The sequence below is a fragment of the Apaloderma vittatum genome, unplaced genomic scaffold, assembly GCF_000703405.1.
Source record: "Apaloderma vittatum isolate BGI_N311 unplaced genomic scaffold, ASM70340v1 scaffold15026, whole genome shotgun sequence".
Taxonomy (NCBI): domain Eukaryota; kingdom Metazoa; phylum Chordata; class Aves; order Trogoniformes; family Trogonidae; genus Apaloderma; species Apaloderma vittatum.
Window position 1 is genome coordinate 1 of NW_009720130.1, and position 56782 is coordinate 56782.

The 56782-nt window shown below is 39.4% G+C and overlaps 1 protein-coding gene across 1 annotated transcript; it reads left to right on the forward strand.

Annotated features, from left to right (window-relative positions):
* Positions 1–737: 737 nt before the first annotated feature.
* On the forward strand, positions 738–49142 carry TRPM6 (transient receptor potential cation channel, subfamily M, member 6; the record flags this gene model as incomplete). The annotated part of the gene is made up of 27 exons (XM_009870909.1): positions 738–850; positions 7929–8109; positions 8465–8678; positions 9529–9653; positions 10424–10595; positions 11851–12025; positions 13302–13425; positions 14816–14888; positions 15009–15109; positions 20303–20437; positions 20969–21022; positions 23383–23523; positions 25830–25940; positions 26967–27247; positions 28229–28457; positions 29055–29210; positions 31898–32032; positions 33075–33203; positions 35299–35550; positions 36495–36669; positions 39196–39310; positions 40564–40763; positions 43338–43470; positions 45189–46324; positions 47061–47173; positions 48009–48135; positions 49045–49142. Coding segments are annotated over 27 exons (4998 nt in total), but the record flags the coding sequence as incomplete, so codon positions are not given.
* Between the last annotated feature and the right edge of the window lie 7640 nt (positions 49143–56782).

Consider the following 56782-nt stretch of genomic DNA (forward strand, 5'->3'; position numbering starts at 1 on the left):
CTTTGTTTTTCTTGGAGGAGAACCCTAAAGAGTCTACAGAAGACTGGAGGATCCTATTTTTAATATGTTGCCAAAGCACGGAAGAAGAAGGATCTATGAGATGGTCTTCAAGTCTGGTTTGAAGGTTTACCTGGAAGCTGTCTCTCACTGTAGCTGTTTGAAGATTGTTAACTTGGAGCCTCCTCCTTGGAATGCCGCCCCTCTTAGGTCTGGGCTTAAAGTGGAGGTTAAGTTTGCATCGCACAAGGCAGTGGTCTGTTTGACATTTTGCACTGGGCATCGCTTGGGTATGACAGACATCGCGAATATTTCCCTGGCACTAATATGTTGTCAATGAGGTGCCCGTGCTTGGATCGAGAATGCATCCAGGTTGTCTTCAAGCTGTCTTTCTGCTGAAAGATAGTGTTGGTGATGGTGAACTGCTGCTCTGCACAGAACTCTAGCAAGAGGCGACCATTGTCATTGCAGTTTCCAACACCATGGTTACCTAGTACTCCTTTCCAGGTTTAGGAGTTCTTTCCTACTCTGGTGTTGAAGTCACCAAGGATTATGATTTTATCATCTGCAGGAATCTTTTGCAGGAACCACTCCTGTAGCCATTCATTGATTTTTCAGATCCAACTGGCCTTTTCTTGCCCCATACCTTTGACCAGAGGGATCAATGAAAAGACTACCTGTGCTCCAGAGTCCTTCACTGCTGCTGCCAGTGCTTTGTAATATTTCTTAATACTCTTTAGATTACTCTTGGCCGAATCACTGGTGCCAATGTTAAACAGCAGCAACGGGTAGTAGTCAATGTGATGTACAAGGCGTGGTGGTCTCTCAGTTACATCCTTGATATGAGCCTTCAGTAAGCAGCAGACCTCTTTAGAGATTGGATCAGATTAACAAATGGGTGCCTCCATACCTCTTAGAATAGAGTGACCCACAACTATCACCTTTCGCTTTTTCTTGGTTGCACAAGCAACCGTGGAAGCACCTGAGAATGATGATGTAGGAGTTAGGACTTCTTCTCCCAAAACAGTGGCAGTATCAACCAAGCTGAAGTGTGTCTACACCAATGCATACAGCATGGGCAGCAAACAGGAGCTGGAAGCCACTGTGCAGCAGGAAAACTATGACATAGTTGCCATTATGGAAATGTGGCAGGTTAACTTACACAACTGGAGTGCCACACTGGATCTCTGTAAACCCTTCAGAACGGATAGACAGGGAAGGAGAGGCAATGGGGTAGCCATATAAGTTAGGGAGTATTTTGATCATCTAGAGTTTAATGATGGTGACAATGAGATTGAGTTTATGAGTATGAATCAGAGGGAAGGCCAACAAAGCAAATACCATGGTGGGAGTATGTTACAGACCACCCAGCCGGGGTGAAGAGGCAACCAAAGTATTTTATAAGCAGATGGGAAAAGTCTCAAAATCACCAGCCTTTTTTTGTGTGGAGGACTTGATGTCTACTGGGAATAAAATGCTGCAGAGAGGTAACAGTCCAGAAGGTTCTCGTAGGGTGTGGAAGATATTTCTGATACAGCTTGTGAGCGAGACAACTAGGAAAGGGGCCCTGCTGGACCTGCTGATTGTGAACAGAGGACTTGTGGGTGATGTGATGGTTGGAGGCTGTCCTGGACATATCAGTCATTAAGTTGTAGATTCCCGGAGAAGCAAGGAGGAGGGTTAGCAGAACTGCTATCTTGGACTTTTGAAGGACAGACTTTGGCCTATTTAGGGACCTGGTTGACGAATTCCCTTGGGAGGCAGTCCTGAAGGGCAAAGGAGTCCAGGAAGGCTAGACAGTCTTCAAGAAGAAAATCTTAAAGGTGCAGGAACACGCCATCCCCATGTGCTGAAAGAAACTGGTGGGGAGGAAGACCAGCCTGGCTGAACAGAGAGCTTTGGCTGGAGCTCAACATACAAAAAAAAAGTTTATGAACTTTGGAAGAAAGGACATGCAACTCACAAGGACTACAAGGATGCTGTAAGATTATGCAGGGAGAAAATCAGAAGGGCCAAAGCCTAGATAAAACTTAATCTGCCTACTGCTATAAAAGATGATAAAAAACGATTCTAAAATACATTAGTGACAGAAAGATGGCTAAGGAGAATCTCCCTTTTATTTGATATGGGGAGAAACACATTGACCAATGATGAGAAGGCTGATTTACTTAATGCCTTCTTTACCTCAGTCTTTAGTAGTCACACCAGTTGTTCTGTGGGTACCCAGCCCTCTGAACTGAAAGACAGAGGCAGGGAGCAGAATGAAGCCCCCATAATCCAAGGGGAATTGTTTAGCAACCTGCTGCTCCACTTGGACACACACAAGTCAATGGGGCCAGACGGGATCCACCCAAGGGTACTGAGGGAGCTGGCAGAAGCCTAGATGTCTTTTTGCAGGTGTCTAGAGTTAGAAATTCATGGAATGTTTTAATGCTTCCTGTTAACTTATGGATAGCCAGGTAGGTATCTAAGCTGAAGTTGTGCTTCAAAAAAATAGTGGTTTAATCCTGTATAAACCTAGACTACAGCAGTTCCACAGTCCTTCCGCCCCACAGAGAGACCATATTGTTATAAATCTGGGGAAGGTGGTGATAGTGGAAGCCCAGATCAAGATTAGCTTTCCACCAGATCAGCCTCCTAATCAGTTTAGCTGCACAAGTGTGAATGCTACGGTGGGAGAGGGAGGAAGAGAAACTGGAAATGAGCACCGCACAGAGTGAGTTTTATTTTTCTTTCACCTTTCTCTGTAAAGACATCTGTAACTTTAGTTTTGGGCTTTTTTTTTTTCCATCTTATAGTTTCACTTTTTGTCGAGCATTTTCATGCTGTTTAAATTCATGTGAATCCTATTTGTTGGTCTGTCTATATATGCAGAGTAAACAGGGCAGTCTGATGTTCATCTCTGTAATTACCTTACAGCACATTTTCCCAGATGCTAACTACTCTAGTCTTCTTGCACACCTTAAGGTGTACACAGAGCTTTATTCTAGAAGCGTTTTTCTGTTCTAAGCCACAGGAAATAATTTTCACATGAGTGTTATAGCTGGTTATATTGTTTTTATTAGATCAGCAGTTGAACAGATTTTGGGCCTCCTGAGATTTGTAATTTTCCACGAAAGTCCAAAAGTCATATGAATGTACTTCATGCCTACTATTGTTTGACCTAATATTGTAGGTAAGTGAAATTTGTTAATGATTTCTTACTTGCAGAGAACTTCCAAGGTTTGCAAATGGTTTTTAAGTGGATTATGCAACTATTTGCTGATACTGAGTAGAATAACTCCATTTAGTAGTTGCTGATCAAATTTGAATAACTTACTGGCACCTTTGTCCACGTTTTCCTGGTGTGTTGAAGTGGCCTCTATCTACTCTTCGGTGCAGTGCTCACAAACACATCCCAGGCAGCACTGAGACCAATCTTACTGCATGAATATTCATTAACGTGGTACTGAACTTTTGCATCGTTACGCATCTGAGATGTTCTCACAAATTGTCTCGTATCTGACCTTTTTGGACACAGTTTCTAAAGTGCTGCCTGCTAGGGCAACAAATTTAGTAATCTGACTACTGCAATTACTTTTATCTCAGTGTCAACCACACAGATTTCCCCTTATTTCTCAAAGCGTAACATTTCCAGGAGTCTGCTTTTGTGTTACTGGTATTGCTCCCTACTTCACTAGTAGCTTAGTGAGCCTTTGATGCAAAGAAGGGAAAGTCACTGCAAAGATGTTTTGATGAATGCCTATGATATATTCATGGGATCATAGAATAATTCAGACTGGCAAGGATCTGGGGAGGTCTCCAGCCACTGCCTAGTGCTGGCTCAGATGTGAGGGGGCCGGTTAGCTCGGTCAGTTGAGCGTGGCACTAACAACGCCAAGATCGTGGGTTCGATTCCCATTTGGTACCCATGTGTTGCCTGATCTAGTTGACAAGTGGCATCCCTGGCGACAGGGAGGCTGGTTTAGAAATGGTCTCTAAGGTCCCTTCCAGCTTAGGCCATTCTATAATTCCGTGACTCAGACTGCACTGCTCACGACTTCACCAAATCGGGGCATGAAACACCCAAGGTGGCACACCCTCCCCAGGCCCCAGCTCCACTGCTGGGCTGTCCTCCTGGAGAAAAAGCTTCTCCTTACCTCCAACTTGAGCCTCCCATGTTTCAGCTGCACTACTGCCTCTCGCCCTTCCATCATGCACCACTGTAAAGACCCTAGTCACATTTCCTCCATGATACTGGCCTCCAGGCAGCATCTAACCCAACAACTACCAACCACCACCACCAAACCAGGTCCTCATCCAACACTGTCCTCCTCATCCAAACCAGGTCCTCCTTTCAAGACCATAATGCCACAGGCCAAGTACAAGATTATTGGGAGAGACAGTTCAAAAGCCTGGCTAGCAGAGAGACAGGTGACATCTGCTGCTCTCCTATTGTTCCTGTGACTTTTTCATCTTTGTCGGATGAGTCAGGCATGATTTACCTTTGGTTAATCTTTGCAGACTGCTTCCCATTGCTGTCTTCTCTCTACTGTGCCCAGATATGGGCTTCAGGAGGTCTCACTCTCTGATTTTACCTGGGACTGACAGGAGGCCAGCTTGCCTGTGGTTCCTTAGATTGGCTTTTGCCCTTTTTTGAAGGCAGGTGTGACACTTGCCTTTCTCACATTGTTGGGGACCTCCTTGATCTCCATGGCCTTTGAGAGTTGATGGAGAACAGCTGCACAAGGTCTTCAGCCACCTCCCTCAGCACTTTGGTTTGCACCCTGACAGGTCCCAAGGACATGTGTGGGAAGAGTGCTCCCAAGCAATCCTGACTCACTCGTCATCCCTGGCTGGTAGATCTTCTCCTCCTTAAGCCCTGTCATTATGTACACAGCATAAAACTTTACAGATGAAAAAATCCAACCCACAAACGTTGTATGTAATGTTCTGCTTTGGTTTCCTCAGCCTTCCTGAGAGCCCCTGAGAGTCTTGGCTTTTGATCTCCTGAGTAGCTCAGGAGGTCGTAGCATCTTGTCCCTTCTTGTTAGATGGCTAAAGAGAGAGAGCATGCCAGTTTGGAGCAGAACATGAACTATTTGGGAAATAGTCCTTTTAAGTTTATATCTCTTGGTACGACAATCTTGAAGGTAAAAGCAGCTGCTTGTATCCTACACACCAGTGTCTTAGGTCTATGTGCAGTTCTTCCACTGCCTGCTTAGCATAATAAAACTGTACTAAGTGCAGCTTACCTCTGGGTGCATTTGCATGTAAATGTTAGGTATGTAGTGTAAATGATGTTAATTACTGAAGTAGTTCAGTGTTCATTGGACCTCTCAGTTTCAAGGTTGCTGCCCTGATAGGTCTTGTCAGATGGTAAGTTCCTTTCCACAGGATCTCTCCTTTGAAAAGGCATGTTGCTCTCGCTCTTGCTCCTCTAGGAGGAGCTGAGACCCTGAATGGAACAGTAATCTATGAGACAAATAGCAACGCTATGCTCATAATTTGATGATACACTGAAATTAATTCGTATTTTAGAAAACGTAATCCATTGATGATGAGCCTGACTGCTTTTCAGTCCTGTCCTTCCAAGTGCTAGTATTTGCTGAGTTAGTGGTATCTAAGTAAGTAATGTAAGGTAATGTAGTATTTAATTTGGACTGCTATTATTTATCTGGTTTGGGGAATGAAAGGTCTTGTTAATGTGAGACCACTCTAGGAGCCACAAGGTATTTTCAGGACTAAAGGGCAATGGGGTATCTATGTTTTTTCTCAACTTTCATCTAAACATCATTTTTTTCCTGACATTTGCTGTCACTTACTCTGGAGTCCCCTCAAAAAATAAACACAAAAAATGGAGCAAGAAGGCTAATAGCTCAGCTGTAGAGAAGTTTTTCTTCTGAATCATAGAAAACCAATAATTATATCAAAACCATCTCTTTCTTCTGGTCCTTACTTTAAGATATGTGTGGAGAGTCATAAACGAGTGTAGTCATTGGCCTTATTCTCTTTATGGGTGACTTTTATCTAAATCTGTGTCCGTTGTGCTATCTTTCATTGCTCTGAAACACTTTTTGCTTAGATATGTCTCTACAGCAGCCGTGAGAGTGGATTCTGGGTCCATGTGTTATCTGACACCACAAAGTCAGCAATGAATTTTCATCTGTGTCAATCCTTCACAGTCTTTGGAAATAGTAATATAATTGAATATCTCCAGGTGACTTAGTGTGACTGGCCTATTCTCCAGGTTCCAGCTTGGATACTTCTTGTTTAGTTCATGAGCTTTGACCTGCTTATTGTCATTTACCTATGAGGAGGCAAAACTGCAAAGTGTTTTGCTTTTGGGGTCCCTAGATCAGTAGTTTGTTTCAGGAGCTGCCTCCTCTGCTAGTCCCTGGGATTTTTTTTTTACGTAACACCACAGTGAAAATTGTTAGGGAGTCATGCAGTGAGCCAGATCAGGCAATACTTCCGCTTAAAATAACTTGTGAGTTTCCCCCATGCCCAGCTACATCATTTGCTCTTGATTTTTCTAGGATTCTTTCTGGCAAGTCCCTGAATTTCTTTAATATCCCACTATTTGTCTCAGCTAGGGAATAGGTATAGACACTCTAAGTTAGCCTAATCCATGTTGAGTTGTCTTGACAACAATTTGGGCATTTTTGGTAGCCGTGTTGCCTTCTGACTTCTAGCTAACTGTCATCGTACATGTGACGAGAGAGCTCAAGTCTATTCTGCAGTGCTGGGCCCCTACAAGTCTTTAATCTCTACTGAATAAGATTGTCTAATTGGCTTATTAATTGCCCAAGAGCGCGAGAGGCCTCCTTCTCCAGTCTGCTTTTGCACAACATTGAATCAATCAAATCTAATTTGCCTGTGTTGAAAAACTGGAGTGCAAACACAGTTTCATGATTTCTGGGTATCAAAAAGTGCCTTTCTAAAGCAGTTCATGTCCTTAATTTGCTTAGGGTTGCTTTGGGGTATATTTTTGTTTGTTTGTTATTTTAAATGTATTTGTCTTTCACTAGTTAGTTCTCACTCACCTCAACAGAAATATTTTTCTCTTTCTGAGTGTACCTCTTCAGGGTTTTTTAGATATTTATGTCTAATCTGCCCCTAGATCCACAAGTAATACATCGGAGTCCAAAGGCCGTTACTGAGTGTGGGTGGTTGAAGGTTGTGTGGCATCTTAAAAGAGTAAAAGAAGAATTTATCTGCACTTCCCAGGGTGTATTAACTTGTGTAATATCTAAAGGGAAACTGGACTGTCAGATGTCACTATAAATTACATTGCAATTAATCTTGCAGAAGACAAGCCTGACGATGCCTGTATGACAGTAATACTGATTGAATTTGGAATCTGCATTATTCATCCAGTTGAAAACTTCTAATGCTAAATGAACTTGACCAAATTTCCCTTAACACTGCACTTCAACCTGTCACTTTGCTGACCTCCCAGTGTTAGTGTTTCTCTGCTCCTGATTAATGTAGGCAGCTCCTAGATCTTTCTTCAGTACCTAGAATAACCTGTGGTAATAATCATAGGAACCCTTTTGTGTCCTCAGATATTCTGAAATGTCACGTGCAAGACCAGAAATTTGAGCTGCATTGCTCAGGTTGGAATTGCTATATGGAACTCTCAAACTGTTACAGAATGACATCATGGTTTGGGTTGGAAGGGACTTTTCCAAATTATCCAGTCTAGTCTCCCAACTGTTGTTAGTGTTCCTCAGCTAGGGAACAAATACTGTATCCAACAAAACTTATTTACAATTTAATTCAATGTCATTTTGCCACTATTAATATTTTTTCAGCTGAGTTAATTTTTATTATATTGTGTATCAGAAGCCTACAATATCCCTCTTTGTAGAGAAACTATTTGGGATGAGGATCCTAGAGTTGCATGCAAGTGTGTTTGATATAAAATAATTTCTTTATTTCATTTTGAGATGTTGTTGTGGACGGCCAATTGGAGATCACCTAGGAGTAGACTGTAGCTGGCCTATTTATCAGGCTGCCTCACAGAGAGATGGTGGAGAATGGTCTGTTCAAAAACACACAAAGACGAGTCCAACAGATGCATTTGGTACAATCAGTTTTCAAGATGGAGATCACACTTACCATGCCAAGGTATTAGATGCTGGGCTTATATGTCCAACTTCTTTTTATAATTTCAACATAAGAAAGGCAAAAAGTGGTTTCAGGTGAATATCAGATTATTTATCTTAAGAGAGGTTGAGAATCTAAAAGTAAGTCAAGGTAGAGTCTATGTATGGTATTTTTATGTTGAACTTAATTCAGCATAGTCTGTCATGCTGTCTGTATTGTTTACTGATGTATTTTTGTGCTGTTACATTAGCAGTACTGTGAAAGTTCCCTAATCCTGTACAAAATCTTTAAGAGAATGCTGAGAACTTTGTAAGATGTTGAAGTTTCTTCTCTTAGAGTATTTAAAGGATGTTTTACCCACTATTATTTCTTCCAGTATATTAGAATCTCTTATGATAGCAGTTTGGATCAGCTGTTGCACCTGATGGTTAAAGAGTGGCAGATGGAGTTGCCAAAGCTAGTGATCTCTGTTCATGGAGGCATTCAGAATTTCAAGCTTCCCTCAAAGGTCAAGCAGATTTTCAGCAAGGGATTGGTGAAGGCTGCTGAGACTACAGGAGCATGGATAATTACAGAAGGCATCAACAGCGGTAGTGATTTTTCTTTGTTTCAGTCTTCCTTTGGTGTTCTTTCTCTGCATACAAACATATGCATTTAGGGCAAATACAATGAACTTCATTTATAATTTGTGATATTTTAGCATGAAGTGAAGTGCTTTTTTTTGAGGAACAATGCATTCTTCAAAACTGCATCATGTTCCTCTACTGTTGACAAGCATTCTGAATATTTATGTATATTTTTTTTTAACTGAAGAGTGGAATATTCTGCGTGTAAGAAGAAACACTGATAGTAGATAACTAGAACTTGTTTGCAGTCAATTTCGCTGCTTCATTAAAATAATTAGTTTCTGAGGATTGTGACTGGTGTTTTTGAAACATTTTTCAAATCTAAATTTAACTGTTGTTTTATAATTAAGAAAGTTTTTAATTAGGATAATTGATTAATTAGCCTATTAGTATCTAAAACTCCCTGTAGACTACTCTCAAAAATTGGGGCGGTCAGTAAACCATGTAACTGAATCAGTTTTACTTCTTTAGCTTTTATTCAATACATTGCCCTTATAGGAGACCTGTCCTGTGTATTTATGTAAATAATAAAGTTTTATGGAGGTAGAAAGCACCACTAACACCATATATGAGCATTATTCATTAGAAATATGTGTTGTGTTTGAAGCATTGATGCATTATATCTGACCATTACAATTCCTGCAGTGCACATCACATATAGAAGCTGAGTGGGATGGTTTGCTTATTTACTGTTAGGTGAGGTGGTTTTATTCTAACGGTAGAGTAAATTAAATTATGGGAAACCTTTTCGTTGGTGTCCTGTAGCAGGTCTCTGAATGTAAAAGAAAAAAGGATGATGTAATTATCTATTTAGGAGTGTCCAAGCATGTGGGGGATGCACTGAAAGGTTGTACCTCACCACATCTGCGGAAGATCTGTGCTGTTGGGATTCCTCCGTGGGGTATCATTGAGAACCGGAGGGATCTCATTGGAAAAGATGTGAGTTGGACACATTTTAATAATAAAAGCCTTCATGTTCAAGGAGTGCTATAGCTTTCTTGCATACTTTATTTTCTGCTTGCTTTTTTTCGCTGGTTTGATAGTTTTTCTCATTAATAGAGGCTTAGATTTTGCTCACCAGTTTGCATTTTGTGTGTAAATGGATAGTTTAAAAATATTTCTCTTCTTAGAGGAAACTGCCATTCCTTTTTGAAATTTTGTAATTAATTAGGAAATTTTCTTGTGGTTGCAAATGATATGTTTCTGTATTCATGTGATTCAGGATGAGCAATCAGTTTAATGTTATACACAAATACGCTATTAATGTGAGTGATTTTTATTCATAAACTAGAACTTTATGTGAGTACCAGTGTGAGGGCACAATCCCTGTAACTGTCTAAAAACACTTGACAAGTAATGTAAAATAATTCCTGAAAAATGATAGTTCACATGTTTTTAGTGGGAACACACACAGGAAAAATACGCCATTGTATTTCAACTGTTGCAAAGAAAGTCAGGTAATGACTCTGACTAAGGACTACAAGCCTTTTCAGAAATACCTCCGGTGTTATTAATTGTGGTTTTGTTGGTGTTAAGAATCAAATGATTCTTACATTCAAACGTGAAAGAACATGTTTCAGTAGAGCAGCAAATAGCATGATGGAGGCTTTAAGATCACAGTATGATGAAGAAATACATACAAGTGAGACAACATAAATGGTGATATTCTTTTGGTTCCTTTGAAGACCTTTTTATTTTGTTTTTCTTAGGTAATTTGCCTGTACCAGACTCTCAGTAACCCACTCAGCAAGCTAAGTACCCTCAACAGCATGCATTCTCATTTCCTAATGGCAGATGATGGGACAGTAGGCAAGTATGGGAATGAAATGATACTTAGGAGGAATTTGGAGAAGTACATATCACTTCAAAAAATACACACAAGTGAGTATTCCTGTGGTGAGCTTTATGACAGAAAAATCTGTCCTAAAAACTGTGGAAGTACTTGATATTTCCTCTTATGTGTTATACATCTTCATTTGCCATAGATTTCACTGAGGTTGAAAATTACTGATTGCACATGCCCTGAACTTTGAATATCAGGAAAATGAAAAGAACAACATCTTTATAAAGCATTATGCATTTAACTTGTATTTTTGTTTCTCAGTTGTAGAGACATCTAAATGACTCAGACTATTTAGCAAGTATTGAGCATTTACTCACTTTTTAGTTTTGCATGGTATCTATTTCGACACTAGATAGTTTCCCAGGATTTTGCTAGGTGGAAAAATTGTCCCATTCAGTGGAATTTGAATCCTTCTTCCCCTGATCATTACTTCTATCCTCATAAGTCTTCTATATGTTAGGTCTATGACCTCCTCAGATACCAAAACAAAGACTGTTTGCACAAATACCTTCAGCCAATATTTGTCAGATTGCTTAACTTCCTTTGTTTGCCTATACAGTAATGGAGTTATAGTATAGAAATCATGACTGAAGTATTTTTACGTAGACCACTATTTCATTTTATGCACCAGATTTTATAAATTATTTGTGGAAGTTCACTCTTACCTAGTGTTTCAAATCTTGAGGTGTGTTAAAAAGAATTTAACAGAGCTGTGATGTTGAATCCTTGTTTCCTTTATCTGTTCACATTACGATATTTACGAACTTAGAAACTTATCCAGTTATTAATGTGTTCATATTTAGAGCTTCTTCCTCAGCCTCTTACAGCCTTTCTTACTATGAGTTTTTGCAGGTCAGACTTTCTGTTGTTTTTCCATGTCTATTGTATCTTGTTTGAAATTTACTTCTGATTATTAAAAAAACGCACCCTGCTGCTGTAAAATTTGAGAAAGTCTGTAAAGGAGGAGTGATTATTTTTCTGTTTGGGTAGGTAAACAAGTTGACATTGACCACATTTCATGTGCCACCAGTGTCCTTGTGTATGAGAGCTATTGTAAAGGTCAGAGGGACATTCTGTTTCTTCTTTCCAGTGCTACGGCCACTTGCAATTTTATCAGGGTGTTTTTGTGGTCTTTTTTGTTTGGTTGCAGAAATTCTGTGGTGGTCTTAAAAAGTGTAAGTCAAATTAGAGATGGTAAAGGCATGATTTCCTCTCTGTGGAACCATGTATGAGCGTTTATTTGCCAGATGTTCTGATTTTTTTGTGTGACTGGTTAGGTGTGTTTTGAAACAGGAATGGGCCAAGGTGTACCTGTAGTTGGACTGGTGGTGGAAGGAGGCCTCAATGTGATTCTGACGGTGTGGGAGTACGTAAGGGCCAGACCAGCTGTTCCCGTGGTCGTCTATGAGGGCACTGGCAGAGCTGCAGATATCCTGGCTTTTACACACAAACACACAGATGATACGGGGTGAGTAGTGGCGTAATGCTCCTTTTCCTTGGTTTGTCATACTGTGGGGGACCTGAAAATGCTTGCCTCAAAACAGCTCGTTTCTAGTGCCTCTGATAATGACCCCATCATTGTCTTTTTCTGGCTTTTACTTCTGCAAAGTCAGACAAGAGTTTCTTCCTTTCTTGCCTGCAACTAGTGCTGAAAGATTTATTCTGCCTAATTTACTTTGGCTTTTTTTGAAGAGGAAAAAGAAAGTGAGTCTAGCTATTTTGAGATATTATAATTTTTCATACCTTGGGTGAGGGACACTGCGGGGTGACCCCGGAATGCCTGCTTGGGTTTTGACTCAATTGCTTCTCCTGCCTTCAGTATTCTCTAAGTGGGCTTGGATTTGGGTTGCTCAAAGCTTTCAAGACTAGGGCTGGGGTTAGCTGCTGTAGGACCCTCAGGCTAGTGTAGGAGGATGACTAAGATGCCTTGGTTTTTACCCAGTGGTAACCTAGGTTTGTCAACCTTGGCTAGCTGTAATTCTTTGTTTTGTGTCATGTCCAGTGCAGCCTCAGCTGCAGACTCTATTAAGCCTAGCTTGTTGAAAATTTTATGTCAAAACTGGAAATAAACAAATATATACGTTTGTGAAGAAAATTATTTTTTGGCAAGTCTTTTAAATGAACAATTTAATGGACTTATATCCTAATTATATATTGTATTGTCTAAATATTCGTGGGGGGGGGGTGTTTGCTGTTTTTCCCTAATATGCTGTATTGAGAACTTCTTTCTTCATTTTTTTTTTCTGTATTTTTGATCTTCAAAAAACAGTAAATCCCACCATTGCAAAAGAAAAGGAAAACGTGAACAAAAAGGTTAACAGAAAGATAGATGAGGGGAAAAGAGATGGGAGAGATATGAAGCCTAATGAACAAATAATGAGGAATTAAATTTTATCCCTATATGATTATTGAAAGAAAGAAAAAGTTTGCCAAACATCTAGTGATTTTTGTCTCTATATTCACAGACAATCCTTTGAAAATTGTTAGTTTTTTCATTTGTTATATTTCCAGTATTGTGTATGCATGGTAGAACTAATGCCATTGTGAGTAATAATTTATATTATGGGATATCTTTGCTTTGTGTTTTTGAAAGAAGGCAGGAATAAGTTAACAGAGAAGTAGAAATAAGAGATTTCTCATATGTCTCTGCTTAGCACAAGTTTTGTCTTTTGCTAAGGTGTCATTTGAGCTAGTAAGTAGTAGCTAAAAATATACTTACTCAGGATTGTATATCTGTTTTTCAGGGAGCTGCTCCCTCAGGTGAAGGAGGAAGTCTTAGTGATGATTCAAAACACATTTAGCTTGGGACAGAAGCAGTCCACTCATCTATTTCACATTTTGATGGAATGCATGGAACACAGAGAGTCCGTGAGTGGGATTCAGGCTCTGAGTTTAGGATGTCTTCATTTGCTGTTACCCTTTTTACTCTTTTTGTAGTGGGTTGGCATGGGCACAGTAGTTGTAGAAGTAATGGTATTATCTCTAATATATAGATAACACAAAGGTGTTTGTACTAGTTTATATGTTGAATAGCTTCACAGAACCTGTTTAGTTAACTTCTCAATTCTCAGTGGTTGCTTATGAAGTGACATACTTTCTGATTTTACTAAAAGGTCAGATATCTTTGTTGTTGCAGGAAAGATCAAGTAATTCCTACTTTTCTTTTTTTTTATTATTCTCCAGTAGTGTCTTATTTGTAATTTAGAAGTATTTCCATCCATTTTTCTACTCAAAACAGAACGGTGCTAGAACTTGTTTCGAGTATTGAAATGTACTTTCAAAATGTGCTGACGTGTTTAGCAGCTCAGGTGCTTGTTTGCAAATAGAATTCTGGAATCATAGAATGGTTGCTATCAGAAGAGACCCTAAAGATCATCTAGTTCCAACTCCACTGCCACAGGCAGGGACACCTCCCACTAGATCGGATTGCTCAAAGCCCCATCTAACCTGGCCTTGAACACTTCCAGGGATGAGGCTTCCTCACCTTCTCTGGGCAACCAGTTCCAGTGCCGCACCACCCTCACAGAAAAGAATTTCTTCCTAACACCTGAATAAAATCTACTTTTTTTTCAATCCCTTTTCCTATCACTACACTCCCTGATAAAGAGTCCCTCCCCTTCTTTTCTGTAGGCTTCCTTTAAGTACTGGAAGGCCACTATTAGGACTCCCTCGAGTCTCCTCTTCTCCAAGGTGAACAGCCCCAACTCTTGCAGCCTGTCCTCACAGGAAAGGTCCTCCAGCCCCCTGATCTTCTTTGTGGCCCTCCTCTGGACTTGCTCCAACAGGTCTTTCTTATGTTGGGGCCTCAGCGCTGAACACAACTCCACAGGTGGGGTCTCACAAGAGCAGAGCAGAGGAGGAGAATCACCTCCCTTGACCTGCTGGTCACGCTTATTTTGATGCAGCCCAGAATGTCATTGGCTTTCTGGACTGTGAGCACACATTGCTGGCTCATAGTTTCCAGGAAGATCTACTCCATGATCTTGTCAGGCACTGAGGTGAGACTGACCAGCTTGTCGTTCTCTGGGTCTTCTTTTTAAGCTTTTGTAAAAATGAGGGTTATGCTTCCCTCCTATGCAAAAGGTACCTATGCAAAAAGGTACATTTTCTGTCTGAAATAAAGGAAAATTGTGACTGGTGTTTGTCACTTTTGGTGTTGAAATGTGTATGGTTTAATCTATCACAGCCCTTACCAAGAAGAAATAACTACAGACTTCTCTGCCTCGTCTTAAATAGTATACTTTTGCAATTCTAACAGATAACCATATTTGATGCAGAATCAGATGATCAGCAGGACATTGATTTAGCAATTCTGACTACAGTCTTGAAAGGTACCTGTCTTAAAATATGACTAGTTTTCATTTAGCATACAGTCCTACTGGCTTAGCTTTTCAAAACAAAGGAGTAACATCAATATGTCAAAACTGCTAGGTCGTTTACTTATTTCCTAGGTACAAATATGTGTGCTTCAGATCAGCTAGATTTGGCGTTGGCCTGGGACCAGCTAGATATTGCCAAGAAACACATACTGGTTTATGGACAACACTGGAAGGTACTATTACTTTTTATTTTTCACTGTGTCTTTACACTTTATTTTGATGACTAATTTTCCATGATTTGCATTTGTCAAACTTTATTTAAGGAATAGTTGATGCTTGGAGTCAGTCTTCTGGAGTAATCATCTTTGATTTTGGAGAGGCATTATTCTTAAAATTGCAAAGTATTCAACTGCAGAGTGCATCAGATGAAGAATCAAACACATTTATTTCCCCAAAGAAGAAGCGATATCTAAACTTCCTGTATTTTTGACTGCTTGTTTTTCCACGTAGTTTCAGTGGTCCTTCTGGATATGTATTCCTCAAGCCTATGTTGACAATCATTGGTGGTCAAAGATGTTTCAGTGTAGCCCTGAGTACTCTTCTCTCCAGAGGAGTAAACTCCAAAGGAGTGTTGCCTCTGCTTTCCTGGTTCTAGATAGAAATACAGAAATCAAGGTTCTTTATGGTGTTACCAGGTATAAAAAAGACTGAACTATGGCACTGTGGCATCATGTCATTATTTCAGATGTTGTTTCTTAGAACTAGCTGCAATCAGGGCAGGCCATGATTTAGACCTACATTAACTATATGTGCATGAAAGAATGTGCAGTAGCAATGGAATCATATAAATTATGTTAAATTTTTCAGATGTAATCAAGTATTTAAGTAAAACCCTCATTATATAATAAGATTTTTATAGATGATTATAAAATTGTTTGTGCCGCAACACAGGCTATTCCATTTTGTTATAAGAGTAAATATTTTCTGCAAGAAATTATATCTGATACTCCCAGAAGTACTTTTTACATTTTACCTTCCAAGAATTACAAGGTTTAGTTTTCCAGTCCTGAGTGCCATTTCTTCTTTACAAAGTAAATTTTGGAAAATAGACAGTGAGTGTATTTTTTTGAGTGACTGTAACTGGTTAGTTGGCACAGCAAGAAAACTGAATTTATTGATCACCAGTTTCTGTTTTCCTATAATGTTTTCTTATAATATTTATGGCTGAGTATACGGAGGACTAAGTCTGAGATGTCTACAGTTGGGCATCCGTGAATTAAAGGATTTTGTTGTTGTTGTTGTTGCCTCTTTAGGCTCAGTTCACTGTCTATGAAAGGAGATGATCACACCATGTTCTTGAACAAAACCTGGTAAAAATAAATGGTGTCAGGTGTCCGCTGAAGGGCAAAGAAGGAAATCGTTGGTTTCATTTTAAGGACTTGAATAGTGTGTGAATAATAAGAGATATGCCAAGCCTGGAACAATAAAGTTAGAACAAAATACTGAATAGCTACCTGCTAAGAGACCATCATTCACTCTGTGAACTGAATAAGACTAAGCCCTCTGGGGAAACATAGTGTATAACTGAACCATGAATAATTGTACCATTATTCATGGTGATGAATTATCTGATAACTTCTGAGTGTTTGACTGCATAATCTTAACAGTAATTCTTCCCAGCAGACTTTGGTTTTATGCAATATAGAAAAGATCTGTGTATACATAAAGGTGTGTGCATATTTTTGCCTTTTTTTTCACAATACCATGTTATATTTTGAGTCTATGAAGAAAAATGTGTTTTTCCCAATGTCTTCTTTCATTGTTTTGTAGAGTGGTTTTTAATTTTTATTTATTTAGTTTTTTGCCTCCAACAAGTCTGCTGTGAACTGTTAGTAAGCTTTATTGAAGCACCTCTGCATGGAATACTAAAGAAATGGGAACACCATGTATCTGACTCCTTCAAATTCTATAGTTTGGAGTAAGACAAGAATTACCCTTTTACCATTTTTATCATATGTTGGCAGGGCCTGTGAGTCTGCATCATTCTGAATGAGGAGTGTGGCAGGTGAAACTTGATTTGACTGATGAAGTAGTAGAAATGATGTAACAGCATCATAGAATCATAATTATTTAGGTTGAAAGAGACCTTTAAGATCATTGAGTCTAACCATTAACCTGGCACTGCCAAATTCACCATGGAACCATGCCCCTAAGCACCATAATCTTCTAAATACCTCCAGGGATGGTGACTCGACCACTTCCCTGGGCAACCCTTGCCAATGCTTATCAACACTTTAGGTGAAGAAACTTTTCCTAATGTCCAATCTAAACCTTCACCTGGTGCAACTTGAGGCGATTTCCTCGCATCGTATCACATGTTACTTGGGAGAGGAGACCGATCTCCACCTTGCTACAACCTCCTTTCAGGTTGTCATAGAGGATGATTAGGTCTCCCCTCAGCCTTCTTTTCTCCAGGCTAAACAATGTCAGTTCCCTCAGCTGCTCCTCACAGGACTTGTTTCCTAAGGATCTTTCACCAGCTTTGTTGCCCTTCTTTGGACACACTCCAGCACCTCAATGTCTTTCTTGGAGTGAAACGCCCAAAACTGAACACAGCATTTGAGGTGTGGCCTCACAAGTGCTGAGTACAGGGGTACAATCACAGCCCTGGTCCTGCTGGCCACCAATATTGAGCCCTGGGGAACACCACTCATGACTGGCCACCAGCTGAATTTAACTTCATTCACTAACGCTCTTTGGGCCCAGCCGTCCATCAAGCTTTTTACTCAGTGAAGAGTACACCCATCCAAGCCACGAACAGCCAGTTTCTGCAGGAGAATGCTGTCGGAAATGGTGTTAAAGGCTTTAATACATGAAGAGATCTTAAACTAAGAATGTTAAATTTTGGCGGCTGTTTGCTACCTGATATTTTGATTTGATGCCTTTTGTTCCTTGGTGAAAAGGAGGTTGAGGGGAGACCTTATCACTCTCTACAATTTCCTGAAAGGAGGTTCTAGCGAGGTGGGAGGCAGTCTCTTCTCCCAAGTAACAAGTGATATAACAAGGGAAAATGGCCTCAAGTTATGCCAGGGAAGGTTTAGATTGAATATTAGGAAAAAATTCTTCATTGCAAGGGTTGGAACAGGCTGCCCAGGGAAGTGGTTGAGTCACCATCTCTAGAGGTGTTTAGAAGATGCATAGATGTGGCATTAGAGATATGGTTTAATGCAATTCGGCAGTGCTAGGTTAACCATTGGACTTGATGATCTTAATTGTGATTTCATTCTACAAAATAACTGCCTTGCTTCCTCTTACTCTTCTGCATTTACCCACATGGCTATTATTGCTATTCGTTATTCTTTATTATAGTTTCATGATATTTGTCCTTAAAAGTTCTAACTGTATGCTAAACTTTGACAACTTGTACACTTCTGTGTCTTTTTTAACAATTGGCCTATTTTCTATAGTCTTTCATTCTGCTCTTAAAGGGACTGATTTCAGCTATACTTCAGCTCCCTGGGAACTCTTAGGTGAATACCACCTGGTCCTCGCAATTTGCTACCACTTTACAAATGACTTCTATAATCTTTTCTACTGACACTTCAATTGGACACAGTTCCTCAAATTTGTCTACTATGAAGAACAGCTTTGATGTAGGACCTTCACTAACATGTTCTGTAGTGAGCAGTGAGGCAATGAATTAATTTGCCGTTTCTGCAGTAGCATGATCTTCTTGCATGTTTCTTTTATATCTTGAGCACCTCTGGCCTTACAGATTCACTGGTAGTACCCCTACTCCTGCTCCTCTGTCTCTGCTGTGTTTGAAAAAAATCTGTGAGCCCATTCATGTCTATTTCAGTGCAACTTTTCAGCACCATTTTCAATGAAAAGTCATTGTCAAATATGGAGTATGTTTACTTTTTTACTCTCCTCTTTAAGTAAGACGTAAAGGGCTCATAATAAACAAGCCTTATGTCTTGCTGTTTCTGCAAGCAAAAATTAGAATGTCACATATTTCTCAAAGTTTTTCTTTTAACTAAGCAGGAAAAAAGTCTTAAATGACAGTATTTTATTCATGCATTGTAAGGAAAAAACAATGCATAAGCACAGTTTTAAAGTTTGGTTTTGATTTAGTAGCTTTCAATTAGAGAGGAGTAGTCCTCCAACTGTCAGGGTCTGGCAGACCTGCAATTGTCAGGGTCTACAGTTTGTGTATTTTTATTGTCATTGTGTATTCAAATTTTGAATTATATACTTAAGCATCAATTTTTAGGTGATTGTCCATGCAGTCTTATTATTTTTCTCCCTCTTTCAGTGTTTTACGGAAGTGTGCACAATTATGTACAGATTGTGGCCATTTCTTTTTAGAACTCTGATCCTAGAAGTAGAGAGGGTAAAGACTGTAACCAGCTGTAACTATGTTTCTGCTTAAATGCCAGTTCAGTCTGAGATGGACTTTACATCCAAGACTGTCATTCTAGTAGTTATCAGTCAGCTATCTAAAACTCTTTAGACACACTGCCAGTACAATGAATGACTGCTCAAGGAAATTTAATACACAAGTGGTCACTGAGATATTTCTGGAAGAAACATCAATAATTCAGGAATAGTGCACAATTTTTCTTTTCACGTGTGACAATTCTATAACATTTATTCATCATCCGTTAGTATCACTTCTGCCAAATATAAGTAAGTATGTGGAAAGGACTAACTTAGTGTGCCAAGTTAGCACTAGCACCTGCCCCATTTGTGTCAGCATCTTCATTCTGCTCACTCAAATGTGGTTTATGTTCTGTAGAAAATATTTTTCTTGATTTATATGAATGTCATATGTCCAACTTGTTTGCTATTTTACATGTAGAAATCCTGCTGAGCTCTGTGCAAGTGCTATGAGTATAGTGCTTTCACCATTACAGCATTTCACTGGTGTAGGCAGAGGTCTGCTTCATGATGCCTTTTAGAGAGTTTATCCTAATGCAGATTCTCTCTCCTATTTGAAAGGAAGTCTGCTTTAAAGAACTTCAAGTTCTGGAGCGAGATCTTGAAATATAATACTTTGAAATGGCTTTTGTCATATGTCAAAAAAGAAAGACTTCCCTCCGCCCCCTGCATTGTCATACATTAGCTTCTGAAGTGAATTAAAGAGTAGGGAGTGTATTATCAGAGTCTGGTTGTAAAGTTAGATTTATAGAACTCTCTACAGACATTGGGTTCATGGAGACTCACTTTTACTCCCCCCCATCTCTTAAATGTTGTTGCACAGATGCTTCCTCCAGAGTATTTTTCTTTTGTACTGTAAACTTTAAATATCCATAAAGACAAATCGTTTTGATAAAGAGATTCCTAGCTGTTCAGGAATGTTTTATTTATTTCCAGAAGAAGGTAATAATTCTCTAACCTTTTTCCACATCCCTGTCCTTCTGGAGGTGGGTGCCTTGGAACAGGCAATGCTGGATGCTTTAGTGATGGACCGTGTGGATTTTGTGAAGCTTTTAATAGAGCATGGTGTGAACATGCACCGTTTTCTTACCATATCTCGTTTGGAAGAGCTCTACAATACAGTGAGTATATGAAATCCCAGTGTATAACTTTACATAAGAATGCCTAGAAAGAATACTATCTTAACTAAGTTTAAGAGTCTTGACAATTAGGCCACATTGTTATGAAGGATTTTTGGAAAAAAGTTGAAAATTAACAGGGTTTGGTTATTTTTGGTTGTGATAGATTTGTGTCCCAGTTTTGTATTTTTGATTCATTGACATGAGCCAGACTGAGTACTCACCTAAAGCTCATGAGAAAAATGTACTGATTTTAATCTGGTATGTGATGCATGCTTATCTTGCTGAAAATGATATGTTGTTTAACCACAGTGGTACCACCCTCTGTCTAGAATACGTCAAGAATTAAGATAGAAGGGGTGTTGCAGATTGGTGGTGAAATGTTTTTGAAGAGGTTTGTCAAGAGAGTTTGAGTGGCAAGAGTTTGAATCACAGTAGCTTATCCCAAAGATCCTATCGCTGCTTTCTTTTACTGTATTGATTTCCTAACAGAGAGTGACATATTTGCTTACTGTCTTTCCTTTCACACCACAGAAACAAGGACCGTCAAATCTACTTTTGCATCACCTAGTTCGAGATGTGAAACAGGTAACAGACACAGGAGAGGCTGCGGAGTGAAAGTGGTAGCTTAGAGCTTCAGTGTGCACTAACACATTGCTATTAGGTAATACAGAGAAATTTTAGGAATAAAAGTAATGGGCTGGTTACTATGCTCCTGTATCTACTAATGGTTTTATCTTCAGCCCCTAAGCAATTAACTAGCATAGTACTACGGAATAATCCCAAGGGTCCTGTACCTTAATTTCAAAGCCAAGCAGTTTGTGCACATCAGACTCTAGTTCTCAAGTTACTAAAGTGACACTATGAACAGATTGTATGAAAGACTTAGTGAATTAGTGCAATAATTCTGCTCATGTCTTTAAGGTTTTTTTTTCCCCTAAAGCTAAAAAAATCTTTCTTTGTTGAGCAGTAACAAAAAGATACTGTGAAAAGATACTGTATTATTTTAATGTACTGCATTGCCTGGGAGAACAGAAGGTGGCGGTGGATGACTACTGCATGGAGCCCTGGCTTCCTTAGTTTAGTGTCAGCCTTCTTACTGAGCTACACAGTTAATGTATTTCGTGTATCTGTTGTACCTCACAGCACTGCTTAGCCAGGAAAAGATGAGCTGTTCTTTCTGCATTTAGTCTCCACTGTAGGAGGTGCCTAGATCCAAAACTAGGTTAAATGGCTAATTCATTTTAGGATATGAATGCTAAGATAAAATAAAATGGTAAGTCTGACTGATTTTAGAGTTCTGTGGTCTCAAGTAGTGGGATTTCGGGTATGATTTTCTTACTGGAGGTGATTCCTGTCAATCTCACTGATGATTCTGTAGATAGGTATCAGGTATTCTGATCTCCGTAGCAAGCTATTTCCTGTGTTTTCGCATACTGATGGATCTGAGGTCTAATTTATATGGCCAGTCTGGAAGATCTCAATGTTGAAAATACATTGAGATTTTCCAGACTCTTTCTCCATGATACTGAGGTGATTTGCTCCTTGATATGACCCTTCTCCTAAAAAGCGTGGTCTGGTTACACCTCAGGACAGTCTGGGGAAGCTCGGAATGTGATCAAAAGGGAGTATTTTGGCAGTTGGAATAGTGGAATTTTGGTAGAGAGTGAGTGCACAATTTCAAAACTTTCTACACCATTAGATGAGATAAACTCAGTTGGGACCTGCAAACAGCTCTAAATGCTGAAAAGCCTTTTTTCACCTGAACTTCTCTAAGTATGCATAAGTGCTCTATGAAAGGGTTGTTAACAGTTGCAGTCATATTAAATATGGTAACACAGTCACTAGGACAGTCACCAAAGTGATGTGACCATAGGTTTCAGAATATTTTTTTAATTACTGTAACCGGCTTTGTTGCTGCCACATTTGAATGGAGATACATTGCAGTCTGCCCTGATAGGGTGAAATATTCTTTTAGTGCAGAGGTGTATCTGTGAGTATAGATAGTCAAAAACAGTCACCTAACTCTCAGTGACGGAGTTGGCAAGCTCTATCCTGTGAGACCTGCTTTTACCCCAGAGGGCTCAGTATGTTGGTGACTTTTGTTCTCCAGGACTGGGTGGCATTAGCTGGCTGTACCGAGGCTTACCACTAAGGTCTATGGAAAAAACCCTGCTGTCTAATGATACAAATGACTTTGCAGTGTTTGAAAGACATACAACAATAGGAATACATGATCCCTCTAAACCCATCTATGTGTAGGCCTATTTTTCACTTCCAAGAATTGTGTTTTAGGGTATTGCCAATAATCTTTAAAATCTCTTTGGAAGATAATCTGTTCTTCACAGAATTTGTCACAAGGGCAGTGGAAGTAAACTGGAAAGCAGTCATGCTTCAAACAAAAGTGATGAGAGACTCAGAAGGTACAGCTAATGCAGCTGCAGCTGCTGTCCTAGTTATGTCAGTCTTGAGCCTCTGCAACAGATTACTAGTCTCCAGGAATTACTCTACAACATTAAATACATGCTTCATCCAATTAATTTTTGATTAGTGAACTAGTTTGATGAGCAAATCATACCATGCTAGTTTTCTTTTGTTGTGAGAGGAAGATTTTTATCATTCTTGCTGACTTGGTGATTAACCTGAAGAACCATTACCCTCACTGTTGAATGTAGCTGGTCTTGTGAACATTGCAGTGTACGTCCCTGTGTGGTGTGGCCTAAGTGGACTATAGATGTCACATTTCTCAGTTTGAAAATGTGGATGTCCCTCTGTTCTCTCTGTGTAGAGCAGTTTCATATGCCTAAGGAATGTGTACACTTGCCTGACAGATGCAGGAGCTCTCAGTTGCACCTTCTTCCAGACTCCTCTCATAGTAGTAGGCTCTGATACAGTTGAATGTTGCGTATAATAGCATCTTGAAGTGCTTGCAACATTTTGTCTTTCAGAATACCCTTTCCTTGGATTATAAGATATCACTGATTGATGTCGGGCTAGTGATAGAGTACCTCCTTGGTGGAGCTTACCGGAGCAGCTACACAAGGAAGCATTTCCGAATTCTCTACAATGATCCCTACAGAAAACACAGGGTAACTTCTATATAATGTCTATCACTGGCCACCCAGAAAACTCAAAATGTGACACCTGAAAATAGCTCGGGTTGTCATTGTGGTTTGTCTGAAGAGCAGCAGTTAAATGTATGCCATACTTGTCTGTTTTATGAATCTCGTTGCCAACTGTGGAGAGGTTGCAAATAAAACTGACAAAACCCTCCCCAAACCACACCCTGACCCTCAAGACCACCAGTGATTGTTAAGTATTAGCTCAATAAATTTACCTTTGTGTCTAGTAGCTGAGTTGTGTTCTTTGTCTGTCATCCACCAATAAAGATTAACAAGGCTGTGCCAGTCACCATTTTTCCTTTTGTGAAGCAGTTGCATGTTTCTGCTCTTGCAACTTGAACAACGTCAGAGAAGTACTGAATTCAACAGGCATTGAATTAGACTTAGAATATATCAGCACAGCATAATGAAGAGCAGCATGTAGATCCCTGGCCCACATTTTGACTAAATGCCAGTTTTTAGAAGCAGCTCAGTGGTAACAGTGCATCTTCCTGCTCTGTTGTTGTGGTTTAATTCCAGACAGCAACTGAGCAGCACACAGCCACTTGATCACTCCTTCCGGGTGGGATGGGGTGGAGAATCGGAGGGGTAGAAGTGAGAAAACTCATGGGTTAAGATAAAGACAGTCTAGTCAGCAAAGCAAAAGCTGCATATGTAAGCAAAGCAAAACAATGAGTTCATTCACCATTTCCCATGGGCAGGCAGGTGTTCAGCTGTCTTGATGAAAGCAGGGCTCCATCACACGTAACAGTGACCTGGGAAGACAAACACCATCACTCTCCACTTCCCCCCGCCTTCCTTCTTCCTTCTTCTTCCCTCAGCTTTATATGCTGAGGATGTCATATGGTCTAGGATATCCCTTTGGTCAGTTGGGGTTAGCTGTCATGATTGTGCCTCCTCCCAGGTTCTTGCCCACCCCCAGCCTACTCGCTGGTGGGGTAGGGTGAGAAGCAGAAAAGGCCTTAACCCTGTATAAGCACTGCTCAGCAGTAACAAAAGCATCCCTGTGTTCTGAACACTGTTTCCAGCACAAATGCAAAACATAGCCCCATACTAGCTGCTGTGAAGAAATTTCTGCCTAGCCAAAACCAGCACACGAGGCCATTGAGTTGTGTTTGCCTGGCTGAGGTTTTTTCATGACACGCTGGTCATCGCAGGGGAAGTTTCATGCTGGGTGTGCCAGGCTGCATCCATGGTGCAGTGGCTTTGTGTAGGTGGACGATTGTGCTTGTGCCATTCTGCACCTTCTAGATGCTTAAGGTGCACCTTCTAAATGCTTAAGCATTGTATCATGTCTGCATATCAGTAACATCACCCCTACAAACAGTCTGTCTCAGAACAAGAGTGCACAAACATACTAGCACTTTCATTTTCCCCATTGACTCTCCAAAATCAGTAACTTGAAAACAGCCTAAACTTCTCAATAAATTAGCTGGACATAATTCCTGACGTCACAGAAGGAGCAGATTTGCCACATAAGAATTCTCCCCCGTTTTCAGAGTGGGACTGGACTTCGCTTAAAGTACTTCCATATGTTAAAGAATAAACAATGAAAACCTCTCATTCCCATGTACTGCATTCATGACTAATAGAAGATCATCAGGGTGATCAGGATAAATGAGAAGAAATAATGAAAACTGCTACTTGGAGTGAATAGAAACACAGAGACAGAATGTGTTTCGCTGACTTAAGAAAATAGTTTAAAAGGGATGTTTGAGCGGTTGTAACATTCTTCATTGTATCTTCGTGAAATACGATCTTAACAAGGACAGGTGAAACCACACGATCATATAACTAGGAACTTTAGAGAAGAGCATTACTGATTCAGCTGGTAAAATTCTCTCTCAGTACACTGAACTAAATGCCCAGCTGTCCTTCAGAGGAAATGGTCAGCAAAAACTTCAGAGAACTTCTGTAATTTAAAGTGTTTATGGCACTTTTTGTAAGGGTAAGCACTCAGAAGAGCTTTCAGTTGGGTGATTCCTATCTGGTGCAAGCCCTCTTGTTGTTAGTGAATGCTATTTTGAATTTAAAGATTGAGAAAAAATATATTTTTTAAATCAGATGTGAAACAGACTACATTTTCCTTGATGGTGCAAGCTCCAGTGGTAGTTATAGTGATTACTTACTTAATAGTCTTTGAATAACAGTTTTTGCAGGCACCGTTGCAATCAGAAATAAGTACAGGCAAAACTCATCTCTAATTTGTGTTTCTATCCTTGTGTTTCATGGTATGCCTTTGGATCTAGAGAGTGCTCTCCAGCTTTTCTCAGAGCCTGTCTCATTCCCTTCATCAGAGTAATCAGATGGGTAGCAGAATGGGATCTGCTGAAAGTACTTTGCATTCTCAGTTCTTCAGAACAGCACAGCCTTACAAATACAAGGTAATACAGTTGCTTATTGTAGACTTTGCTTGGGACATATTGAGCTGCTCATCATTTTATTGAGAGATTTTAGACGTATGTTAATCAGGCTGTTGGTTACCATAATTCTTCCAGTAGCAACAACTGCTCATGGTTCATAAAGTAGAAGTCTTGTAACTTTAATGTTGGATTCAAGCTCAGACTCCTCCACTGCTAATTTTTAGCTTCCATCCATTTGCTGCCAAGGACTTTCCTTTAGTGAAATGTAGCATCATCAAATATCTGAACATCAAGCATGTGTGAAAACTCTTCTTATTTGAAAGCAACAGTAGGAATTCTCTGACTTTCGTGATGTTTTCTGATGACTACTTATTGAAGTAGCTGCGGTAAACCTGCTAAGAGATATGGTTCTGATATCTGAAAAATGATGACAGTATTTTCTGTCAGAGAAAGAATGAGAAAAGAGCAGAGATTGTCACATGCTTGTATCTGGGAGGTAAAACAAAGCAGAATATATTTAAATGGCTTTATTGAATTAGTCTAAGCCGAAAGGAACCTGTGATAGCACTGACACAACCTCACTTACATGAGTAAAGTTTTTTCTTTGCCTTTAATGGAGCAATACCAAGACGCAAATGTATAGCAAGTTTACAAGTGTGGCAGACAGTAAAAATCATCTTTTAGTATCACAAGTGCATGGTGTATATCTCAGTCTACTGATTGCTTTTTCTCCTAGAATGACACAAGTACAAGAAAGGAATGCAAGTAGGATCTTGGTATCACAGGGCTTGGAGGGTGTCCATCACTATGGAAGGGGAGGTTATAAATGGCATGGGTACAGAGCAAAGAGTGTTTATCATCCACCTTCTTAGCACTGGTAATCTGAATGTGATCTTAGCTGTGGTTTATGACTTAAATGTGTACAACAATTAAATAGGTTGCTATTTGCAATTCACATTTATGTGCAAGTTTATTTACATGAGTATGAACCTCAACCAGCCAGTCATTGAGATTTACTTTTGTTTTTGAAAAAACCCAAATTTATAGGAAAGATCCACTGCTTTTCATAAGTATAAGAAGAAATCAAAAGAGGATATGAACTTTGCAGAGAACTGTGAATCATCTGGCTTTACGTACCCGTATAATGACCTCCTGGTTTGGGCGGTATTAATGAAAAGGCAGAAGATGGCAATGTTCTTCTGGCAGCATGGAGAGGAAGCCATGGTCAAAGCCGTTGTGGCTTGTAAACTCTACAGAGCGATGGCACGTGAAGCTAAACAGAGCAACATGGTGGATGACACTTCAGAAGAACTCAAGAAGTACTCAGAGTATGAGATCTCCCTTCACTTCAGTTAATAAAAGTCTTTTTTTTACTAATCCACTAAGAGTTTGTAAAGTTAGTCGTGCAGGGACTATGCAGCGTAAAAGGAATATGTTCACCTCCCCACTATACTTATCATATAATGGAGCTATGTATTGATATGCAGTCTGGTTAAGTGTTAAAGAATAGCTATTAGCATGTTATCTAGTTGCATATTTGAAAACTGAAATATAGAGGAGTAATGCATGGCATACTGTCTCCTAAATGGTCAAGAGGAAGACTCAGATTTCCAGTTCAACTTGTTAAAAAACGATATGTCACATATACATTGGACTTGTAACATGTGGTAACGAGAAAACCAAAATCTGTGCTTAAATCCTGCTCTGCATAAGACTTAAATAACCAAGTGAAGAAAAAGTAAAGTAGACCAAGAATCTACTCCCGAGTTTGTAGTTCCATGTTAGTGTTTTCTGGCAGTTTCTCTTGTTAATGGTGTACTGTATGCTTTGTAGAAATCATGCCTCAGATTCTCTGCTGTCTTGTTTTGCTTGCAGCTCTAAATCTTAATTTTAAGGAAGGTGTATCTTCATTGAGGAATCTTCTCTACAGAGATGTTTAAGAGCCAGTGTTGCTTTTGCAGCTGCCTGCGATGCTTGCCAATGTGGTGATGAGTCTGTTGCTGAAGGAAATACACAGAACTTCATAGGGTCCATTTTGATCTTTGAATGAGGTTAAGAACAAAACAGATAAAAAAACCAGAAAACAGAGCTACCCTGAACCTTGTGATTATGGCTAAATAAATATACTCCACAAATTTTTTTTCACTAGGCATATTGATAAAGCAATGGAAAAATCGGAGAAGGCATACTTGCTGAGATTGTTTGCTGAACTGTAGTGAACAGAGTTTTCAAAGCAACCTCTTTACAGCAGTGATTCTGAGTTCTGGCTAATCTCTGTTCTATTAACTATTAATTCTTTTCCGCTCTAGGGAATTTGGGCAGCTTGCCTTAGATGTTCTGGAGAAAGCATTCAAACAAAATGAGCAGATGGCCATGAAGTTGCTGACCTATGAACTGAAAAACTGGAGCAACTCAACTTGCTTAAAACTGGCAGTATCTGTGGGGCTGCGGCCTTTTGTATCCCATACTTGCACACAGATGCTGCTGACTGATATGTGGATGGGACGCCTGAAGATGCGGAAGAATTCCTGGTTTAAGGTAACATCCCTCTGCCTTTTTCTGAGCATTTATATACTGTTTAGGGCCTTGTACATGTCTTTGTGATTATGAACGTGTCTAATGCAGCTTCAGACAGATGTGCTCTGACATGGTTTGGAATGTGCACATCTGGGAGACAAAAGAAAGGCAGGGAAGGAAGACAGTACTTGCTTCTGGTTTACTTGTTTGCAAAAACCGCTGTGAGATGACAGTAGGAGAACTGTATTTTATGAGGGTTTTTTTGGTGTTTGCATTCTCTGAGCGCCCTTCAGTCCTTCCCCATCTGCTCTTGCTGCCCTCCATTTCTGGTTGTCCAGCAGAGCTGCTGATGGGAGGAATTCCTTCTGGACAAAGGAAGCAGCATCTAAAATATTTCCATATGCCATGACATTCTTTAAAGCTGCAAAATGGTCAAAAGGAATACACTTCTTTAGAGGCTGTGAGAGTGTGATACAGAGATTCCTCACTCCAGTGACTTCCTCCTAGGCTAGTAGAATTGCACTGGGTTGGTGCTGGCACCATGCATGGCTGACTATGGCCTCAGGTATATGCTATCACAGCTAAATTAATTTCCTGAACCTTATGTCTCTCTTTTAGGTCATTATGAGTATTCTCTTGCCTCCCACCATCTTGATGCTGGAGTTTAAAAGCAAGGCAGAAATGTCTCATGTGCCACAATCTCAAGACTTCCACCAGTTCACATGGTATCATGGGGATCAGTGTCCAACCAGCAATAAAGATGCCTTGTCTCTGGTTAGTCTGCAACAAGTAGTCATTTGTGTGTCTGAGTCTGTGAGTCTGTCTGTTTAGCATAGTATAATCCTAAGGAGTGAGAAGAAGCTGATCAGCTGGAAGTGTCAAGGCCCAGTTCTTAAGAAGAAGGGGTTTGATCCTTGGCTTGGATATGGACTGAAGTGACATTGGACGAGTCAATTCATCTGTCCTGGGTGTCACTTCTGTACTGGTCATACTGGGAAAATCCTTCCCAACCTCACAGAATTTTAATGAGATTATAATTATCTGTCAATTACACAGCCATTTTAGGGCACAAAGTGTATTCAAGCTGCCAATAAATACCTGTGTAGTCTTGTGTACTGATTAATCTAAGAATGGTTTCATATCATACACAAAATCACATTCATAAAACTAAATTTGGGTTGCTCAGTTGAGCAGGCCAAAGCAGAGAAACAGCAGAACTGAAATAGTGCAGGTCCTGTCAGCTCCAGTTCACGCCTTCTTCCTGCTTTGCTTGGCCAGCAGGCTCTGCCCTGCATCTCAGCCATAGCTTCTCCCACTCGCCATGGCCATCCTTCACTCTTAGCCTCTCCTTGGGATTTTGTTTCATGAATTACACCCTAGCACTTCGGGTACTTCTGTGTTGCTTAAGCCTGGCAGAGGTGTCATTTAAAGCACAAGAGAGGCACTGTGCCTTTGGTTTAGTCACCTGAAGCGAGTCCTGACAAGCTCTCCAGGGACCTGCGGTCGCACAAAAGTCCCTCGTATACCTGTCTGTGAGGAGTCTCCAACATAGATGAAGTCTTTGCCTTTTAAGATCTTATGTGTCCTGGACTTCTGCTAAGCAAAATTGCCTGTCCTTTTGTTTTCTCGTTCTCCACAAAGCATTCCTTGAACTGAAAATTTCCAAAATCTTTTGGTCTGAGGTAGACGGCAGACATGGAGCATTTCCATCCAGAAGGTTAAATGTTGGTGAAGTGCTGAGCAATGAAGACAGGATCATCAAGTGAGAGCTGCCAGACAATCTTTTTTGCTTACTCTGATCATCTAACAGCAGATAAATGTAGATTGCTTGGGACCTTTTCAGATGATTTGTGTAAAATAAAAGAGGGTGAATTGTTGTTCAAGGGCTTTCACAGTAGCATGACAGGCCTGTCAATGCCACACTTGTGTTTTCTCTCTCTGATGCATGCTCAAAGTCATCATCTCCTGCACTGCATGGTGAATACAGTCAGTTCAAAAATGCTGTTTATGGGGTTAGGTGACAGGTATGATACAGAGGATAGGCCAATTGTAATTATTTGCAGCAGGACCACCCCTGCAGTGTGGTAGAAGGCCACACAGCAATGTATGTAAGCACTTCTCCGACTTTCCTCATCAGGGGTGCTTCCTTCCTGTGCTAGCAGTAAGCTTAACCTCTGATTTTATCTTATATAAAGTGTTGTTTAAAGCATAAGGATGAACTGATGCCTTTTCTTAAATACTCTGATATGAAATATTATTGGAAAATGCACAGAAAATTTCAACAGCAAACCTGTGGCATATAGAGCATCTTTTACGTGCAATCATTATTTCTGTGGACCTTCTGCAGCTGAAGATTGCGCTCTTTTATGGGGCAAATTCCCTCCTTCACTCTGAAGGATCTGATGTTAACACATGGGGATAGTACTGTGTATCAAATTCTCAGGTTTAGCACTTTTCTGAGTCTAATGTAATGAAAAAACATCAGTTTTCCCCTGATAACCCGTTGAAACTTTGTTGTGTACTAAATATGTCATATAAAAAGTGCTATTCTGCAGCTGTCCAGTAGCTCTAAGTCTTAGCATTGAATGAGCCAAGGCAACAGACTAGCACTGAAACAAAACATTGGTTCCTTCAGCCTTGCCCAGTTACTAGCTGTTTATAGTTCCCCCAGGCCTATGTTCTTCGTCCCTGAAAACTCTTTTCAACACCTTCTGGTTTTGTGAGTTACCCACTGCTATGTGTCTGCAGCTCTTCTCAGGTTTCAGTGGCAATCAACTATTTGTGCTTCCAAAGGAGTGTTCAGACAAGTGTCTAACTTGGGATACAGAATTAACTGTGTTTACTTTCTTGGTTTTGTTTTTTTTTTTATTTTACTGAATAAGTAAAGAAGCTACTTGTATTTTAGGTAGGCAGATCTTTATAAGAGAGTATTTCATTCTCATCTTCTAATCAGGCATACAATACATAAAAAATAGCAATTAGATTGTGTGTTTAGAATTTCACTCCCTTGGCATTTTCTCTGCAATTGTATACATGAGTGGAAACGTGATGTTCATTCCTTTATTTCTGAATGTGCCACAGTTGTCAGTGGAGTTTTAGCTAACACTGTTATGTCACATTGGGAGTTATTTTATGTCTGTATTTCACAGATGGGGGAAAGTGAGATGCAGAGTCATTAAGTGACTTTGCTAAAGAGTTAAATAAATGTGTGGCAGAAGCAGGAGGGTTGTGTGCAGTTCTGCTGACACCCACTCCACTGCCTCTAGTCCTAAGAGCAAATTCTGAATGAGTGTTGTGAGTGGAAATGTGTGTGGGCTAATTATAGCAAATGAGATGGGTAATCAGACCAAATCTAGATACAGAACAAAGTTTCTGTATTCAGAACAAAGCTTAAATATGACATAACCTTTGCAATCATAGATCATAGTTTCTTACTTTTACAATATTGTTTCCTTTTAAAGAAGGATTATGATGTGGAGAAGGTTGCCCAGAAGTCTGATGAAAGCCGAGTAGAAGGTGGACAAGGAAACCTGCCTGGCACTAGAAAAATCTACGAGTTCTACAATGCACCAATTGTCAAGTTCTGGTTTCACACGGTTGGTCATCACACTAGAACTCAGAATGCTAAACCCCTTCTTTGATCCTTCAAATACCCCTTGATGCTACTTATACTTTTCCTAGCATGGATTTGCAGCCACTTAGTGATGGGAGTGAATTGAAAGATATTTGACTATTTCTTTCACAATTAAGTGAGAAGGTTTTCTGATAAAGTCATGCAGCTGCACTGAAAAAAGAAAACCAAAACCAAACCCAAACTACTATAAAGAATTAAAGAAAAATTCAAGTACAGAGCACAGTTTTTGACAGTGGTTAATTACACATACAGAGGTAGATTTTAAGCTGGACATAAATACCTTAAATACCTCACAGACATTTGTGTCCCTTTCTTTAGGAACTGTTTTTGAAGGAGGGAACATTAATCTATAAGATATAAGTTGTCATAGAGAAATATGGATTTATTAAATCAATTTTAGTAACTAACACCGTGTCAGTAGAGCTTAGGATATTTAAGATCAGGCTGCCTGTTGGGTCAGACCATCGTGGACATAAACTGCTACTCCTTTAACAGGATGTGGTTAACTGCTTCATAGGTTGTTAGTCTGTTATCTCAGATACATTTATAATGTGTTCTGGAACCTTTAAAATACACGATACTGTCCCTCCTGTGTTTTGGAAGGCACTGGTTAAGCAGCAGTGATTGATGTAGCTTTGTGAATAGTTACTTGCTCCTACAGAAGCTTAGGATAAATGCATAGCACTGCCTTTACATTCGAGTAATGTTGTGCAGATAAAATAGTCTGTCTCGTATATGGGTTTGGGGCCTAGATGAACATGCACTACAATAGTTCGTCTTCTGATTCTGATTTTCAGCACTAGAAACACCAAGATACAAATATTGCTTAAGGATGTTACCATAAAAAGTGCTTCGGAGAATCAGAGGAAAGATTTAGGGCTCAAAAATCTTACAGTGCCCCAGTAGTTTGAATACATATAGTCAGGTTAGTCATGTGCTAATCTATTTTTAGAAATTTGTTGTAGATTTTTGCGCGTATGAATTATGTGCTGTGTGTTTTGTAGATGGCATACATGGCGTTTCTCATGCTCTTCACTTACACTGTCTTGGTGAAGATGGAACCAAGTCCGAGCGTGCAAGAGTGGCTTGTTATCATTTATGTTTTCAGCACTGCTATTGAAAAAGTCAGGGAGGTAAGATTTTCCATTCACACTTCTTATCTGTAGGGGTTACATTATAAAACCAGAGAACACCGTGAACTGAAGAATGGCAAATCCTGAATATGTTTTGTAGAAAATTTAGCAAGGGAAAGAATTAACAGTGAATTTGTTTTTGAGAAGTCTTTTGTCTGAACACTAGTACTTGGGCTTTGAAAATGAATCTTAAAGTTTGTCCTCAAATCTCTTACTTTTCTGTGTAAAGCCTGTGGCAATGTGTGGGTCAGTTGAGAGTAATTGTGCTGAACTGAGATTTGAACCCCTGATGCAGGCATCAGTTCCTTAACTTCTTTTAGTGAGCCATTAGATTTTGTCTGATGTATACGAAACTTAATGCTTAGATGTTTACTTTGAGTGTGGACATTGTTATCAATTAATAGATGTTATGCATAGAGTCGTCTGTGGCTTTTCATCAAGTCTAATTGACCCTCTATAAACAAAACTGGGAAAAAAACCCATGAACTTTTAATGCTAGATTCAGGGCATGAAAAGCATGGAAAAATGATATTCCAATCAAAATTATTTGCAATTATTAGCAGTTGATTAGATCTGATCTTCTGAACACAACTTGCACACCAAACCTGAGGTTACAGATGAAGACAGTTGGGTATTTCCCAAATTATTTTATCTGAATGGACATATCTTCACTGCAGAATTGGCACATAGTAAACAATAGTAGAGTGAATTGTGAAATGATGTACTTTTAGAGGAATAAAACTGCAAAAAAGCTGTCACAGTCCTGACTGAAGGATGCAATTACAACAGATAGTTCAGAAAACTGCATCACCAGTACACAAGAGGTGAAAGATTTCAAGGGGCAGCAGAAATGCTGGGAATATATTGAAGCTTGGATGAACATAAAAGTTCTGTGACTGAGTGAGATAAGGTTGAAAAAATCTGCACCAGTACTGTCTGAGAAAAAAAATTGAATGTAAAATAGTAAGCACTTTGGAAATACTGTTGTGCTGTTGCATCATGTTAATGGTAGAACATCAACTCTTCTTTCTAGCATTAGCATTCATTGGAGACTGAAATTAATGTCTTCTACTTGGTTTTCTTTGTCCATGTACTAGTTCTGGTCTGCTAGCAAAGACTTTGTAGGACACAGTGTCTTACATGTGCAGCTAATTAACTGCTGAGGGCCTTGTTATATAAAGCTGCAAACCTCTATTTCTCTAGATTGTATCAACTAATCGTTAAGGCCTTAGGCCCTCACCCAGAAACTCGTCTAAGTTAGTCCAGCTAAATTGAATAGGATCACTTGCTTACATTAATGTGTTCATATGTGTAAATTCTTGCAGGATCAGGGTGTAATATTTCAAAATCTCTCATTTGCTTGGTACTTATCAGTGTGATCTTACATAGCACTGCATAATTGGCCTCATTTGTACAATGTGCAAATATTCTATTTATGGCCTCCAAAAAATTCCACTTCATGCATTTGCTCAGTGAAGCTTAAAATCCCTTTGGGTCACCTCACAATTCAAGGAGTGAACATTTCATTCTTTAACTTGCTAGTTGCTAGCACTCCTTTTTTTAGCATGTCCTTGGTAGAATACAAGGATCTTTATATTTTCAGTGTGAAATAAAAGGCTTTAGTTATTTTCCCATCACCAAGGTTAAGTTGGTACTTCCCATGACTTAGGGCCTTTTGAAAGCTCTGTTGCAGGTTGTAACTATTCCTCTAGAAAATGCTTGTTAATTTATAATGATACGTACATAGAACAGCTCTGTACTGGCTGCTCTTTTCTACTGGGAAATATGCTTTTTAGCAAATGGATTGCAGTATACATTTTTCCATAGGAAGAGCTGTCCGATTTGGTGTGGCATACTTGAGAAATACCACACTATAGATTAAGTATAAACCTCAATTAATGGTGAATGGCAATATGCAGTACATGGTCATGCAAAAAAAAGAAAAAGTTAAAGAATATGCTTTCCCAAATATCATGAAATAGTACAGACAGAAGAGGTTAAAGAGTGTATCTGTGATTTTAATACAGTTTCTTTTTTGTTGTTGTTATTTTCATTTTGTTTTATTGGGTTTTTTTTCCCTCTACATTCTACTCAGGTATTTATCTCAGAACCTGGAAAATTCCGAAAAAAAGTGAAGATGTGGATTTATGAATACTGGAATTTTACTGACTCTATAGCTATCGTCCTGTTTATGATAGGTTTTGGCTTGCGCTGGTCTGACGCCCCTGCTCAAACTGCAGGGAGGCTACTTTACTGCTTGGATATAATATTCTGGTATGCTCGACTCCTTGATCTTTTTGCTGTGAATCAGCATGCTGGCCCATACCTGACAATGATTGGGAAAATGGTAAGTATTATCCTTTGGAGCAATATTTTTGTGGTTAAGGCATCTGCCAAGTAACATACAAAGGTCAGAATAGACAGAAAGAATGGTGGTCAAAGGAGGGGTCACCTAGTAATTTTTAGTGAATGTGTTACCTGAAAATACTATGTTTTTTTCTGTTTGTGAGTTGACCACAATCAGATTTCAGTTCTAATTTATTCATTATTTGAATTATTCACAAAAGCCAATTTTGTTTAATTCCTTAGAGAAGGAATCTGAGTTTCTAATCCAGCTTGATAATAGGAGGAAGAAAAATCACTGTCTCTTGCAGACTGGTTTACTACCATAGATAATTTCCCTAGCTCTTGGAAACTGTCTCATTATTATTTTACATTTTGATTCAGATAATTAAATCCCGTTTTAGCAAGCAAAATTTCTCTGAGATCAAAGTTAGGGGTTTTTTTTCTTTTGGTATAGGAACTGCTGCTGAACTGCTGTCTAGTCTTGAGGGACATCTGCAGATTCCCACTGTAACTTCCCTTGGTTATTGGGAACTATCTTATTAATACTTTTATATTCTGTCTTTCATAGTAATTGAAATTCAGTGTTAGGAGGCAAAATCATTTCCACTACTATTCCTTGCTTCAGTTTGGAAGAAATACCACTGAGAAGATGCAGCATCATAAGGTCTCTGCATTTTTTAAGTCTTGCTTAAGAACTTAAGAGTGACTTGAGAATGAAGTAGGACTTGTAACCTTTTAGATCAAGGGTGACTTTAACCTCTATGAGATACTAGGTGGTCCAGGTCATAGAAATAAAATGTTTTTATTTCCTGCAGCATATTAGATTATTAGCCCTGTATTTATATTCTGATTTCTAAAAGCCATGACTGATACTCTTCCCTAAAATGTGTGTCTCTTTACATACAACTAACAGAGCTAATTCTTTCATGCAAACATGCCTTCTAGACAGCAAACATGTTCTATATTGTGGTCATGATGGCCATAGTTCTGCTGAGTTTTGGAGTGTCACGGAAGGCAATCCTTTCACCAGAAGAGCCTCCTTCTTGGACTCTGGCACGAGACATTGTATTTCAACCCTACTGGATGATGTTTGGTGAGGTGTATGCTGGAGAAATAGATGGTAGGTAGTTTTCACAGTACAGCTCAATAGCTTAAATTTAGTATCTTCATTGCTGTTTAATATATTCATCAATGATATAGACAGTGTGATTGAGTGCACCCTCAAGAAGTTTGCAGATGACACCAAGAGAAGTGGTGCAGCTGATATGCTGAAAGGACAGGTTGTCATCCAGAGGGACCTGGACAAGCTGGAGAAGTGAGCCCGTGTGAACATGTTGAGGTTCAACAAGGCCAAGTGCAAGGTCTTGCACTGGGGTTGAGGCAATCTTCATTATCATTATGGTCTGGGGGATGATGTGCTGGAGAGCAGCCCTATGGAGAAAGACTTGGGGATACTGATGGACAAAAAGCTGGACATAAGCCACCAATGCATGTTTATGGACCGGAAGGACAATCAGATCCTGCACTGCATTAAAAGGAGCCTGAGTAGCAGGTCAAGGGAGGTGTTTCTGCCTCTCTGTTCTGCTCTTGTGAGACCGTATGTGCAGTACTGCGTCCAGCTCTGGAGCCCCCAAGAAAGATGTGGATCTGCTGGAAAGGGTCCAGGGGATGGCCACAAAGATGATCAGAGTGATGGAGCACCTCTCCTACAAAGACAGGCTAAGATAGTTGGGGCTTTTCAGCCTGGGGAGACCTTATGGTGGCCTTCCAGTACTTGAAAGGGACCTCCAGAAAGGCTAGGGAGTCACTGTTAGCAAGGGCATGTAGTGATGGGACAAGGGACAATGGTTTTATACTAGAGCAGGGTACATTTAGATTAGACATTAGGAAGAAGTTCTCTGCTATGTGGGTGGTGAAACATGGGAACAGGTTGCCCAGAGAGGCGATGGAGGCTCCGTCCTTGGAGAGAGTCAAGATCAGGCTCGATAAAGCTCTGAGCAACTTGATTGAGTTCAAGATGACTCTGCTTACTGCAGAGAGGTTGGGCTATGTGGCCTTTAAAGGTCTCTTCCAACACAACGCATTTTATGATTCCAGTATGTGCAGAAACGTGTCCACTTTTGGCTGCTAGAGTTCTGACTACGTACTGAGTCTATTCTTTCTCAGACAATTTTGATTGCAGTATCTCTCTATATATGTCATTAATGAGTAAAAGTGAGAATGTTAGTTTCTTTGTTAAGAATAAAGATCAAGCTTTAAAACTTCCAAATTTAACTTTTCAAATGAAGTATATTACAAAACTCAGCACAAAGCGGGTAGTAACTAATACTATGCTAGTTCATGGTCAAGAGATCTGGCAGTGAAATGAATTTCCAGTTAGGTGAATCCAAAGCTGATGACCTCTTGGAGAAAAGACTACAAAGTTACCTTAAAGGAAGAAAAAAAATATAGAGAAAATGAAAAAAAGGAAATATAAGAAAGAAAAATTATTTTTCACCATTGTTTTCTGGCATCATTCTTAAACAGATAAACCAGTTGAACATAGGAAAAATAGAACCAACCAATGTAAGAGAGTAAAATGTTATATCTTGGTTATGGATCTGACCTGGACTCAGTAAGAGAGAAGTAGCAGACACTCCAAGGAGATATTTTGACATTACAGGTGGAAGGCTAGGTGATGGGTACAATTAAAACAGTCTCTAAAACAGAAGAGTAGGTATGCCAATACATGCAGATATTTCAGATATCTACCTCAGCATAGAACAGATTAATTAAAATAGTCTAAGATATTGCATGTTATAACTGATGAAACAGTTACATGACAGCTTTGTATTTTTGTTATATAAATCAAAATTGTCTTTAATGAAAGGACACTCTGAAGTTTTACAGTTTAATCTATTTTATCAGTTATTAATGCTAAGCCTTTAGAAATCTGACACTTCCCAAATAAAACTATGATTTCTGTAATGACTCTTTACGCTGCTGAATGTAGGCATGTTGCCTCATAAATGTGTTTTAAAATTTTCTCAGAGGTGTAATATTTGATTAAAAATTATAAAGACTGAAAAGTATTTATTTTTAACAATTTAGAAACACTAAGACAGATCTTCTAATTTCTACGATTTGTTGCTTCATCTCATAAATATTTGTAGCCATATAACCTTTTGCATGTGAGTTAATGTAATCTTACTGAAGCTCTAAAGGAACAACACTCCAGTACTGATAAAGCAGCTTCTACATTGTATCCTTTCCACAGTGGAGTCAGTGAAAGATTTTCACTTGCTTTAGGGGTCAAAGATTTGGATTTTAGTTTACTTGAGTGTGTGCCATCTTCTAAATATATTTCAGCTGCACCATTTTTCCCCGTAACAAAAAGTTGAGGTGACAAACATAAGAACTGATATGCAAGAAATGGTGTCTACATCTTCCAAATTGCTATGGAAACTACCGGGCAGTAGTATCTTGAAGAGGTCTCAGATCTCCTTTATGTGGAGGTAGATTTTTTAGTTGGAAATTTACTAATGTATCTCCATGAAAGTAATGAGGACTATTCTGTTTTTAATTGGGGCAAATGAATAGCATATGCCAGTGCTGTGGTCTGCTCTGATTAGCGTGGTAACCATGCCTGTATTTCCTTCACTTGCAGTCTGTGAAACCAATGAAGACTGTCCTCCTGGCTCCTTCCTCACACCATTCCTCCAAGCTGTCTACCTCTTTGTGCAATACATCATCATGGTCAACTTGCTTATTGCTTTTTTTAAGTAGGTGCCATGGTATATTGCTGCAAAAGCAAAAGCAACTAATAGGCTTTCTGCCAACACTTCTGCAAAAGCCTTTCACCAAATGTTGATGGTGGCTGTTATCCAAACTTCCATGGGGATGTGCTGACTAAAGATGAATAGTGGAAGCAAGAGGGTAGAAAGAAGGGGATGGTGAGCAGGCGCCTAAACTGTTTTGCCATTTCAGCAGAATCTGACTCTGTGAAAGTGGACAATTCCAGTTGGTAAATAAGCAACAATAATTCAGCAGTCTAACCCAAGCAGTTAATTATTTTTTCCTGCTGTTCAAGTATTTTGGGCGGAGAAAAAGTCAGGTATAAGTTAAAAATTTTTTTCAAAAAGAGTAATGTGGTGATTAATATTCAAGAAAACGAAATGATCAAAACTCATTCTATTCCCACTTCCAATTAGAAATCCCTTTCCTGAAATTGTGGCAAGACATCAATTATTTTTTTTTAATACACACCTGTGAAATTGTAATTTGAATTATTTCTAGATTTAAACCTTCATTGATGATGATATGTTAAATCTTCTGCCTAGTGATTTGATTGTTCCAGAAGTGGGACTTAAAATGAGTATGAACAATATATTTAATTATGCTCCCAGAAGCAAAGCTGATGTTTTTGTGACTTTAAGCTGGGTGTCTAGTATGATGGTGCAACTGAAATTACACTGCCAGAAACCACAAAGTTGCTTTCCTGTACTTGTCAATGACAGTAGATACGGGAAATTATTCAGTTTTGTTTAACAATATCATGTCTAGAAATAGTACCTTGCAGAAGAATCATTCATAGAGCTGCCTCTTACAGAAAGTATTTTGGCTCTGGGCATTGCACAAAACTGTTTTGTTAACACTCTTCTCTTAGCCTGACTCCTACATCTAATCCAGTCCAAAGAGGCAGACAATGTTGAATTCTCAGTTAGGCTATGTATTAAAGTTTAAATAATCTGGCTGAGATTTCAGGGATATTTTTTGCCCAGTTCCCATTAATGTGAATGGGAATTGAATCTCTAAATCTGCTAGGCAGCTTTGAAGATCTCATTCTCAGTGTGGTAGCTGCAGGCATATGCTGCTGCTTTGTTAACTGAAAGTTGTTAAGCTGGTTTATCTCACTGGAGGGATGGGACTTTTCTTCAGTGTAAAATTAGATCTGTAGACAAGCGTCTTGGTCTGTACTAGGAATATTCCTCACTGGAGTGTTCTACCCTCCTTTCCCCTCTATCTCTCTTCTCAGTAATGTTTATTATGATTTGAAATCCATATCAAACAAGATCTGGAAGTATAACCGGTACCGCTACATTATGACCTACCATGAGAAGCCGTGGCTGCCTCCTCCCTTCATCCTCCTGAGCCACATTGCACTTCTGATAAACCACATCTTCCACCATCGGCCCCCAAATGAGTTGGATCAAGAGGAAGGCGATGTTGGACTAAGTAAGCAGAGCTAAGCTGGGGACCAAAAGAATAAGCTGATGAGATGAGGGATGTTTTGCCAGCCTCCCATCACTTTTTATCTCAGTTCCTCCAGGGGAAAAAAAAAAAAAAAGATAAAAAAAGATTCTCTGGGTAGGAGGCTGTTTTTATTTGCAAGATTGAATTTAACTGACATGTCTGAGAGCTCTTATAAGAAAATGTGACTAGGGGAATGTTTTGCTTAATATATGGCTTTTGCTGTGCTACAAGCTGTGCAGCAGTCAAGATACATCACAAGTCTGAGCTGAAATAAAGCAACAGTAGCTTATTATGTATGAATGAATGGCCTTATTTTGAAAGAAAGTGGAGATACACGTTTCTGTATATTTGTCCTGAGAAGATCAACAATCCGTTTTTAATTGCCCAGAGGGGGTAGCTGCAAAGCCTGAGGACAGAGGAGATCCAGCGATGTCAGATGCAGAGAGAGAGCACAGGGGCCTCCAGCCTTCCCACTGTGTATCCTTCCCTTTGTGCACTAGCTTATCGCTGCACCTTAACCACACTTCCTTTCCCTTCCCAACCTGGATATCTCCATGCCAATGTCCTTCCAAATACCTCTTTAAGACAATGCAAATCCCACTGTTGACATCTCCAGCAGCTCTGCCAGCAGCAGCCGTGGCCATTGTGGGGAGAGTACCACAAGATATAGGGATGGGAATGAATACTCAGTAGTGGGGTTTGGTGGTTAGTGGGGTGAGGCAGAGCAGTAGGGAAGAGGTGACTGTAACATCTAAAAAAACATTGGGGAACAGAGGTGCATGGTATTATTATACATCCTCATAATTTTTGATGCAATGTACATCCTGGATGTCTAATAACATAAGTGAGCGGACCCTGCCTGTGTTATGCTTCATTTAGGATTTTCTCTGCTGAACATGAATCCCTGAAGTTATCTGGCACACTCACAGGTAGTTATAGAGTTCAAAAATGGGTTTAACTAATCAATGCTGAGCTGCTTTACTGCTGCTTCCAGGCTCGGCTCTGCCATCAGGACTGGATACCTCAGCCTGTTTTTGAAGTACCACTGCTTATTTTATATGCATGCATAATATAAGCCTCTGACATAGGATAGAAGGTATCTTACTTGTGAGGTGCATTAGGCGAAAGGAAAACTGAAACACTGCTTAGCACATATAAAGGTGGATAGAAGGGGGCTTATACCTTGCCTACAGTTCTCTCAGAAAGAGACTTTTTTTCTGTTTATGTACATTCATGTCACTTTTCTGCATACCTATGCATTGCTTGATAAGTTTCTTCTACTTAAATTTTAGCGATAATTAGCTGGTTTTAGCAATGAGGATTCAGTGTCACCCTGTGGAAAATCCATTAAAATCCAAAAATGCAGAAAGTAAAATATTGGGGGCAAGAACACAGATGGATTGGGGGATAAAGAAGCCTAGGAGGTATTCAAGTGTCATTGGGAGTGAAAGCAGAACTCCAGAACACGGCGGGGGGCTTCCCTGCTAGTTATGTGTTGCAGTTGAGTCCTACACACTTGTAGCAAACACTGCCATTTTTGCTTGGCACAGATACCCCAGTAGCAAGTACAGTGAGTATTCTGGCAACAAAAGAAGGAAGAAAAGAACTTGGAAGATGTGAAGTTTGGATGAGAGAAACAGCTTTCCACACATGCATTTCTTCACACTGACTTACAATAGGTCTGTTCTCTCAGAAGTTGTAGTGTACTAGAAGCATAGTATCACGAGCAGCCGAAGATGTGGAGTTTTAAAAAACTTTTGATTGTGTTCTCTTTTTTGCTCAGTAATCTTGCTTAATGTTTTAGACAAACGAATATGTGGAGCAATAAGGTGAAAAAAAAAAGCATTGTAGCTTTGAGTACCTGAAAGGACTGTAGTTGTTATAGGTGACTTAGCCCTAAATAAATTACTTCAGTAAATTACAGTGAAATCTTTGCAAATGTTATATATCTATGTCTAAGTCTTGTGAGTCACGCATATATAACAAAATACAGGAAAAAGCTTGCAAGAAAATACATATTTGTGAGCAGGCATTTGAGTATGTACTTTTGAAGCTTTAAAAGGGAGTACACTGGAAATGCTGTCAGTGTGGTTTTGCTCCCTGTCAAAAGAAAGATAAAAACCACATTTACATGTATTTTGGCATGTTGAATCTTTATAGAAAGCTCAAATTCACGGAGTTAGGTCTGATTAATTCGTGTCAATGAACATGAGGGGGACAAAACCAGTTTTTGAATTATCTCACATTCAGTATTTTACATTAGGAACAACACAGATCATAGAATCATAGAATGGCATAGGCTGGAAGGGACCTTAGAGATCATCTACTCCAACCTCCCTGTTGTGGGCAGGGACGCCACCTCTTGACTAGACCAAGGGGACCGAGCAGGAATCAAACCCATGACCTCGGTGTTGTCATTGTTGTCAGCACCACGCTCAAACTTCTGAGCTAACCGTCCCCCTACAGTTCTGACAGTTTTCTTTTTTTCTCATGGATGCTGACAAACAATTGCTTTTGTCAGCATGCTTCATACCAACTCCTACCTTCTCTGTTCAGAGCTGTACCTGAGTGATGAGGAGTTAAAGAAACTCCATGACTTTGAGGAACAGTGTGTAGAAAAGTATTTTCATGAGAAGAATGAAAGCCTGAGTTCCAGTGACAGTGAAAGGATCCGTCTGACAACAGAAAGGTATGATTTCCCTGCGTGATTTTCTTTTTTTTTATTTGTTGTATGAAAAGACTTTGGTAGCCTAGCTTTTGGAACAGGTTATGACCATTGTGAAAATGAGGAGCAGTAACACAGGCCTTGCTAATTTCGTGGAAATACAAGGTATCTGTTTGAACTGCAAGGCAGCCCTGTCTGCGAAGCTTAGCTGGCAGGATTGCACCCCCAGATCTGTGCAGTGTGCAGATGGTTGAAGGGGTACTCTGAGGTGTTGCTCGGTTTCACTTTGGCAGACCGCATAGCACAATGAAAACATGCCAGGGTATGGTGTACCGTACATGTCTGAATTTAAAGGCTCACACTCTGAGAATATTTCTTGTGATTGAGTGTAACTGCTGTTTCCAGAAATAATTGTATAACCATTGTAGCATTATCTGCAATGTAGTGTCTTGTTTTGCGAAATGTCAATACCCCATTGTCGATGGCGTTTCAAAACTCTCATTGTAGGCCTAATTTATCTTTCTGTTGAAATCAGTGGCAAAGCTGCCATTCAGTTTAATGGGAAGAGTTAAAGGAAGTGAGTGCTATAACCAGTGTTACTGGATGCCAGTACTAATCTCATCTAGTAAATTTGTTTTACCTAGAGAAAGACAGTCTCTTATTCTTTGCCTGTTTATAATGTTATTTTCTCCATACTAGAACAAGCAAATGTCTCCTGTAAAAGAAAAAAAAAAAGCTATGTTTGAAAGCTGTAGAATTTCATTACAACAAGAAATTTTCATTTAGTGGATAAATATATATCTGGAAAGCAATTTTTTTTTTGGAGTGCACAGTTGAAACAGATTTCACAGCATTTCATAATGTTAATACAAGAGATTAGATGAATAAAATATTTTGGAATGCTGCTCTTGGATTTCACTCAGCTACTGACTAAATATTACATCTTTCAGTTAACTGAAAGATGCATATAAAAGTTAACTTAATATGCAAAGTTAACTTTTGCATATTGCCTGCAGCTAGTTAGCATTGTTTTAGTGACAGAGTGCAAGATAGAGTATCTTCAGGAAACTTGAAGATAATGATTTGATTAAAATGATATAATTTCAGGGCAAGATTAACAAGATGTCATTGCATACATGTACTGTTCACTGAGGACTGGAAGACTATAGAAAAAGCATTTGCATCAGACATACTGAATCTGTTGCCATGGGCTGAATAGGTTCTTGGGGAGATGCTTTTTTCCAGCAGTCTCCTGTAACTGAGAAATGCAAGAGTGCTCATAGGTACTCAAGCATTGTCATTCTTGTGCTTGCACAAGAAGTGTAGAAGTGCGGGTTGACTGCCTGCCAAGAAGTATACTTTATAGCATTTTACTTTTACAGCAATAGCCAATGCAGTATTTCCAAAGCTATGACCTGCTGTCCATGGTTTAGTAGTTCTATGGCAAGGAATGGACATTAGTAGGAAAATAGCAGTTTTTGAAATAGATAGTTATTGAACAAAAGCACCTGTTTCCTCAAAAATCACTGGCAGTTGACCCGATAATCTGAATGACATGTTGTAAATCTGGATGAATTTTGTCAAATGCATGTATTAATGGGACCTGAAGTTGCAACTGAAAAAAAAAAAAAGGCTGTTTGAAACACTGATTTTTGAAATGTGTTGCTGTGTTCCTTCATCATCTGGCAAACAGAGGTAAATATCTGTGGGTTTGGTATTTTGTCTTTTCTTTTTCTACCTAGAGTGGAGGAGATGTTTCTGCAACTTAAGGAAGTGCATGAGAAGGTATTTTTTATCAAGGAGTCATTACTGTCCCTGGACAGCCAGCTAGGACACTTGCAAGACCTGTCTGCCTTCACAGTGGACATCCTGAAAGTGCTTTCAGCTGTAGACACCTTGCAGGTGAAAGAAGCCTTGCTGGCTGACGCAAAACATCGAACCTGTAGGAAGCTGCCCCACAGCTGGAGCAATGCACTCTATTCCAAGACCTTGAGCAGCCTAGAGTGTTTGTATGAAAAGAAATACCATTATTACAGCATGCCACCCTCCCTCTTACGGAGCTTGGTAAGGAGTCAATGGCCATCTGAGTGCAAAGACCACGTGTCAAGGACCGAGAGTAACAAGATGGTAGAAGACAGCTCTCAAAAGATAGAAATAGAAAGTGACACACTCACTTCAGGAGTATCCTCTGAGACTAAGTCAACCCCTAGATATGGACAGTTTTTGCTGGTTCCCCCTGACCATCAAGGAGGGTCTTTCTCTGAGGATGTCACCTTAAATTTGTCCTTTTTGAGCACTCCTGCCAAATATAGGGATGATGCATTCAGAGGTGAACTGCAAAGTAGCATTATGGTGCAGCAGAACTTGCGGGGTGTCAGCCTTATTGGGAAAAAGCCAACAGATTATCAGTGGAGCCAGAGAGACTTTGCAATTCATTTGCCATCAGAAAAGACTAATGCTGCAGAAGATGCTCATCCTCTATATCTCCCGCAATCACTGGGTATTGGAGAGAGTGCAGCACCCTCCTGTGATGACAGGGAAGAAACTGAAGGTGGCTATGTGAACTGGGGATTCTCTGAAGGTGACGAAAAAGGAGTTTTCAGCCCAGAAACAAAGAAGGCCCTACGCATATGTTCAACCTGTAACAGTGACTGCAGTTGCATGGATAGTCCTCCCAGGCATGTCCAGATAAGAGAATCAAAGTCTTTCTCCTGCAGCTCTAACAGGTCATGTCACAGCAGTATCACCTCTCAGAATACACTGAAACGCAGCACCTCCTGGATCAGCCCACTCTGGAAGGACTGGAGTTTCTGCAAGAGCAATAGCCTATTGTCCCCTAAGAAAGAGAAAAGAGGAAAAACCTGCAAGGCTATAAGTGGTAATTATAAAACACTACACCCGTACTGGATCTTCAACATCTGTGAAATATCTTTTACTGGGGAACCCAAGACGTTATTAAAATGTTTCCTTTGTGCCTGGGATGTATTAGCTGCAGTTCTGGATAGCAGCAAAGAGTTCAGAATTATCACCTTCACATTCTTTGTACTGGGTCTGACTGTCGTAGGGAGTTTCTGAAGTGTGCTTGATATCCAAGATGCACCACATCTGTGTGTCAGCCAGCCTGATTGTCCCATTCTCATAGGATCCCTATGATTGTGGCTATACAGCCACCACGACAGAGGGATTGTGTTCACTCCAGGGAAATCTCCTGCCCTGGGGATGCAATGCAAGAGTTGCAGGAGCCAAAATAAATTACACAATCACTAAGGGATACATTAGCAGTATGATAGGTCAGATAGGTGCGCAGAGAATCAAGAGGTACACATTTTTATAGATGGTTTAAAACCCTGCCTGTCTACCACCAAGTTTGCTTACCAATGGATAAAATATAGCAGATTCAAGTTCTAAGTATGAATAGGTGTTGGATAACCTTTGTTATTTCATGTCTTGTGATGGTACACATCCTTGCACTGAACTGCATGAGTATAACTTTGAGTGTCACAAGTCTTTTCTCAGCTTGCTTTGGAGATTTGCCAACTCTCAGTCTTATCAGATCTTCTTTTAGTAAACAAAAGCTCTGTAGCTTAATGGTGGATTTTGACTCTTTCCAACAGGGTCTTTACAATCCAGTGAGCTACACCACAATGAGGCAACCAAAGCAAAACAAGGAAACAGAGACATAAAGTCTGGGACAGGAAAGAAGAATCAAAAACCCCTTCAGGTGCCGGTATGTGCAGATACAAGAGCTTCGCGTACTTCATAACTGTTTTTTTCATTCATTAAGAGCAGTTCTGCGGTGTTGCTTACTTTAAAACGTATACATTTAAAATGCTGCACTCAAACTGAGCTGTATTTTTGGGTGTCTGGCTTCGGTTTCATTTCCCTTTTGTCTAAATGTGTGGGATTTTAGTTTTGAATGTGCTGATATAGTTTGCTAGATAGTATACCAGAGGTGTTACTGATTTTACACAGAGAGGAATCAGACCTTGCACTTTAACTGGCAGGAGGACTTGGGGAGGCTTAATTTGATTTGGGTAGACTGAAGGATTGGCAAGCCATATCCAAGCAGTGTGCAACTGTGTACAAGAAAGTCAGACCTCATAATGTTGTACCCTGTCTACAAGAGTCCCTCACTCTTTTTCTTCGAATCCATCAAACCTTTAGCACATTGCAGACAGCATATTGATTTTGTCATATGTGAGGGGCAACTTTCGTAACAATATGTGTGCGTACATTTGTAAAAATCTACTTAGGAAGTTATAAAGATACTATCCTAGGATCTTTGTCAACTGGAAAGAGTTATCTCTGTTTAATGGTATGAAAGCTGATGCTCAGGTCAGCAACAGACTTGAACTTTAAGATCTACAATGCTGTAGTGCTAGATCTTCCATCAGTACTATTTACTAGACAAAAGCAATGTGTTTTCTACAACTTGCAAGAAAATTGGGAAAATCTGTTTTTCAGCTGGGAGCAAGTTCAGTCATTGGCATAGGCTGTCAGAGGAACTGCAGAAGTGCTAGTCATCCTATAAATCGAATGTCATTTTGTCTGTGTCATGCCAGGTGATTAGAGTGGATGATTGTCCCCAGAACACCCAAGTAAGTTCAGAGCCGGCAGAGATCAATGTCTGGGATGAGCAAGAGAAACGCAGCAAGAATTGGCTCACTGTGTCTACTTTCAGTCAGCTAAGTATGTGATATTTTGCAAATGGTGAAGTTCAGAACAGCTTTTGAGAAGAAGCAGTAAATAAAGTCTCACAAATTCAAGGTGTCATCCACCACTTTCACTTCATGGCATAATTTTTATCCAATGAGACTTAGGTTGCAGGCACACACAGCTTGCTTATTTGCTTCATCACTGAAGAAGCAAAGGAGATGGAGTTGGATGGAAGGTCAGTTATAACTTTCTGGGAGCACAGCCTGTCTCACATGGGAAACAGTAGATTACTAGTCAGTAGGAATAAGTAGGAAGGAAGGAGAATTATATCCTTGTCTACTCTCCTGAGGTGTCTTCTAAAGTGGCATCCTGGCTAATTGTAAAAATAAACTCTCTTGTGAATTTCTCAGGGCATTTACACTCGCAGGAAATGCTGTGTTACTGTATCTGCTGGCAGATACACTGCATGCATTATTCATTACTCATTGCTCAGAAACACATCCTCCAAAGGGAAGAAATGAATTTTGTATCATCTCTGTTGGAATGAAAAAGGAATGGCATTCTTATTCTCATTTTAGTAATTCTCCATCTCTATTTTATTCTCAGAAACACATTGCATAGTTCATCTTTTGCAGTTTTGCTGTGATGCAGCTCACTGGTTTCATCCTACAAGCTGCTGGGGCAAGAACCAGGGAATACTGTGACTCGGCACAGCATGGTCTTAGAAGGGCTGTGCTCCTCTGAAAGCTGCTGACAGAGAATGGAAAAACTCCATTTTAACCCTATCAAATTCTGTTACTGCTTTTATAGTCCATTATGTATTTGGTGGGGCAATATGGGGTATAGGTGTTTATTTTATAGCACTGCATAGGTGTTGAGCTTGTAGCTATAGAGCTGTTCATTTACATGGTGGAAATAGCTGACACCTTCTCTTCTGGCTAGGTTTGGAACGTCTCAGTTACATGCACCAGAAAATGAAAAATCAAGACATCGGTAGGGATACCATACCATTCTGTGATTACCTGAGGTATTCTCAAGAGGTAAGACCTAAGATTACACATACAGTAAGTCCATAGTTTTGGCTGGGATGAGCCCAGGGTGGCTCTACTGATGTCCCTGGACTAATTACTATAGGTTCTTTGTCATGAAATACCTCTTGAGAGATGAGGGTTAGGGTTGTTGTCTGCTGGCACAGTGCATGTGTGCAAGGAGATGAATAATTTAACATCTGTTAACACTCTGTGAAATAGGATATTAAATTATTGAATCATGGAGTCGTTCTGAATATGAAGAAGTTGGTCAGAAATAACATGTATGCTGATGTTTCGTGAGGTAATGAATGAGCACACAGCTTTGTTTTGACCTGTGGGCAGAGTTGGTTAGCAAATTTTGGAAAGTTAGCTACATAGCTCCAAGTCTATCACACAGAGATAGTTATTTGTTGCAAAATGAGAGTTACATATTGATAATAATGGCAAAGTTTAGATTTCTTAACCACTGGCTTGTAAACAAAATGTCTTATTATTTATCAGAAATAATTTGCAGCTCCAAAGTGTAAAGGTCCTTTGCCTATATAAATCAATATAGGCTCATTGACTTTGATGGCGCTAGACCAATTTGTATTTACTGAAAACTGGGGCAAGAATGTGGATTATAGAAAATTCTATCTGTTTCAAAAATGATGTACCTAATGGAAGAAAATGTATCTTTCACTACACTGCGTAGGGGTATCTCAGAGGTATGAAAGGAAATTAACAGAGAATAAATTAAGCAAAGGAACTGTGAAATAATATTTTTCGCTTCCTTCTTAGACAGCACCCTTCCTTGCCTGTTTTACTTATAGCATTCTTGATTATCACAATGGTGATCTATAAAAGCCTAGCTTATTTTTTACTGTAAATACTTTTTTTATGGAATAAAAATTAAACTATGTGGTTTCAGATTTTCTATTCTAAATGCTGTATAATTTAAATCCCAAATGCCGAGGGAGAGAGCTTGAATCTAAATTTTAAAAATGTCGGGGTTTTGTATGAAAGAGGAGAGAGAAAGAGAGAGAGGAAAAGAAAGAGAAATAAACTTACTGAATTTGTATTCTGTAAAACTTGAGCTTGGATTCTTGATAAATAAATTTTTAAAATGTGAAACACAGGGGCAGACAAGTAAAATAAAGATACAGTCAGGGAAACTGTGAGGAGACCAAGTAATCCGGTGCTTCAAAACTCATATTGAGATCTTTTGGGCAAAACTCAAAGGTGGAATTTTTAAATTTCTTAGAAAAATTCCACTGATAACAGTAGAATTGGAGTTAGGCTGAAACTAGTCATTTCCAGAACATTAAGTGTTTTTTTCTTTGAAGATACAGCCTCCAATACCCTCTGAGTCACTATGTCTCTCCTTAAGTCCTGTCTGGGATATGAGAGTTTATGTAACAATATGGCTGCATCCAACTCTTCTGTATAGAGTATGATATATTTTAAAGAAATGTGCTTTTCTTGAAGTGGTGTTTCTCAGATTTACCCACTGAACACCATTGGTTCAGAAATCCCTCCTAATGTGTAGCAGGGAGGAAAGCAAAGGTGTGTACAGGGAAGTTTTGGTTTTGTTAGAGGTTTCTTCATCTGCAAAGCAAGCTACAAGGTGAAATTATGAGTGAAATGGTGAGTTAAGTTTCAGATAATATTGAAAGCTGAATGTCAGTCAATTTATCTTTAAACTTTGTTGCCTTTGAACATTTTTGATGACTCTGATTCTTTCAAGTATTGAAATCTGACTCTCTACTGCTCAGGAGAGTAATCCAATTCCTGACTAGGGCATTAGGAGAACCCAGCTGGCCCAACTTTCCCTAGTGTGTCTGAAGGTTTGAAAGACTATTTGAGTCCCCATGTGGTCTAGTCGAGAGGTGGCGTCCCTGCCCATGACAGGGAGGTTGGACTAGATGATCTCTAAGGTCACTTCCAGCCTAGGCCATTCTATGATTCTATGGTACTGCTTTAACTACAGGACCTGGAAAATATGTGATCTAAATATCACTGCAAAACTGCTCAGTGTGTTACTGCCTTCTGTTACAGAGGTTTAGGGTGCACTGTATTTTCAAAAACTGTAAAGCCTATCCCTAAATTGAAGTTTTCAGATATAATCAGAGTTCTCTAATACTGTCCATATTAGACCTTCAACATGCTTTTGTGATTGTATTGAGATGTAAGTGGGTACCTGAGTATTTTATTCAAGTGCATGGAGGCAGCATGGAAAAGTATAACGTGAGAAAATTAGTTCCATTTTAATGTAGGTATGACAATGCTGTGATTCACCTGCCTCTCAGTGTCATTATTCATGCTAACAATAAGCATATCTATAAGTGTTTTCAAGATTGTATCGTTCTGAGTTGCACAGTGTGTATATGACAGTGCTATACAGATTTTACCAGTAAAAGTATCTCTCTTTTTTACAGGATTTGAGTAGTAGCATATTTGGAACCACCAAGAAATGTAATCTGAACAGGAATCCCTCGTATGTATTATTAGTATATTAAGATATTAATCACATGCTTTTGGAAGAAGACTTCTGCAGGTTTCCATTTCAGTTCTGCACTATACTTAGGATGAGAAATTTAGGTGAAATTAAGAGTTAAGACAATTCAGTCTGTATAAGTTTCTTTAAATGACACCTTTTAATGATAATAAAGGAGATACACTTAAACAAAGTATATAATTTTAGGTGGAATAGAAACCCCTTTTTATTCTAACAATAATCTAATTTTCTAATTCAATCCCTAAGATCACCATAGCATCTTTAACTAGCCATTATTCCAGTCTAGTGAGCATGAAAATTTGCACTTGCTTTTGTTGTGCAAATTGCATGTTTCCTCTTTTAATAATTTAAATGCTAGCAGCTCCTGAAAGCTTCTCTCATTCTATGATTAATTTCTTTGGTACTGAGTCTGCACATTTACAAAATATTTAGCTTGGTTTTCTTAATGGGTTTTTGATAGTTATTAAGCTCTGATTATATTTGGTAGTTTCAAAAATGTTTTCAATTTTATTGTGTGGTTAAAATTTTTTTCAGCTTGATTGCTCATTACCTTAATATTGAGGGTATTTTTTTCCACAGGTAGGGCTATCTATGTTCCTTTTCTTTCTTATTTTCATGGTTTTCTTTTATATCTATCTTACTTAGTAACACTGTGGATGTAATAAGTAAAAGACACTAGAAAGCTGCCACATCCTGTGTGATTGCACCATAAGAAAAGGAAAAAAAGATACTGTTTTTTACCCATCCTGTGAATGTTTTTTGGTTTTTTTTTGGTTTTCTTTTCTTTCTACCTAGTCATTTATACGCAGTAGGCAAACTGCATGCCTACAGCAGGATTTACAGACCGTTGAGTGGCCTGATTCTGTCACTTAGTCTATTGTCTTCAGTGGGATCTCACTCATTTGTGAGGTGAATCATATCTACTGTCTTCTGTAACAAAGGCTACTTTAACAGGGGCTGTGGTCTTTCTGCAGCCCTGCTAATCCAGAGGACCACCAGTTTAAGAAGTCCCGTTTTGTGTGGGCAGTGGTAATGGTGTATCTAGCTCTGAATACATCTCAGCATTGAATGAAAAGTGAACAGCTGTGTATGTGATTGAAGTGACCTTAGACTTGATATTGTTATATTGCAGTGTAAATAATATGAACAGTGGTGCAGGAGCTTAAGAGCAGCTCAGCATAAAGGAGAGAAAGAAACAGGCAGAACATTGTGGCTATTCTTCAGTAATTGAAGATTATTTGCTGATTGTTGCAATGAACGAAGTTGCACTGAGGATTATTTTGTTTCACGATTGCTGATCAAACCTTTATGAGTTTGCCTTCAGGTGGAACAGATCTCTTCATATATACCAGTGTTAGCTTAATGACAGAAATTTTGGAGTAAAGTATTAAATGTTTGCTTTTAAACAGGTTGAGAACTTCAGAGGAAACTGACAGTAAGTTTTTAGTTGCTTGTCACTCATTTTAATTTCTTTCTGCAAATCTCACTCTGACAATTCTGAAGTACAAAATCTGAAAGGAAGTCAACTTACTATAGTTAGAGAGTTATAGGAAAATGTTCAACTGTTGCTTCGTATATTAGTTACTAATTTGTACTTTAAAACATAAGATTTTTTTATGAGGTCATGTTTTGCTCATAACTGCAAGATCTTAAAAGAAAAAAATCTGGTTTTACTCTAATCTGCTCAATAACGTTTTCCTTTTCAGTAGGAAGAAACTCTTTAAGATGATGATGCTCCTTGATTTTTCAAGTTGCAGTCTGGTGTAATTCCTCAGTTTGTGTGGTTTCCCTGAAATAATCAAGTTAGTGAAGGACTCAATTTATTATGAAATGGCCAATGGAGAAATTCAAAGTTCTAGCGAGGAACGACTTTTTTCCACAAAAGTAGCGTGCTAGTTAACTTCACTTGTGTTTTTGCCTTTTAGTCTACCTTCCAGTTTTCCTGGTACGCCACAGCAGCTGGGCACCTGTCTCTTTCTGAGGCTGATTGTGGTGCAGAAACAAGTTGTTCTTAGACTTATCTTCCCTTCAAGCTCAGCTCTTTCTGGGTCCAACTGCGCACGAAATGCTGCTGTGCTGAAGCACACTGCTGCAAGTGTAGTGAGTTGTGGGGCTACTCTCTAGGGTGCACCATTGCTTTGATTAAAATCCAGTTTCCCCACCCTCAAAAGGAACAACTTAACCGCCATTCTCCTTTTCACATTTGTTGTTTTATAATGTGTTAAGTGTGACAAAACTAGTTGGGTCCAGCAAGAAAAATAGCAAAAGGCACCTTGAATCACCACGGTCACTAAATGGTAATGCTGGCCCTTACCAAAACATATATTTATAATTTTTATTTAGGATCTCTTATGCTAGAAAAAAGAATACAAGCAAATAAAATACACCAAGAAAAAAAGCATAATGTTTGAATATTTTGATGAATATATGGATCTGATTATCTCACTTGTCAGAATTAGAAGGAGTACAGTGTATATATTTTCTGAAATCTGACATTTTGAAGGATTGTTTTCCTGTAAAACTATGTGACTTCATCTAATCAATGGAAACATGCTCATTAATCTTGGTTTTATTAAAAAGGTGTTTTATAAAACAAAGATTTTTGGATCAAGTTTGATTTGACTGTGCCTGTTAAATATTTAATCACAGAAAATGTTTGTCTGTTTATATATCATCATCAGCATTCTAGATGCTGTGGGTTAATTGGACAGTATTGTTGTAACTTCAGTGTAATAATATAGTTAATGGAATGCTTAATGACTGAGGATGGAGCTGGAAAAATCATGCCTTTGGGAGGCTGTGAAGCATGATAGACAGCAAAGTGCTTTTAGTGTCCCAGAGGTGTAATTGGCTTAGAAAAGCTACTTGTCCTTGATGTTAACATCACAAGTTTCCCACCATTTCCTTGAAAAAATAAGTTATCTGGCTATGTTACATTGCTAGTTGAAATCTGCCAATATACTGTACATTATAACATAGTTAAAGCCTATTAGTAATTCTCCTCTTTAGAATGCTGAGGCAATAATTCTGATTAATCTGTTTCATGACAAACTCTGGTAAGAATTAAAAAATCATGCATTTATCTCTGCTGTAATAATTAATTTAATGATCCTTTAAACATTATTTCAGATATCATCACCCACTTGAAAACATCTCAAGATCTGCATCATCACTACTCAGGTAAGCAGGAGGCACCAGAATGTTAGCTGAGTAGTTTAACAAATTAGAAAGAATATTAGTTCTTCCTGTATCATCTTCTTTGATTTTCATTTTGAAGAGCTGCACAATTGCCCATTGCTGAGAAGGTTCTGTATTAATACATTCTGTATTAATACAGTGAGGAAATTTTGAATTATTTTCTTGCTACTAATTGCTCCATTCCGGGTATTTCTGGTAAATCCAGAGCAGAATGTAGATAATCACTTTCAAAATATCAATGGAAACAATGAATAGAGCTCCAGTTCTTGCGGGGGGAGGGCAGGGTAGAAGAGGCACTCGTTTGTTTATAGCTGTCACTTCCCCTCACACCTCCCACGTCCTCCTTTGTACTTTCTGGAATTAATTTCTTTAGTTAATTGGTCCTGTACTACTTAATCTGTGTTTATACACCTATGAACTCCTAGAAATCTGGCAGGCAATAAATCATCTGAATGCTAATTGCCTCCAGCCCTGTCTTTTCCTGAGCTGAGTTAGCACAGATTTTCCCACAAAGCTTGGATTTCAGATTTTCCCAGAGGGAAACCGAGCAGAATTTGCCTGTAGATGTCCCTATTGCCCACAGGACTTGGCCTCCTTTAAAGGGAAGCCTAGGGTAAACCGGAAGTTTTAGGAGCCTCCTGAAGTTCAAAAAACTATGTGATTTTCACTGGGAATAACATCTGGTTTGTAATCAGTGTACAGGAGTAATTTCTCTGAAATCGTGGCATTATTTGCACTTATTAATTTGGCTCTCATCAGGCATGCTATTTGAGATTAGGTAGGACTTTTTAGCACAGGTGGTTGACGAACCTCTTGAGAGGTTTCCAGTGTAGTTTTTTCTTTTTTCCCATCAGGAAGATTGGGATAGAATTTAGCCAACTAAGGTGAAAAGCTTGGTCCTAAAATCCTGCAATTTATACTGCTTATTAATTATTTTTGCTACCTGTTTGCACAATACTGTGCTACCTCTTTGCACAACCAAAAAAACCACAGATTCCAAAGCTGGTTCAAGTCCACTTCACACAGCTTCTTGAGGCTCCAGAGTGAATGCTGACAGATTCTGGCAGATGGCATAAGCCTGACAGCACCCCTCTTCACATCCTTGTCCGTGCTATGCACTATTTTCATGACTAGAGCAGGTTTCTAGTGAGGTATAGACACTCACATATTGGAACATTAGAACCATGCTTAATAGTCGGGATAGTGGCTGTGCTGAGCATCATTCTGCTCTAACTGCCCACGAACTGTCACGACTCAACATCGACATTGCTGCTCTCAGTGAAGTTTGTCTCCATGAGGAAGGCAGCCTCAAAGAACACGGTGCCGGCTACACACTCTATTGGTCAGGCAAACCCAAAACTGGAAGACACCTTTCAGGAGTTGGTTTCATGATTAAAAACTCCATCGCCTCCAAACTTGAAAATCTACTGACAGGTCATTCCAATTGCATTATCTCCCTACGCCTCCCACTACACAACAAGCAACATGTTGTTCTCTTCAGCGTATTTGCCCCAACTCTCCAAGCTGACCCTGCGGAAAAGGACAAGTTCTTCACCGACCTGCACTGCCTCACCCAAAAGGTTCCGGCAGGTGATAAGATTATAATCCTTGGTGATTTCAACGCCAGAGGAGAAAAGAACTCCTAAACCTGGAAAGGAGTACTAGGTAACCATGGTGTTGGAAACTGCAATGACAATGGTCGCCTCTTGCTAGAGTTCTGTGCAGAGCAGCAGTTCACCATCACCAACACTATCTTTCAGCAGAAAGACAGCTTGAAGACGACCTGGATGCATCCTTGATCCGAGCACTGGCACCTCATTGACTATGTCTTAGTGTGCCAGAGAAATATTCGCGATGTCTGTTGTACCCGAGTGATGCCTAGTGCAGAATGTCAAACAGACCGCCACCTTGTGCGATGCAAATTTAACCTCCACTTTAAGCCCAGACCTAAGAG